General features: G+C 38.5%; 1 protein-coding gene across 1 annotated transcript; it reads left to right on the top strand.

Annotated features, from left to right (window-relative positions):
• Nucleotides 1–52,780: 52,780 nt before the first annotated feature.
• Nucleotides 52,781–64,918, top strand: Igsf1 (immunoglobulin superfamily member 1). Its single transcript, XM_042682426.1, has 17 exons — nt 52,781–53,069; nt 53,387–53,674; nt 55,465–55,749; nt 55,979–56,272; nt 56,754–57,005; nt 57,343–57,463; nt 59,343–59,413; nt 59,510–59,542; nt 59,977–60,267; nt 60,498–60,776; nt 61,360–61,647; nt 62,617–62,904; nt 63,104–63,391; nt 63,579–63,866; nt 63,989–64,267; nt 64,425–64,548; nt 64,699–64,918. The coding sequence occupies exons 1-17, from the start codon at nt 52,781–52,783 to the stop codon at nt 64,832–64,834; spliced, it is 3,894 nt and encodes a 1,297-aa protein (XP_042538360.1). The 3' UTR covers nt 64,835–64,918.
• The last annotated feature ends 7,171 nt before the right edge of the window (nt 64,919–72,089 follow it).

Here is a 72,089-nt window from a genome sequence, read left to right as displayed (position 1 = left end):
TACCTTTATAAAGTATGATGGAAGTTGATCTAGATGTGTTTTTCCCTTCACAGGAAAATTATAAACTCTCTAGCTCTCTAAGAACAGGGACCTTGACACTTACTACCTCTATACTCCACTCCTTCCTCTGTGTCCTGAAGGTGTACAGCAGATACATTTGACTGAATTACTACTATAATTCAAGATAGGATAGCTCAGCATCTACTGAGCACAACAGTTGCAGCAACTTGACATGTTCCCATATCTAGAATAAAAAACCCAAGGTGGGAAAATACAAGCTGTACTTCAAATATTCTTAGTCCAGTATGACGCTACAACCATAAATTCCTGCAAGGGGCTGAAATGATGTAAGACAGTTTCCTAGGCTCTTCCTTACACTATTGTCAGATCAATCATTCTATAATGAAAACGCATCCAAATTCCTCCAGTGTTGTGACTTCTACCACAAGGATCTCCCTCCATCCCCAATAAAAAAAAATCTTTCCCTTTGTGATGCTATAACTTTGTACATGCTGTTTCAATTTTTCCTCTTCATCTCTTCTCCTGGGTTAATCCCTTTTCATCCTTCATTCATAAAATGTTAAGTGTCACAAATTTTGTGAAGTACTGTAATCCTTCATTGGTCCTTTAAAGCCAAGTCCTCTTTTCTCCTATGCTACTATGGGACTTTGCATCTATATTTACCTGATTATATTGTGCATAATGTTTGCATATGTATCTATACCTCAACCTAATAATGAATTCATGTAGCTAGCTATGTGTCTTACACGGTGCAGGTTTTTACCTGTTTAAATTAAAGGTTAGAATATATATCTTCTGAATAGTTCTAGTTTGAAGAGACTGACATTTCTCTTGGGGACAAATTTGACAATAAAATTCGTGGTAAGATATGAATATTGAGAAGTTCCTCTTAGAATCAACGACCAACATTTCTTTGAATCCTGGGAAAGTGACTATAAATAATTCACTCATCCATGTTGGATCATTTGCTAAATATAATTTTAATACATAAATATGTTACTATGAACTTAAGCATAAATTCTTCATAAGTACATAGCACATTTCTAGCTAAAAGAGAAGGCCTATATGAATCTATCTTGTAAACTCTTCAGTCTAACCACTGGACCATCTGTCTGTACAATATATCCACAGAGCTGGAACCTAGTTAATATTTGTTCAACTCAGCCAAGGAAAGGTGGAGTAGCCTGACCTCCTGGGAATATCATTGTCCTCTGAAGAGGAGATCTTCAAGTTTTAACACTCATATCATCAACTCTGAAGTTACAGGTCTTAGAGATGTGTGAGGGTGGAATATACTAGAGGAAAAGAAGCATGGCAGAGAAGGGGAAGAATATGTCCACCTGAAAAGTTTGAATCATTGCTTCCTTCACAGAGCAAATGCCATCTGCCAATGACAAGGCAACTGGTCCATGGAGAGCAGCAATTAGAGCTAATTGGGTTTCTTCATTTTAATACCTGAGACAGGGCCCTATAGAGATCAAGTAAGAAGACTTATTAAAGGCAAACTGTTATATGCATTCCATTTAATTCAAAATACTTAGGGAGAATGATTATGTGCCATGTTCTCTGAGTATAACCAAAGCTCAAGTGGTGATTTATAGAAGTTTAGAGACTTAAGTTCTTTCCATCTATTTGTTTATTTGCTTATTTCTTTTATATATACTATTAGTCTACACTAGCTGTTCAAATGGGTTTCATTGTGGTATTTTCATGCATGCCGACAATGCAGTTTGACCAAATTTGTCCACTAGATTACTCTAGCCCACCCTCTTCCCCACTTTGAAAAGTAATTTTTACAGCTTTCACTGTTCTATTTTTATATATGCATATAAAATACTTTGACCATATTCACTTGTCTTCATTCTCGCCTTTTGCCTCTCCTCTCTCACTTGTATTCAAATAGAACCTGCCTGTTAAGCTGGAATTCAGATAAATTATCAGGTTAAAACCCTTAGCATATAAAGACAATGCAATGAGAAAGGGGAGGTCACAGTTCAATCTGGCCTATATGAAGCCAAACTGCATAAAAAACAAGAACTGAAATAAACATGTATCTTTAGGGGCACTACATATGAAATGTTGTTCAGTGTCCAATTGTATTTTTTGCTACCTGGAAGAGTTCAAGTAAACTTGCAACTCAGATTAGTTTGTGATTGAACTTAGACAAGCAACTTAGCCTCCCTAATTTAAGGTCTCCTGTATAATACTACTGTATATTACTATTTATTTATCTTAAAAAACTCCTAGGAGGATCAAGAGAACACATGCAAGATTATTGGTACAATAAATATATTCAGTACATATTAATTAATACTTTAATAGTTATTACTATCATCATTGGTAGGCACCATGAGCCCTTTTCTGGAACAGGGAGGTATCTGAATAATTGAGAACTTGACTGACAACTGAAAGCAAATGCTAGAAAAATCGGGGTCAAGTTTCTAAGGCTTCTCAGTTTTGCCTGGGTCTCAGTTTACTGTTGTTGTGGGTAGGTAAAATACAAATTCATCATCAACACTTTTTTTCTCTGGTTAACTAAGTTGCGTTGTGGAAACTTTGTGTCCTATAGTCCCACATCTGTCTTTTAACTGCAGTTCAAATAATATCACCAGACTAGATCCACCTTAATTTCTGCAAAAATATTGTTTTATTGTTTCTTTACTTAATTCCTTGTTTTTCTTCCATAAGAAAGAAACACATTATTACCACCCTTCTGACAGCAACTAGTATGAAAATTAAGCAAAGGAGGTGCTTCAAAAAAGGCTATGGAGGAATAGACGTTTCAAACTTCCAAGAATTTGACCTATACCAGTCAAACTTTATCATGTATCATTGTACTCTGTGTGCTCTGTCCAACTAGTACACTACTTGAATTTCTTGAATTTGTAAACAATTTCTATGCCTTACACTATGTGACTATGGTCTTCCCTCTGCTTGGAATCAGAACTTGATATAATAGGATCCTTCTTATTCTTCTGCTGTCTTCTTAAATTCGATATTGGATATAGGTATTTTCTGGTGACCTTATATAATTTCTAAACCTACAGCATCACCTAGCCCTACCTACTGAAGCTCCATTTCAATATTTCATTATTATTCTTATCATTTAGCAAAGTGGTACTTATATAGCCACTTTTGTTTATAATTTTTTCATGTGTGTCTTTCAGAACTACTGTGGCCTGTTTCATAGTGAGCACTCAATATATATTGGATCACCAAATGTCATTGGAACTCACACCTCTTGCTTAGTCATTGGGTAAGTTTGTGGCTTGATATATAAGTGGCTTTGGGCCCCAAAGCAGCATTCAAAATGGAGGGAGTTATTTCCAAGTCTACGCATAGAAAATGATGCAAGTTTTACTTTGTTGTAATCTTATTTTTGTAGCACTGCCATGCCATGTAAGAAATCTAATTACCCTGAAGTTACAATAAGTCACATGGAAAGATCATGTGGAAGTTTTACAATTAATACTCTCAAGGAGACAGAAGTATTTTCCATACAGTATCTATTGACCTATATAATACCTGAAAATTCATTATTTTCCTGTTGATTAGTGGAATCTGTGCCCTCTCTCTTTGAATGTGGAATTGTAATGACTAACAATTTGAGAATGACCAGGATACTAACTTTGGCTACAAGCAACTACCATCATAAATTGTCAAGTATATGAGTGCAGATGTCTGTAGATGGTGTTTGCTTTCAAGTCACTATTAGTCATATGACTTTCCAGACTGAGGTCATGGATATTGTGGGATAGATATATGCTATTTTCACTGAGTTCTGCCCAGACTCCTAACCTACAAAATCTATGAGCCTAATTAAGTTGTTGATTTAGTCCATTAATTTAAGTGCAATTTTTATGTAAAAATGATAACCAGGATAGTGGCCACAAAATCCATGTTAGTTCAGGAGGCACAAACTAAGAGATTCCAGCTGTATGGGAAAATGTCTCTTGATAGGTACTGGCTTTTCAATTATATACATACATATATATATATATATATATATATATATATATATATATACACACACACTGTTATATATATAATTGAACAATCATATCAGTGATATATATCACAATGTTAAACTTTCAGTTTTGTTTCATTTCATAAATCGGTTTACTGATACACAATAACACTCATGAAAAAAAATGTAGGAAATCTTGGTTAAGTTAGAGAGTAGGGTATAAACACCAAATAAGTTTTCTTTAAAACTATTTTTTATTTTTATTTTTTTTTTCAGTCGTGGGGCTTGAACTCTGGGTCTGGGCGCTATCCCTCAGCTCTTCAGCTCAAGGTGAGTGCACTACCACTTGAGCCACAGCACCATTTCCTTCTTTAAAAGTTTTAACTATCTTTACGTAGTTATACAAAGAGGTGCCATTTAACAAAGCAGTTTATGAATAGACTGCATTTGATCAGTGTCATCTCCTTCAATATTCTTACTCTTGTTCAACCTACCCCTGCTCTTACTTTTCTTAATTTTGTGGTATATAATGAAATTATACACTCACTTAAAACATTACTTATCTGAAGTGAAACTTCTCTAATCCTCCAAAACAGAGGTTCATTCTGGTTGCTAGCACTGTCTAGAGGATTCCATTAATACACTTGTCATATATATTGTACATGTAACTCACAAGTTCTTCTCTTGAAAATATATTTTGCCTATACCACTTGGCTTCCAAAAGCCTTGAGCTGAGCATTCAGTGACTATATTTTGGTGATTAAATGAGTATTTGTCATATCCAAGTAATGACTACTAACCTGGCCTGCCCCTGCTTAGCTTCTGACATCAGACATGGTAGGGCACATTCAGGGTGTAATGCCCATAGACAAAAATGAATGTCTCTAATGAGAATTTTCATCTTTCCCGGTTTCAGTCTCTTCTAAATGCCAGGCTTTGCTGTGTATTAGGTCGACACCAACCTCCCTGAAACAAATATGGAATATAGATGAGGGTCTGAGCCATCTGTGCTGTTTTGTTTGATTTAAGGTCGTCTGTGGCTTTCACCATCCAGATTTTACCAGTAGCATCTCATACATTCATTTCCTGCCATTCTGTTTCCTACAGAAGTAAACACATGGATGGATGGGCACGGTAATGAGGAAGCCAAGGCTATAGCTAAAACAAGCAATAGCCACAATAATGACAAGTAGATCTAACACTGAAGGAAATTTTTACTGAATTCCAGGCAGTGTGATAAGGTTTCATATACATGATCTTATGGAGTCTTCACAATAGCCATATGTGATATATGCTGTTATTATCACCATTTTTTACATGTGAGGAAAATAATGTTCAGAGAAGATAAATACCAGAATTTTACTGTGAGAGAGTTGTGAGATCCAGATCTAGCTATTTGAATCTACAGCTTAGTGTGCTGCTATGTACCCTCATGAGTAGGCTGGTTTCCTCAGAATTTTTAACAACCATTCGATATTAATTGCAAAATAAAAGCAACATATGTCTGGAATTTAAAGGCCTCACTAGTTTCACTGGGTGGAGGACAGTTTTTTTTAAAAAAATATTGTAAAGGTGATGTACAGAGGGGTTACAGTTGTGTAAGTCATGTAATGAGTACATTTCCTTTTGAACAGTGTTACCCTCTCCCTCATTCTCCCCCCTCCTGACTTCCTCTCCCCACAGTTGTATATTCCAACGTAATGTCTAGTGGGTTTCACTGTCGAATTGGTTCACCCTTTGTCTCACTGTTTCTGTGCTTCCCCCTCCCCTCCCCCAAACAGATAAACAAAACAGAGTCAGAAATTTAAAAAAAAAAAAACAGCAACAGAAGGGAATAAACAAAAGGGAAAAAAGAAGAAAAGAATCATAAGCAATATAATAAAAAAAAACTTCTTATTTCCTTTTCTTGGAGTTCAGTTCAGTAAGCATCATTTTATATGATCTTACGCACGTAGCCATGGAGCCCTTACAATTCTCTTAAGAATATAGGAAGGAGCTTTTGAAAGTTAGACCAGAGGAGGATTTTCTCTGTAGTGGGACTCTCTTCCCTGAGAGATATCTTCAGTGATGACCATCTCAATGATTTCATAAGATCAAGGAAGGAAAGAGAATGTACACAGGGACTTCATCCATTTTTCCCTTATCCTGTGATCCACCTGCCTTGGGGCCCCACCCACTGGGATTCAGAACACATCTCTATCCCTATGTTGCCACCACTATGCAGGAATCTATCCTCTGATCCCTTCTTAAAAGTTCCTCTGGAGCAGCAATAAGTACCTTCTGAAATTGGCAGAGGACAGAATAAGAAACCTGGTTCTTGATGGGCACTTCAGATGAGGGGACATTTTGCATAACAGCCAGGGGTGGCTTTTGGGCAAAGATACCTCCACATTTCATCCTCTATTAAGAGACAAGCACTTGAAGGTGATGATGGATGCCCACGCAGTAACTGCACTGGTAACATGGATACAGATTGAGAGATATAGAAGGTCTGACAAACTCGGGAAAGAAACAAAGAATTTGGTTTAACTGTTTGGAAGTAATACTAATTGTAGGCATTTCTGTGAACTGTTTACAATTTATGCCAAATTGCCACCCAGCACAATAACAATTATGCATGATCATTAAATATGTGTCAGATTAATTTTGTTGTACATTTTGATTATCACAGCAAACCTATGTGTGTACTTTCTGTCTTTATAATTTGTTGCTCAGATTGCTCACAAGTTAGGAATAAATGAGACAGAACCTTAGGTGGGGGGGAGCGCCGAGAGTGGGGAAGGTGCAGAGGCGGCTGCCTGCAGTTGAATATTTACTATGGGTAACGCACAAAGTGGGTAATCAACAAATGCATAAATCCCAGAAGCTTAACTTCATTGGAGCTCTGCAGGCAATTCTACAATCTTTTATGCATTTATTCTTGGTTCTTTGCATGTATTCATGCCCACAGCATGTCCCAAACCTTTTCTGGTCCACTTGGCTTCTCCAGTTGCTCCCTGCTGTCTCCACTCTTGCTCAGTGGGTTAAGGATGACCTCATCTCTGGTTCTACTTAGTTCATCTGGTTGATAATTCCTTAGTCTGACTCCAACTTTTCTTTCAGGCTGTAGTCCCTTCCTGTGGGTCTCTTGCCTCTAACAGGTAGGGTGATTCTTTCATCCTATTTCCCCAGACTGGTTCCTTAGCTCAGTATTTCATTGCCTTCAATTGCTTTCCAGGATATTTTGTCACACACATAGTAGGTACTTGATAATCTTTATTGAGGCTTCCTTCAGACATACATGGGACACTGTGGTAACACATACACAAATACACAAACATGCATGGAAAAACTCTTCTTGCTGTTCTTTCTGTTTCCACCATTTATTTTCTTCATCTAAGTTACCCTTGTACTTATTATACATCTTCCACATCCAATCATCAGAAATTCACTGAGGGCAAGGTGCATCTCTGTTACTTTTTTTTCTAATTTCTTATCCCAGACTTAAGTATTTAATGCATGCTGATAGTCCTCACTTACAGATCCTCACAGGCTGATTCTCCTGTGGAAGAATGGGAATGTATGGTGCTTCTTTCTCCAGGTTTCTCTTGGAGACACTGAGCAGGTGAATAGAAAGCATGTGACTGGTATTACACGGAATAAAGTTCCACTGTAGCCTTTGCCACTTAGTAACTAAGAGAATTTGAACAACTGGTTTCATCTTTTTGAGGCCTAATCATGTCATCCATAAACTGAGAAAGTGGATAGAACCTGTATTGTAGCAATTGTTGTGAAGATAAATTCACATGCTGATGAAAAGGGTCTGACACATCAAGTAATGATTCTCCTCAGGCAGAAATTTTCAGCTCCTCTGGCTCACTCACCCCGAAGATTTGTTCCTCCTACTATGGAAATAATGAGCCACGATTTCAATCACCTCAAGCCTTACTTATTATCTATATTCATCTTTCATTCTTAGCTCCAAATCAGTAGCTTTCATTCCTATGAGACCCAGTACTCCTTCTTAATAACAACTATTTTGTGACTCACTCGCACTATCCTGTTGTGAAGTTCATTGATATAATTTAAGCAAAATCAGTATGGTGACCTAACAATAAATATACATGAGAAATAAAAGGAAAGTAATTTACAATAAAATGGTATGCATTGCAATATATAAATGCATAGGCATGACTCCATCAGATAAGAATGAAATACATGATTGTGACAACTTGGAGTAAATAAGTTTATTTTTAAAAGGGTTGCTTGATAAGAAATGTACTGATTACCTTGCTCATGTAACTGTAACCCCTCTGTTCAATATTTTCACAATAAAAAACATTAAAAAAATAAAAGGGTTGGTAGTCACTACATGTAAGAAAGGAAAATATAAAAAGTGAAGATTCAGGAAAACAATAGGGCAAAATCACTGTTATGGTAAGAAATGATTCAAACACATATAAATTGGTGTTATGTATCTCACTTATATTCTTAAAGCCTACTGGAATAATTTAAAGTTGTATGGGATACAGAACAGTTCTTCATTGTGTAGCATTCAATGCTTTTGATGGTAACTAGCATCCATAGCTCTATCCTCCAAATCTCAGTAGCACCTACCTATGATGACTAAAATGTGCCTATAATAATTTCTAAATACCTTCTATATAATACCTACCGAATACATACATAACATACAGAACTCCCCTTTTTGAGAATCAGTCTAAAACACAGAATCAATGTAGTACATAGTCATGATATAACATATCGTATAGTATCATGAACTTGCTTTTCTCGGATGTAAGAATCTTCATTAAAATGATAGTGACAGAAACTAACTATATAGCCTTTACTCCCTCATGTGCCACTCAGATTCTGTTTCCACATACTGAATACCAATTCAGCACAGTATCATTGATTCTGTCCATTTAACTTTCAGGTCATAAAGTCAATCCCTTCTCCATTAGGTCAACCTGCCTACACAAAACAGTATCTTGGTAATAATAGAATGTTCCCTGAAGACCATGTTGCCTATGACTACCATTTAAATTTCTGTCACTTTGAACTCCCTTCCTTTTCAATGTCACTGAGCCGCTGAGTCTTTGACATCCAGCTAATAAATATTTTATGGCTGACATGTTTTCTTGATTCTATCTTGATTAGTTTTTAAGTGCCAATTTTTAATGTTAACCGATTTTTCTTCTGATCACACCCAAATATAGTTTTTTTCATGATGATATTGAGGAATTGTTGTTTTTGATGCTTCATGGATATTGTTCAATCAAAACTGATCATATAGTGAATATATTATTTCCAGATCTTCATGATTTTCAGAAAAAGGTTGGAACTATTTTAAATGTTCACTTATAATACAGAAAGTAATGTATATCATTAACATTGTATGATAGTCATATAATACACAACTATCCAATCATCCCTCTCTTCACCTATCAATCTGGGATATTTGTTGATGAGTTTTATAGAGAATGGCAACCATCAATAAATTCTTCCTTAAATCCTTCAAATTTTTTATTGTTACCTAGAATAGAGTTTATATAACTACATAATTTTTTATATTTTTGTATTTTATATTTATAAATAATGTGAAATGCCTTAAATCTACACTTATGTATCTTTGATAAATGCATACATGTATATCTTTCAGAATATAGAACATTTCCATCAATCTGGGCTGTCTAATTGCCCAACCCAGGCACAACTAGAGGCAACACACAGTTTTGGCTGTTTTCCTGTAATAAAAATATTATCCATTCTGGAACTTCAAATGAATTTAGTAAAACAGTATGCACTTTTATATGGATAAGTTGCTTTCAGACAAAATAATATTTTTAGATTCATCCATATTGTTCGCCCTCCAGAGTAGTTGATTCCATATTATTGTGACTAATGTACAATTTTATGAATACGTCAATGCTTGTTTATTCATGCTCATACTGATAGACCTCTAAGCTGTTCCCAGTTTTCTATTATAATTAAATTGTCTATAAATGTCCATGTACAAATTTTTATGTGGGCAAACGCTTTTTATTATATTGACTAAATAGATGTGAATGATATTCTTTTGTCATACGATATTTGACATTTTAAAGAAGAAAAGGCTAGGACATTTTTCCAAAGTCACAGGAAAATTTTGAGTGTTCTACTTCCTTGCACACATTGGGTGGTGATAATTGTCTTAATTTTAGATATTCAGGTGGGCGTGTGTTGATATTTCCTGTGGTTTTAATTTGGTTTCCTATGATGACTAATGATATTGAATACTTTTTCATAAGTATTGTCCATTTATATATTTGCCCTTTTTAAATGGCTGCCAAAGCCTTTTGCTTTTTAAAATATTTTGAAATAAAATTTGAAATAAATTTAGATATATGTCAGGGTCGTAAGAATACTCCAGAGAGTACATATTCACAATGGAATTTTGCTCATCCATTAAGAAGAATAATATTATGTCCTTTGCAGGGAAATGGATGGACCTAGAACAAATCATGTTAAATGAGGTAAGCCAGGCTCACAGAGACAAATGACATGTTTTCTCTCATATGTGGAAGCTAGATCTAAAAATCTAACTGGACATGATAACCTATACAAGGCTCTAGGCATTCACACACAAACCATCAGGCTAAAGGAGGATACCCTAAGGGGAGAAACACAAGATGTAAATTCTCTGAACATTTAAAATGCTATTAATCCCTACGAATTCCAAGAAATGGAATCATAGTTTAGCTGTTGGTGGTGGTGGTGCTTACAAATACTTTTGTTTTTGCTCTGGGGATATTTTTCTTTTTAGGGGGACTAATATGGGATGCAGAAAGGGAGGGAGGAAGGGAGAACAAATGCAATCATGCTATTCAGTATATACTATGTGGAAAATGAACTATGTAACTTGTGGACCAGGATGAGAGGTGGAAACAGGGGAAAACGAATGAAGAGGTGATATTTTCGAAAAAAGAACTGTACTCATTACCTGACTTATGAATCATAACTCTTTACAATACCTTAATAATAAAATTGTTTTAAAAACAATGCTACAGAGGGTATCCTTGTCTGCCTTTTTTCTTTTTTCTTTCTTTTTTTTTTTTTGCCAGTAGTGGGGCCTGAACTCAGCCTGGGCGCTGTACCTCAGCTCTTCAGCTCAAGGTTAGAACTCTACCACTTGCACCACAGTGCACTTCCAGCTTTTTCTGCTTATGTGGTGCTGAGGAATCGAACCCTGGGCCTCATGCATACAAGGCAAGCACTCTACCACTGAGCCACCTTCCCAGCCCTTGTCTGTTTTCTATCCTCATAACACTAGCTTCATAGAAAGAATTTGGTGGTATTCTCTCCTTTTGTATTTTGTTTAGTAAGTGAATAGTACTGGAATAAATTTTTTTAATATCTTTCAGATTCAGAAAAGGATCTGTCCAGTTTTGGGCTCTGCTTTGTTAGGGGGGATTTCTTATTACTGCTCCAACTTCACTCCATAGGCCCAAGGAAATCTATACATACCCACTTGAATAGTTAAAATTAAGACAATTATCACCACTCAATGTGTGCAAGAAAGTAGAACAATTTTTAAAAATGAGCACTACAGAGAGTTACGGGACACCTATGGTCCCTTAATGTCAGCATGTAATATAATCATAATATATGCATTTGTGGAAAATGAACATAGGCACATTGCTGTTAAGGATGCTAGCAGTCTTCTCACAGATGTCCTTTTGCTGGACCAGTACCCTATCCAACATGCCACATTGCATCACTTGTCATGAGGCCTTAGGCTTCTCCAGGCTGTGATGGTTCCTCACTTTTTCCTTTTATCACTGTCACACAGTTTAGGATCACTATAGAATGATCTTCAACTTGGCTTTTTCTAATTTTTTTTTCAAAGTAGAATAAGGTCATGTGCTAAAGAGGGAAATGCCACAGAAGTGAAGTATCCTTTCTAGCACATCCTGTGGGGATAGTGGAGGAGAGGGTAAATGACAAAGGATTTATCAATGATGATATTAACCTTTCCCATTTAGTCAAGGTAACATCTTTCAGGGATTCTTACTATGGAGTTACTCTTCATAGTAACAGAACAATAGCACATACTTGCTAAGCGTTCATGATATTTCTGTTAGAAGGAAATTATCAATTTGATCTCACACTTAAGCCAAAGAGAATTGTGCTTCATGTACTAGACGAAGGAATAACAAAGACTTTTATGACCATATCTTAAGATAACCATAAGAATTTGTTATATTTGAAGAAAATGGAACTATCCCATTTGCCCTTAGTTTTGTGTCATCTGATTTTAGCATTCATCAGATCTTGCCTGCTCGTTCAATCATGATTTGCAATGTCTCTAATTTTTTGGACTTTTTATAATTGGAATTCTTCTAAGAAGACTTTTTCTATCTCACCTCTTTATTAGATTAATTATTTATATTACTGTGGACTCATTTATCCTTTAGCTAAAGAAAAAATACTATGGTTGCTGGGAGCCGGTGCCTCACGCTTGTAATCCTAGCTACTGAGGAGGCTGAGATCTGAGGATCTCGGTTCAAAGCCAGCCTGGGCAGGAAAGTCCATGAGACACTTATCTCCAATTAACCACCAGAAAACCAGAAGTGGTGCTGTGGCTCAAGTGATAGAGTGCTAGCCTTGAGCCGAAGAGCTGACGAAGAGCTGATGGACAGCGCACAGGCCAAGAGTTCAAGACCCATGACCACCACCAACGACAAAAATACTATGGTTACATATTTGCTTTATTCAATTTGTTCAACCATTAGGAACACTTTCAGTTTGGGTGCCATATCATTTCTTACATGGCTCTATTCTTCTGATTTTTTTTTAAAAAAAAACTTTTTTTATTGTAAAAAATACTGTACAGAGGGGTCACAGTTACATGAATAAGGTAATGAGTACATTTCCTATAGAGCATTGTTACCTCCTCTTTTGTTGTTTCCCCTGACCATCCATTCCCTCCCCACCTCTCCAACTCCTCCCTCCCCCCCTCCTCCCAGCAGTTCGTTTTCAACATAGTGCCTTCTACATCTCATTATTACAATTGGTCCAACCTGTATCCTTATTTCAGCATTTTGTCATTTCCTTTCTGATTCTTTTTAAAAACATTTTCTGTCACTATAAAATAATCCAGATTAATCAACTCCAAATGGATCAAAGACCTGAGTCAAAGCACACACTCTGAAAACATTACAGGATGGAATAGGAGAAACCCTAGGTCTCCTTGGCACAGGCCAAAATTTTCTTAAAAGCGATCCAGAAACACAACAAATCAAAGAAAGGTTGGACAAATGGGAATGTATGAAGTTGCAGAGCTTCGGCATGGCAAAGGACATAGCTAGCAAGATCAATAGAAAGCCCACGGATTGGGAGAAGATCTTCACTAGCCGTACAATGGACAAGGGTCTCATATCTAAAATATACTTGGAACTCAAAAAATTAAATCTCCCAACAACAAATCCTCAAAGAAACAACTGCCCAATAAATAAGTGGGCTAAAGACTTAAAGAGAAACTTCTCTAAAGAGGAAAGAAGGATGGCCAATAGACACATGAAGAAATGCTCAACCTCCCTAGTCATAAAAGAAATGCAAATCAAAACACCCCACTTAGAATGGCTATAATCCAGAACTCTAATAACAACAGATGGTGGAGGGGATGTGGACAGAAGGGAACCTTACTGCATTGTAGGTGGTAGTGTGAACTTGTTCAACCACTTAGGAAAGCAGTATGGAGGTTCCTCGAAAGACTCCACATAGAGCTCCCCTATGACCCAGCAATCCCACTTTTGGGCATTTACCCAAATGATCACAAACAATACCATGCTAAAGCTACCAGCACAACTATGTTTATTGCAGCATTATTTATCATAGCTAAGGTATGGAACCAACCCAGATGCCCCTCAATAGATGAATGGATCAAGAAAATGTGGTATATATACACAATGGAATTTTATGCCTCCATCATTAAGAATGACATTGCCCCATTTGTTAGGAAATGGAAAGGCTTGGAAAACATTATATTAAGTGAAGTAAGCCAGGCCCAAAGAAACATAGGTCCCATGCTTGCTTCCCTTTATTTGCAATAACTGGTATATGTCTGAGACAAGCAGAACGGTCAGATAAGTTGATGTTAGGTGAAATGAACCCAAGATAAGGATTCAATTTTTTTTTGCGATTGTTTCTAACATATTTATAAGATGATTCTTTTGTTGCTTTGTATGTCCCTCCCCCACGGTATAACCCCCGCTTTCACTGTATTTGATGTTGGTATACTTTGTGGAGGGGAAGGGATAAAACAAATTGTTTAAATAGGGATACAGGTGGACCCATTGCAACAGTGAGATGTACAAGACATTATGTAGAAAAACGAACTTTACAACTTTGGTGGGGAAGGTATGAGAGGTGCGGGGGGGGGGGGTGTTGGGAAGGGATGGGAAAGGGAAACAAAAGAGGAGGCAACAATGCTTGATAAGGGATGTACTCATTACCTTGCCCATGTAATTGTAACCCCTCTATAAGGTATTTCCACAATAAACAAAAAATAATCCAGATTTGTCTTTCATGTCCCTTGCTCCTCCTAATATTCATTTATTGAAAGAGTTTTAAGTATTTGAATAAAAGAATATTATTTAGAAACTCAGATTTTAACCTAAATGCGCTTACTGCTACTGAGATGTTACTGATTCTATAACCTCTTGGTGGACAAAGCCAGGAAAACTGACATGCCTATATTTAATTTTGTATGGATTTGCATATATATTAAAATAAACATGAGTTTAAAATGATGTCATTGATTAGAACCTGCAGCGGAGGCTTTTTATTCCTTCTGTAATAAGCTAAATGATGACTTCCCAAAAGATAGTCACATCCTAATCCCTGAAAGCGTTGCTGCTTAAGACTAAGCTTTTAAATTAAAAAAAAAACATATGGTGATTATCCTAGGGTTACCTGGGTAGGTGTGATGCATCACAAGTATCCTGAAAGATCTATAGGAAAAGAAAGAAAAGACAGTGGGGGTGGGGGGAGATTTGATCACGCAAGAAAAAGAAGTTGAGCACTGGCTGCTCTTGCCTGTAATACTAGCTACTCAGGAGGCTGAGATCTGAGGATCACAGTTCAAACCCATTGCAGGTAGAAAAGTCTGTGAGACTTAGGCTCCAATTAATTAGCAGAAAGCCAAAAGTGATGGTGTGGCTTAAGTGGTAGAGTGCCAGCCTTGAGTAAAAAAGCCAAAGAAGAGGGCCCTGGCCCTGAGTTCAAGCCCCAGTACTGGCACCCAAAAAGAAAAGATAAATAGACATAAAGCATTGTTGGCTTTGGTGGAAGAAGGCTGCCAGGAGTAAAAAAAAAAGTTCAACTGGCTTTTAGAAGTGAGAAAAGACAAGGGAATACATTATTTCCCATGGCTTCCAGAAAAGAATGCAGCTTGTTGACACCTTAGTTTTAGCTCATTGAGACTCATGCTAATGGCTATAATAAATTCATATCATTTTAAACCTCTAAGTTTATGGTAATTTGTTATGGCAGCAATGGAAAATTAATACAACCACACTGTATTACTTGTTAATTATTTCTGTGGTAGAGAAACCTAGCTCTTACTCATTTTTTAAATATTAGTATACATGTAATGAAGTTTCAGAATTGCTAAATTGTGCCCTGTAAGGAGCATATTTATCTGGAGTACAATGTTTGCATACCATTCTTTTTATCTTATTTTTAAATTAATGTGAAGACAAACCAATTTTCCAAAGTTATTAAGTCATCTGCTTTCCCCTCTCCCCTCTGAAACCAAGTTCTATCATATTTATAATGGAGTTAGATATAGTTACTATAGTATATATTCTGTTTGGGTTCTCCAGACATCCTAGAAGATTTTTAAAAATCTGAACACAGTAAAACACTCTCCATGATGTATAGTAATATGTGTTTTGACAAATTCATTATCGTGTTTTTACAACCACAGGGCCATGTAGGCTATTTCCATCATGCTGAAAACACCCGTGTGGTCACTTTGTAACCAAGTCCTGGAAAAAACAGGGTCTGTTTTTTCCTTTTCCAGAACATCATATAGATGTATTCATATGTTATGTACACTCTGTAGTTTCTCTGCTTTCACTGAGCAAAATGCATTTCCAATTCATCCATGACTGCTTTCCAAATTGGTGATGCAACTTTTGTGTAGTTTGAATTTTTCCTTTCATCATTAAGGATTTTTTGAACTTTCTAAATAGCCGTTTCTGTCGTATATACATTGCATAAACATTTTCTCCAACTGGATGGTTTTCTTTTCTAATGATGTCTTTTGTAGAGCAGGTGTTTTTCTGTTTGATGGAATCTTTCTTATCAATCGTATATTGGAACATGTGGAATAGAGAGTATTCTATGTGTTCCTCTAATGTTTTGTGATTTTCCCCCCTTTATGTTTAGGTCTATGATCCATCTAGACTCAGTTTTTGTGTAAACTTTGACAAAGGATTTGACTAGTTATTTTCATGGACAATTTTTGTAGCCACTCTCATAAAAGATTTAAGTTTCATATTTGTCCACATGGATATGTAGCTGTTCTATCAACAAAACCATCTGTTAATAAACATATCAAAGCAAAATAAAATGAAAATATTTTCTTTCCCCAATGTTGTTTTAGTACTTTTGTAAAAACTCTAATAGCTGTGTATGTTTGGGTATATTTCTAGGTTGTTCTGTCGCAATAATGTGTCTATCATTACTTACATTATTATCACATTGTCTTGTTGTTAAGATTGATTCCTTACATTAAATGATGCATTTTTTCAACTATGTTCTTTTTCAGTATTGGTTTAATTTTTCTGAGTCTTGTGAATATTAGCAATAATTTTTAAATTAGTTTCTCAATTTCCATAAGAAAATCTGCTGATATTTTCATTGTAATTTTGTTGGACATGTAGATAAATTAGGGAGAAGTGATTTTTTCTAGAGTTCTTTAAGTCACGAACCAGGTATATTTCCATTATTGAACATTTACATTTTTTTCTTAAAAATATTTCTACTTTTTACTATATAGGTCTTGCTTATTTTTGTTAGATTTAGTCCTTTTTCCTTTTGTCTGTCATGGTGCTTGAACTCTGGGCCTGGGCGCTGTCCCTCAACTCTTCAGCTCAAGGCAAGTGCTCTACCACTTGAGGCATAGTGCCACTTCTGGTTTTCTGGTGGTTCATTGAAGATAAGAGTCTCACTTAATATAACGTTTTCCAAGCTTTTCCATTTCCTAATAAATGGGGCAATGTCATTCTTTCTGATGGAGGCATAGAATTCCATTGTGTATATATACCACATTTTCTTGATCCATTCATCTACTGAAGGGCATCTGGGTTGGTTCCATATCTTAGCTATGGTAAATAATGCTGCAATAAATATAGTTGTGCTGGTAGCTTTAGTATGGTCTTGTTTGTGATCATTTGGGTAAATGCCCAAAAGTGGGATTGCTGGGTCATAGGGGAGCTCTATGTGGAGTCTTTTGAGGAACCTCCATACTATTTTCCAAAAATTATAGTAAGTGAAGTAAGCCAGGCCCAAAGAAACATAGATCCCATGCTTTCCCTTATTTGCAATAGCTAGTATAGGTATGAGACAAGCAGAAAAGTTCAGATAAATTGATGTTAGGCAAAATGAACCCCAGGATAAGGACTCAAATGATTTTTCTTTTTTGCTATTGTTTCTAACATATTTATAAGATGATTTCTTGGTTGCTTTGTATGTCCCTCCCTCACAGTATAACCCCTGTTTTCACTGTATTTGATGTATAATTTGTGGAGGGGAAGGAAAAAACAAATTGTTTAAATAGGGATACAGGTGGACCCATTGCAACAATGAGGTGTACAAGACTTTGTGTCGAAAAACGAATTTACAACTTTGGCGTGGGAGGAGGGGTGGGGTAAGGCAGGGGGGGGGGGGAGATGGGAAGGGATGTTAAGGGGAAACAAAGGAAGAGGCAACAACGCTTGATAAGAAATGTACTCATTACCTTGCTCATGTAATTGTAACCCCTCTGTACAGTATTTTCACAATTAAAAGAAACAAAAACGTTTCACGGACTTTCGAGCCAGGCTGGCTTTAAACTGCGATCCTCAGAGTATCTAGGATTACAGTCATGAGCCACCGATTCCCGGCTGATTCATTCCTATTTTATTTTTGTTCAAGCTATTGTAAAAAGAATTACTTTTTTGTTGGTCGTGGTCGGCTTGAACTCGGGGCCTGGGCATTGTCCCTGAGCTCTTTTGCTCAAGGATAGCCTTTACCACTTTGAATCACAGAGCCACTTTTGGTGCTTGAATAGTTATTGGAGACACGAATTTCACAGGGACATTTCTGCTCTGGCTGACTTCAAACTATGATCCTCAGGTCTCAGCCTCCTGAGTTGCTAGGACTACAGGCGTGAGCCACTGGTGCCAGGCTAAGAATTACTTTTTAATTTCTGTTTCCAAAGATTTTGTTTGATAGGCAGAAATACAACTTTTTCATACCAGTAGTTGAACTTAGCGCCACTTACTCTCACACAGCTTGTTTGCTCATAACTGGCAAGTTACAATATGAACTGTGCCTCCAGCCTGGATTTTTCAGGTTAACTGGAGATAAAGTCACACATACTTTTCTACCCAGGATGGTTTTAAATTGCAATCTTAAATTTTCAGCCTCCTAAGTAGCTAGAATTACAGGAATGAGCTGCCACTGTCTGGTTTAATGTAGCTGGTTTTTGTTTGTTTTATTGCTGGTCTTAAGGCTTGAACTCTGGGCCTGGGCAATGTCATTGAGCTTGTTTTGCTCAAGGCTAGCAGCACTCTACCACTTTAGCCACAGAACCACTTCCCGGTTGTTGTTTTTTTTTCCTGTGTTTTAATTGGAAATAAGAGTGTCACAGATTGAGCCTGGGCTGCCTTTGAACTACAATCCTCAGATCTCAGTCTCCTTAGTAGCTAGGATTACAGGCATTAGCCACCAGCGCCCTGCTTAATATTTCTTTTTAAATGCAATAATATTGTTATTCTATGAAACTGATAAAGCAAAAGGGGATCCAGAGATCGACTCATGAATGTATGTCAATGGGCTTTTCCTTTGAACTAGCATATATTAATCATGCAAAATAATAGATTTTTTATTGTGAAAATACCGTACAAAGGGGTTACAATTACATGGGCAAGGTAATGAGTACATTTATTACCAAGCATTGTTGCCTCCTAAAATAATAGGTTTTATCTTGACATTTTACTATAGACATGTATATATATGTGAATATATTTGTCATATTCACTTTTACCCTGTTTTGTTCCTCTACTCCTCCAGCTGATTCCTTCTTCTCAAATAGTTCCAGTTCTATTAGTCATGTTATTTAAACTCTAGACTCCACATTGTGAGAAAACATATAATGTTTTTAAGGTCCAAAGGCAAGTCGGTGTAGGAAAGACACTCTTTCCATAAGTGGTGCTTACAGAACCAGACAGCTATAACTCTGAAAAGGAACTTTAACCTAAACCTCATATCATGTACAAAACATTAACTCAAAATAGAACATGGATACAAACACTAACTATAATACAACAATACCTTTATAAAAATAGAGGGAAATCTTAAGGATCTAGAGCTAAGCAAAAATTCTTAGCGCTGACTCCACAAAGATGATTCATAAATAAAATATTGATAAATTGGACAACAAAAATTAAAATTTTAATTTAATTTCATCTTATGAGGACGAAAAGCAAGGTATAGATTTTCAAACCATTTATCTATCCAACACAGAATTAGTACCTACAATTAATAAATAGTTGCAAAATTAACTAATCCTATTGTGAAATGTACAAAATACACGAGTAGATATTTCACCAAAGAGTATACAGAGATGCCAAATAAACTCTTGAAACTTTGTTTAAACCACTGTTAGCTATTAGAGAAATGTAAATTAAAGCCACAGTGAGATGCTGCTACACACATATCAGAGTAGTCCAAATAAAAATTAGTAATGTGTGCAGAGATTAAGAATGTGGAGAGATGGAGAATGAAAAAGTGTGGCTACAAAATGACAAGAGGAAAAATCCCAGTGAGGATGGAACTTTTTCCAATTTTTTTTTTTTGGTCGGTCATGGGGCCTGAACTCTGGGTCTGGGCACTGACCCTCAGCTCTTCAGCTCAAGGTTAACTCTCTACCACTTGAGCCACAGCACCACTTCTGGCTTTTTCTGCTTATGTGGTGCTAAGAAATCGAACCAAGGGAATCATGCGTGCAAGGCAAGTACTCTACCACTGAGCCACCTTCCCAGCCCTTCCTCTCATTTTCAATATTTGGTTTGGATGGCCTTACGTAGTTTGAGAAAGTTAGCAAAGAGTATGATATATTTAATTGTATCTGTTACAATTTTTGGCAAATTTGCCATCAACTCAACATTTAAAACATTGTTTTTTTGTAGAATTATATTCAGTTCTTTGATATTGTTAAATTTTTCTATTAGTTCTATTTGATATTTTATAGATTCCTTGATTTTTCTATTTAATTGTTTCATTGGCAAAAAGAAATCCTTTTGCCTCTTCTTTTCCAGTCTTTATGCCTTATATATTTTCACTTGCCTTATTGCACTGGCTAAGATCACCAAGGCTACACTACATAGTAGTTGTGAAAACAAGTCTTTGTCTTGTTCCCAGTATTAACTTTTTCGATAAAGAAGTTAATATTTCATGAATATGTTAGCTACAGGTTCTTTGTCGAAATGAAGAAACCTCCTTTTTATATCTTTATATCTTTTTATCCTTTTATATCTATTTTTAGTAGATTGATGTTGAATTTTGTCAAATACTTTCTGCAACCACTGAAACAATAGTCTTTCCTTTGTTATTTCAACTTAATAAGTTAATTATTGGCATCCTTGATGTAAGTCATTCTTATTGTGATATAATATCCTGCTTACATATTGCTGGATTTTGTAAAAAAAAATTAACTGTGTGTGTTTATGTGTGTGTGTGTATATATACACCTTCAAGAGGGATATTTTTCTTCTATTCTTATTTATTTGTAATGTCTGAGGATTTTGGTATTAGAGTTATGCCGGCCTCATAAAATAGGATATACGTATACCTTCTATTGTATTAAAGTGAATAAATATCATTCTTGAATATTTTGAAAGGATTCCTAAGGAAACCATTTGGTTCTGGGATTTCTTAATAGAAAGGTTTGTGGTAATTCAATTTAAAAACTGGTTTAGGAAATTTGTTTTCTTTTATCAATTTTATCTTCAATCTATTTTTGTAAGTTCTATTTTGAAAATATTTTCTAGGTTAGTAGGCATAGATTTATTCATAGCATCTTGTTATCTTTCTTTCTCCAGTTTTATTCAATTTTATCCATGTTATATAATTCAACCATTGTAAGTGTAACAGTTCGATTATCTTCGTCGATTTGTAGAGTTGTGCTTGCATCATTGCAACACAGTTTTGCAACATTTTTATCCTCCTAAGAATTTCATTGTTCGTTTATAATTAATCCTAGCTCTTACCCAAAGCCCTAGATAGTCACTGATCAGATTTCTCAGTAAGAACATATCTTTTAATGAGATTTTTCACATAAGTAAAATCATCTGTATATATTATATATAATGTGTACCTTACTTATTCATAAGGTATAATATAACACATATTAACAGTTCATTGCTTAAGCTACTGAAAAGTATTATAATGAATATATAAGCTACATTATTCTTGTCCATTCACCAGCTAACAAGCACTTCAAATGTTGCCAGTTTGGAGTTATTGTGATTAGTGTTGTTGTAGAGGTTTACCTATTTTTGTCCATATGTCTAGTTTTATTTATCTTAGCCAGATTTCCATGATTGAAATTGTTCAATCGTTAAAAATTTACAGGAGCTGCTGAGACGATTCTCCAAAGTGAGTGTATCAGTTTGTATTTTCACCAGCAATGCATGAAAGTTTCAATTCAAGCACATCCACACCAACAGCTGGTATAGTCTGTCTTTTTGATAAATTCCAGAGGATGTGTATTGGTATTTTATCATGACTTTAATTTGCATTTCCATGATGATTGATGATATAGAGTACCTTTTATGCATGTATTAGTCATTTGTTTATCTTCTTTAGTGAAAAATCGATTTCAACCACTCTCTAAATTTTTAATTGTGTTTATCTGTATTATAACCATTGCGTTATAATGGTACTTCTTATATTCTAGATAAAAATGGATAGGCAATTAAGGAATGCTTTCCTTAACCTACATTTGTGTTTTCATTTTCTTAATGACTCTCAAATGTTATTTTTCATGAAATGCAACTTAGGAATTGTTTTTCTAATATGTAGCATGCGTTTGATGTTGTAGTTAAGAAATATTTTCCCTAAATAATATAAAGTATACATATATGTAAAATTTATTTTAAATACAAAAATATACAAATATTCCCTTATACTTCAGTATAGATAATTTTACAGTTTTAGTTCTTAGCTTTGAGTATAATATACAATATGAGCTATTTTTAGTATGATATATTTAGTATGATATAAATTTAGGGATCCTATGTTTGCTTTTTGGATTTTGTTTGGTTTGATTTGAATTTTGTCCCAGGATCAAATGTTGAAAAGTTTATAACTTTCCTTATCAAATTGTCTTGTAATCTTCATTGAAACATTTCATATAAGAATATATTTCTGGATATTCAATTTGCTTCCATTAACCTTCCATTAATGCCCCTTCCCACATGACAATAAAGCTTAAAGGAACATTTTGATATAGGGTTGCATAAATCTTGCAACTTTATTGTTTCTCCTTTTGTGTGCAATTTACTATCAGGTGAACAATTTCAACCAAAGGCTCTTGGGAACTTGATGAAGATTGTATTAAATGTCAATATTAATCAGAGTAGAATTGCAATTTTGACAATATTGAATCTTCCAGCCCAGGAACATGAAATGTCTCCTCATTCATTTAGCTTAGTGTAATTTTTCCTATGAAGGACGGGATAGTAAATAGTTTTGATTTTGTAGGTTATCTGGCCTGTCATTTCTTATTTCCTGTCTTTCATAGTAGAAAGAGATAGTCATAAATAATATATAAACAAATGGTTGTGGGGCTTTTTTCCAGTTACAGATTTGTTGGCAGACCATATTTTCTTCCCATTTCGTTTTGATCATTTTTATCTGCAAACCTTACAGTTTTCAATATATTAGTCATATACTTCTATTGTTTTATATTTCTCACACTCACTTCACTTTTCTCTCACCCTTCAAACTCTTATTTTCTTTGTAATTTTCCTATTGGACCCATTGTAACTTCTGGTACAATGCAAAATATAGTGGCAAATATGTTTGCATTTTTCCCCATTTAGATGAGAAACATTTTCTCTTTTAGCAATAAATGTGATATTAGCTGGAGGGCTCTTTAAGAACCTTATTGGTTAATGGATGTTTTCTTCTTTTCCTGACTTATTCAGCAATCCTTGTTTCTCATGGCTAAACACTGGGTATTGGATTTTATCAAAGAACATTTCTGTGCATAGTTGAGGTGATTATGTAGTTGTTTCTTCATTCATTGAATTAATAATTGCATTATATTATTAATTCATATGGTAAAGCAATCATAATTCTGGGGAAATCCCTGTTTGGTGATAGGATAAAGTTGTTTGAACAGTTTGTAAGATTTCAGTCATTGATATAATTCTTATATACTAAATGACATATAAGGCATCATTTTAGCGATTTTAGTGTACAATTCAGTGGCATTAAGTACATTTGTAATGTTGCAAATCTCCTCCAGTATCTGGTTCCAGAAAATTTTCTTTACCTCAGAAAGACACTTCAGGCTAGTGAGAGTCACAACCCATTGTTTCCTATACATAGGTCTTCTAAACCAGTGATTTTTATTTGTATTTATGGATATACTTATAGATACTTTGTATAAACAAAATCATATTAAATGTATTATTACATTTGCCTTCTTTCACTTAGCACACTCATTTTTTAGCATCATATGTGTACTGGCATATGCCAGTGCTGAAGTCATTTTCTAACTGAAAAATCATGAATAAGATTTTGATTGAAAGCCTGTTGTTTTTCTTTTGTTAGATATTTCCATACCTAGAAGGGTAATTCTGGATCAAATGATGTAACTTTGTATGTAACAGCCAAACTTTTTCCTAAACTGGTTGCACCATTTTACATTAGTTGCCAGCAATATATCATGGCTTGAATTCACTGACATACTTATGCAACAATTTTCCTTCCTTCCTTCTTTCATTTCCTGACTCTCTCCCTCTCTTCCTCTTTCCTTCCTTCCTTCCTTCCTCCTAAGTCTCTTCCTTCCTTTCTCTCTTTTTCTCTTGCTGTCTCTTGCTGTCTCTTGTCTCTGTTTCTCTGTCTCTCTGTATCTCTCTGTCTGTCTCTGTCTCTCTGTGTGTCACTAATTCTCTCCCTCTTCCTCTCCCTCCCTTCCCCCACTCTCTGTCTTGCCTCCCAATTGTGCCTTCCCTAACTTCTTTTTTACATAATAATTCAAATATCTTTATGTGATATAAATCATATACATTATAGGAAAGATAGTTCATTGTTAGATAATATAGGAATAAAACTAGTATTTTAAAATGAATGATAAAATCAAATAAAAGAAATGCTCCAGGAGGAAGCTCAAACTTATTATCTATTTACTAACAAACGTTTTTATTGGACATTTTGGACGTACATGTATCTTTTTTAGAAAAATGCCTAGAATAATCCCTTTTCCATTTTTACTTAGGTTGTTTGTGATTTCACTATTTAATTAAATAATACTTTATGCATTCTAGATATATATGCCTTATCTCATATATGATTTGTAAATATAATCTGAGCGTTTTCATTTCACTCTTTTAATAGTCTGTTGATTATAAAAGATTCTAGTTTTAATAAAGTTCAATTTACCTATTCTTTTTTTTAAAAACTTTTTATTGTGAAAATACTGTACAGAGAGGTTACAATTACATGGGCAAGGTAATGAGTACATTTCTTATCAAGCATTGTTGCCTCCTCCTTTGTTTCCCCTTCCCACCTTCCCATCCCTTCCCATCTCCCTCCTCCCCCCCCAGCCTCCGCCCAGCCAAAGTTGTAAAGTTTGTTTTTAATTTATCTATTCTTGATGCTTATACTTTTGCTGTCAAATTTAAGAAGCCATTATTGTACCAAAGATCATGAATATTTACCCCGTGCATTTTCTAAGGGTCTAAAATTTTCTCTCTTATTAGACAAATTATTTTGATTTAGTATTATATACCATATAAGCTCCAATTTCATCCTATTGGATGTGGATATCTTGTCATCCCAGCGCCATTTATTAAAGAAGCTACTCTTTCGCCTAATGAATGGGGCTGATACAACTGTCAATCAGGTATGTTCTTCATTGTCAATTCTATTCTAGTATTCTGTATGTCTATCATAAATTTCAATTCTATATTTCTTTAAAGTAGCTTTGAAGAAAAACAAAATGTGAATCCTCAAACTTTGTTCTTATATTTTGCAAGGCTTTGGCTGTTCAGGATCCCTCAAAATTCCATACCAACTTTAGGATAGCATTTCTGATTCCTGCAGAAAAAGATTATTTGAGTTTTAATAGGAAGTGTATTAGTGTACCACTTTTTACAATGTTGTTTATTTCATTTTTGAATTAACATGCATTTATGAGAGGGCTTTGTTAGGATATTTTTATACATGCACATAGTGTACTTTGAACAAATTTACCCCTTTCATTGTATTTCCATTCCAATTCCCACCCCCTTGACTATTTCTTGACTATTTAGTAGCTCCTCTTTTCCTCCACTTCACAATCTTGTTGTCTTAGAAATCTTGTCTTTTGGCCAGGTGGTGGTGGTTCATGCCTGTAATCTTAGATACTCAGGAGGCTAAGATCTGAGGATCACAGTTCAAACCAGCTTGAGCAGGAAAGCCTATGAGACTCTTATCTCCAATAAATTACTCAGAAAAAGCTGGAAGTGGCACTGTGGCTCAAGTGGTAGAGCACTAGCCTTGAGCACAGGGAGGCTCAGGGACAGAGCCCAGGCCCTGAGTTAAGTCCCAGGACTGGCAATATGCATATATATTATATATATATATATAAAATATGTATATGTATATGTATGTGTATATATACGTATATATACATATGTGTGTAGTCTTTTTATCTATGAACAGATGTGTTTCCATTTATTCATGTCTTCTTTAGTTGTTCTAACCATTTCAGTAGTTTTTAGTGCACAAATCATATATCTCCCTGTTTAAATTTATATTATTTTATTTTATTGCTATTGTAAAAAGAACAATTTTGGAAAGTATATAATATTGAAATACATTGTGTCTGTGTATGAAGACAGTAGGGAAATTTTAAAGGTTGTTGAACAATGGGGAGATGGTGGATGGGGAAAGACAATGAAATACAGGTTAATCTGACTAAATTATAATACTTATAAGTGTGAAATCCAGCCCTATTGTGTAATTGATATACATTAGAAAATGCAAAACATAAATTGCAGAAAATTAGATAGACTCTGTTGAGGAGGTAAATATAATAGGAAGTGAGAGTTAATAGAAGAGGTTGAATGAGGGTAAATAAGACTGAAGTACATTATATACATGTATGAAAATTTTATAATGAATAGAAAGTCTATGGTTTTCCTTGCACCAAGAACATGGAGGTAAAAGAGCAATCCAACACAATAAAGTTCTGTTTTCATGGAGATATAAATAAGATATTATAAGCTATAAGTAATAGAAGTAATAAATTCAGTAGTAATTATGAAAGTTTTTGGAGGTTGTGTAAATTAATACAAGAATGAGAAACTCCTGGGGATTTCAATCATATTTTTTTGGGGGTCTGGATGTGGGGCCTGAACTCTGAGCCTGGGTGCTGTCCCTCAGCTCTTCAGCTCAAGGCTAGCGCTCTACCACTTGAACCACAGCACCACTTCTGGCTTTTTTTTTAATGTGGTGCTGAGGAATCAAACCCAGGGCCTCAGGGATGCAAAGCAAGCGCTCTACCACTGAGCCAACTTCCCAGCCTCAATCATATTTCTATGTGCTTTTCTTCCAGAAATTCCTTTGTATTCTCAGAACAAAAGCCAGGAAGCATCTTCTAGTGATTCTGATAGAAAAGGAAAAATGAACATAATATATGAACACTATGGTACAATATTAAAAAGGGTAATATACATGTGATTTGAATTCTGAAAGAGACAAAAGAAATCTGGAATTATACCATGTGAATTTTAATAGGATACACACTTTCAGTCCATAGCAAGCTCCATGATAAGTATGACACAAGAATCACTGTGACAGGTACAATCTTCACATACATCTAATAGAAAGGTAAATGAGTTTAAAGGTGGAGTCAACTTTGATATTTTCACTTGTTTTCTATACATCATATCTTAGAAGCAGAACATGTAAAATCTATAAAATTTAGAATTAACACTCATTCAATATATCTTTACAATTATGGTGATAGGTGCTCAGTTGAGATTATATTTACAGAAATTAAATATCCGAAATGGAGGAGGTGATAAGCTTGCTATTCTTTGACCTTGGAAGATGACTCCTTAAATACTTTGTTCATTTCTAGCAGCCAGAATACATGAAGATTATAAATAACAAGTACACAGTAGAAGAGTGAGTGGGATGTGTTAGGAATGTTAAACTATGAAAAGAATTGCTGTATCTATTGGTAAAAATTGACCAAGAAGATAGAAAAAATTAAAAAGATTATACTATGTTTTTAAACACGTAGGCGAATAATACCTAAATGACTCATTTCACTTTTGAAAACAAAATTAACTTAGTTATAAGAAAGAACATCAAATCAGAACTGTCTGAAAATGGAATAGAGTTAAGAAAGTGAGTTCCCTGTCATTTAAGAGTATGCTAGTGCTGGGAGCCAGTGAATCAGGCTTGTAGCCCTAGTTACTTAGGAAGCTGCTATCTGAGGTTATCAGTTTGAACCAGCCAAGGCAGGAAAGTCAATGAGATTTTATTTCCAATTAGCCAGCAAAAAGCTGGAAGTTTAGCTGTGGTTCAAGTGGTGGAGTACAAGCCTTGAGCAAAAATCTAAGGGATTATACCCAGTTCTTGAGTTCAAGTCCTAGTACCAGCACATACACACACACACACACACACACACACACACACACACACACACACACACACACACACACACGGAGTATGTAAGCACCAGTCAGGTGACCACAATAGAGATATTATACCAGGAATACCTAGAATCAGCTGGAAGTTAGGGTAGAAAACTTTGGAGAGAGAGCTCAACTTGACGATTCTCAAATGGTATCATTCTTTTTTTTTATTTCATTAAAATTTTTTATTTTTTTATTGTGAAAATACTGTACAGAGGGGTTACAATTACATGGGCAAGATAGTGAGTACATTTCTTATCAAGCATTGTAGCCTCCTCCTTTGTTTACCTTTCCCATCCCTTCCCAGCCTCCCCCTCCCCGCCCCCCCCCATCCTCCTCCCCCCACCAAAGTTGTAAAGTTCGTTTTCGAAGTGACAACTTGTACTTCTCATTGTTGCAAGGGGTCCACTTGTATCCTTATTTAAACGACTTGTTTTTCCCCTTCCCCTCCACAAATTATACCGACATCAAATACAGTGAAAGCAGGGGTTATACTGTGGGGGAGGTACATACAAAGCAACAAAGAAATAATCTTATAAATGTGTTAGAAACAAATGCATGAAAGAAAAAAAAACATTTAAATACATATCTTAGGGTTCATTTCCCTAACTTCACCTTATATTAAGTGAAGTAAGCCAAGTCCAAAGAAACATAGGTCCCATGGTTTCCCTTATTTGCAATATCTAAGATATGTATGAGTCAAGCAGAAAAGGTCAAATGGTATCATTCTTAAGATCACTAAAAGATTATCTTGTCTTTTCTGTAAAATAGTTTATCAATAGTTATTGCTTAAATATTAAATAATTTTATTGGAATACACAGGAAATTCGGTGTTTTAATTGTTTAACAGGTATGGCAAGCTTTCCTGCGCAATTTGTTGTTTGTTTTGGAGATATTCTTTATCATTACCCATCTTCAGTAGTGATTATGACCCATCCTGGTACTCAATTGATTTATGTTTTTGAGAATTCCTACTATGCTTAGCACTGGAAAGAGCCTGTGAGTGATAGAAATCTCAGAAAAGAGTCCTTTCCCCCCGCACAAGGATTTTCACCCACATATAGGAACATTAAGGCCCAAAGAAATATACCAGGATCTTAAATTTTACATAAGAGAGACTAAAATGGGCAAGGATCGATATAGGGAGAAAACAGCAGCTGCTGTATCTGAGATTGAAACTGTATTTATCACTTTCTCTGTGTTCCTCAGTGACCAGCACAACTGTGAATCCATTTTTTTTTCAGCAGAAACCAGAAAATTATCCTTGATTACCACCTCTTTTCTCCACTCAAACCATCCAATCTATTGGTAGATGATGACAATTTTACTTCTACCTTTTAAGCATTTTTTTCACTATTACCCTGGCCACTTCCAATGTGCTTGGAAAAACATAACATCTATTAACTGTCCTCATTGCCTCTCATTACCTTATTCATTCTCCATAGTGTAAATGGAATGACCTTTCTTAGCTTCCACATGAAGGTAACACTCTCCCATTCAAACCTTTTCATCGGTACTTCATTACTTGAAAATAAATTTCACACTCCTTGATAATGGTGCTGAAAGCCCTTCATTATTTGGCTTATGCCTCTCTCTATCCACCATCATCAGTCACTTCTTTGATCCTTTATGCTTCTGACATTCTTAAATCATCCGAAATCTTCAACTTCTTTCCCATGTTCTTGCTGCCCTCCAGACTTTCCTCCACCCTAGTTCTTTTCCTTTGTCTGGAAAGCCCACATGTATTTTTCAAGTTTCTGCGTAGATTCTTCTGTGGAAACCATTCCTGAGCATTCTCTTCCCAAGTTTGAGGTTGTGTTCTTTCTTCTGTGGCATTAATAGCCTGCAGTTCCCCCATCATTTGGCCCTTTTCAAAGTAAAGTGTAATAAGTTGCTTCACTCCCTGTGAAGTTAAGATAGACTTCATCAGAGACTTGCTTAGTTGGACTTTGTTCATGTATGTGCAGTTTTCATCACTTTAGTTGGCACAGTGAATGAAGTTAAAACATGTCAGAAAATGTATGCAAGCCAGTATCAGCAAGAATAAACAGATAAAATGACTGTATGTGCCACATTGTATAAGAAGGGCATGTTGAATGAGGCGAGCAAGGCTGTCTGAGAGTAATTGAAAGAATGTTTATAGGTGGTTAAGGTTGTAGAAACAGCACGAGGCTGATTATGGAGGACCTTGACTGCCAGTGTGGGGAATTTTGCCCTGATAAACAGGCAATGAGAAATTCTGTGAACAAGCATCTTTCAGTCTATGTATTGGCCACCTCTCTGCACATACTGTTTCTCTTAGACAGTTCAAGAAGAAAAGAAACAAAGGCCACATCTCTATTAGTAAGTTAACATTGAACCGTTTTTGGTGGTTCCATTCTTCCTTTTCATTAACATTATTAAGGTATAAATATAACACTTCTGAAAATTTTAACAAACGTACACATGCATGTAAGCATATCAACAATCAAGATAAACATTTCTTTACCTTTAAAAGGTCCCTCATTCCCCATGGCAGCAATCCTTTACTTCCCATCTTGACTTTGATCATTTATCATCACCAATCTGTTTGCCCCAGACCTGTAGTTGACTTTCTCTAGAATGTCATAAATAAGAATCATATAATACAGATCTTTTGCTTTTAGCTTCTTTCATTTAACGTAATCTTTTGAGATTCACTGATATTGCTAAATGCATCAGTTTGTCTTTGAACTCAGGACCTGGGTGCTGTCTTTGAGCCTCTTTGTGTTCAAGGCTAGTGATCTACTACTTGAGCCACAATGCCACTTTTGGCTTTTTCTAAGTAGTTTATTGGAGATAAGAGTCTCATAGAGTTTTCTGCCTGGGCTAGCATCAAACTGTGATCCTCAGATTTCAGCCTTCTGAATAGCTAGGATTATAGGCATGAACTACTGTGCCTAGCTCTTTCCTACCCTTCTAAGTTCTATTTTTTTGCTGAGTAATATGTGGTAAATTGGATGTAATACGGTTTATCCATTCAACATTTGATGGCCATATGGAATGTTTTTGGTTCAGTTCTTTCATGAATAATGCTGTGAACATTTGAGTAGCACTGATAGAATGCTTTCTTATCCGCTCAAGATATTTGGCATGACTAGGTCCTGGGAGACTATTTGTCCAACAACCTTTCCAGACTCATTTTTTCTCCTTCTCCCCCATCAAGTCCAGTTCATTGGCACTATTAGTTATGAGAGAGGGGCCGGCAGGGAGGGAGGGAGGGAGGGAAGGAGGGAAGGAGGGAGAAAATTAGAGAGAGGAGAGAGAAAATGTACTGGGGTTTGAACTCAGCGTCAGGGTACTCTCTTAAATGTTATGCTCAAGGCTGGTGCTCTACCCCTTGAGCCACATATCCACTGCCCATGAACATTATTAGAAGGATGTTATTTTTTATCCTAAGTTGAAAAATCTTGTGATATTTCACTTTGTTGGAGATTTTTGGAAATGCAGATATTATGTAGTAATTTGAACATTCACTTTTCTCTTTCTGTTTTGTTTATTTTCTTATTTTAGCTTATTTTTTAATATGAAATAGTAACTTTTATAACAATAAAAATACACAAAAATTGTTTTAAATCTACTTCTGTACCTCTCTTCTCCTTCTCTACCTTTTTACATACTTCCCTTTTGCTCTTTTTTGTTGTTCTTTCCTTTCCATCGCCTCATTTTCCTCTTTCCTTCCATCTGTTATCTTCCAGCGTAGAAGTTTATGTTTGCAAAATGTTTAAATGAAAGATGTGGCCAATTTGCATGAACTATTACACACCATAAGCATTTTATGCACTGCCTACTCATTTTATTTACTTGTCTTAACTGTGAGGATACTAAACATTCGCTCCCATTTCTATTACATGAGATCACATCAGTCAATTACACCTAATTTCCTATAGTGATTCTGAGAATTTCAGCCGGATGGAGCTTTTATGTTTTGCTTTAAAGTACACAGGCCTTGATTCCTACCCTGCATACGGCTACCAGCCCTTCCTGCCCCCTTTCAAACTCCTATGTTTTGACAAATTAGAGTCATTAGTTTTTTAGCCCTCTGAAATAGGTTTAATCATTCAGATGCTGATGTTCTTTGTTCAAACTTTTGTATTACCAAACTCCCCTTTTCTTTTTTTGTTAGTTAAATAGGAACCTGATATGTAAGCATCCAAGATTAGTGTTACAGGTGCACTTTTAGCCCACCCATGAGAAGCTATGCTCTAATTCCCTTGCCTAATGCCAGTGAGCATTAAGGGGACTAAAGAAGTTCATTTCATAGCTTTATTAGAATTGCCTCTTTTGTACTTAGGCCATTTTTCACAAGGCCTCGGCTTAAGGGTCTGCACTGGTTAATTCATACTCTGTTTCCTTTCCCAGGGACTCGAATGTGGTAGGGGTCGAGGGTGGGGTGGGAAGGAGATGCACTCCACCTTGCTGGCTATGACTGAGGAAGCCCAAGAGTAAGGGAGAAAATGAAAAAGAGGCTTCGAGCAAGTGTGGTATTCAGGGTATACATGGAAATAATATTAGCCTCAAACAAATTAGAACATCACTATTTTGATTGACTGCTTAGGAAGAAAGAAGAAGAGGAAAAAAAACAACAGTGAGAGGAGTACAAAGCAAAGAGAAGATGATAGGGGAAACATTAATTCCAGGGAGCATTTAAAGACAATCTTTGCCTCTTCTTCCTCAAGAATTCTTATTTCCAAGCTAAGGAACCCCAAGTCTCTCACAGTCCCTCAACCAACCAGCATGGTCTCCATACTGGCAACTTGTTTGTTTCCCCTCCTACATGCACTGGAGCTAGGAGATGCTACCCAAATGAAAATCCCAGCCTTCCATTTTTATGCAATACTTCAAATATAGGTTTGCTAACAGAGAATTACACTTCATCAGCACTCCCTTGATTCTGATTCTATCTTTCTATTAATGCAGATGAAGATGGATTTGGTTTTTGGGGACAGCCACAACACACAACTGAATAATATTGAGCTTACAGTCCCCCAAAAGCCCTAAATCTTTTTTATGTGTGTTTTTACTTAACAACCTCTCAGCCTCTGCTTGTGCATCTGTTTGTTTCAGACCCAAATGCAAGATTTTACCTTCATGTTGTTTTTTATGTACACTCAAAAATCATTTTTGACTCCTTTTAAGCTTATTTATGAGGTTATTGAAAATAATGTTCATCAATTTGGTAGTTAAGTAAATGTCCTATTTTGTTTTGTTTTCATCCTAAATTTTTTTTCAGAATAAAAGCACAGATAATTAAGTACTCAAGAGTATTCAGAGTTTCAAAATCCATCTTTAAAATATAAATGTCCTCAAATGTAACCTGTTGATGAAACAGAAAGATTTAAATTATTCATTGGTCTGTCTGCTTCCACAAAAGATGAGAAGAAAGTGGCATATGCTCCCACCGTCCCCAGCCTCCTAAAATGGTGCAATGCTGCAAAAACCTCCGTTGCTGGGCAATGGACAGCGTCACAAACCAAACTCCCTTCATTTCTCTATCTACTTATCTAGCTTAATGTAGCGCCAGCCACAAAATATTTGTTATATAAATGGGATGGCTAATGTATTTCAAAAAAATTTTACATCTTACTTAGTGTTTATATGTACTTTCTGGTTTTCTTTAACCTTGGAAAACATACAAATTATGGAGAGCCATAATTAAAACTATAAAAAAAAAAAAACCTTCAATCTAACCGTATTATCTTGTGATAAACATGAGTCTTAGAAGAACCTCTCTGTTGATGTTTTCCATGTGAATGATTTCAACCAGATGCCATCAAGTGATAAGGAGATGGATTTTTAAAATCACAGAATGGTTGTCTCAGTTTTGGAGAAAATGTAGGTTGCGGTGAGCTTTTGTTTCTCTTCCCAAACTCTGAAGGAACATGAATTCAGAGTGAACTTTCTCAATATTAGGATACATAATTAGTGGATCTCCAGTTTTTTTAAGTCTATACCCAGTCCTTTATAAATGCTAAGTATACTATTTAATAATTTCTTTTAGAAGTATCATAAGTTGTTATGCCCATTACCAATTATAATGACTATATTATATGTGGCATATCAGCATTCAGGCTGAAAGCAGATAGTTTTCCTCTAATTACATGCTGAATCCTAAGGCACATAACAAAATAAGCATAGGTTCTTGCAGCCAGGCTGTATTTTATAGCATTGTTACAAAGGTATATGAGCAAAAGGACCCATGAGCACTTTGAAATAAAAGAAACAATGGCATATGCATGAAAAAGGAATTATAGTAAAAATAATAACAGTAATCAGATGTGACCTAACAGAAATGGAGCACAGAACTAAAAGGAATACCCAAACCCTTCACAACTTTTCTTCCTTCTTCTTCTTCTTCTTCTTCTTCTTCTTCTTCTTCTTCTTCTTCTTCTTCTTCTTCTTCTTCTTCTTCTTCTTCTTCTTCTTCTTCTTCTTCTTCTTCTTCTTCTTCTTCTTCTTCTTCTTCTTCTTCTTCTTCTTCTTCTTCTTCCTCTTCTTCTTCCTCTTCTTCCTCTTCTTCTTCCTCCTCCTCTTCCTCCTCCTCCTCCTCCTCCTCCCCTTGACCCCTTCCTTCCTCCTTCTCCTTCTCTTGTTCCTCCTGTTACTGTTCCTCCTTCTTTCATCAAAAAATTTACCTTTCAGATGGATTATCCTGATAGTACAACCATTCTCTCCACCTCACTCTCTAAAAGCCCTGCACCAAGTATGTGATGAACTATTCAAGTCAATTCAACTACCCAGTAAAATAATCAAACCATATGGTATTTAAGAAGTTGGATAGAAGCTAGCCTTTGACGTGATATTGTAAATAACATGACCAGTTGTTCAAAGCAGAGCTAGGGTTTTTTTTTTAAATGTTTTTATTAAAAGTAGTTTACCAAGGAGTTGACATTCAACAAAGCAGTTTATGAATATATATTCATACACACACATGCTATATACACACACACACACTGTTTCAGAGAGTTCTTGACTGCATCCCCCCTCCCCACCTTATTCTCCTCATTTGTCTTAGAACTAGGTTTCTTTTGTTACAATTGACAACTATAGGAAGAATAGAAACATCAATAGAAGTTCTATGGAAGGAAGAGAAACTTTTTTATTCCAATCATTGTTTATAAAATTGTAATATGTATATAGGAACTAAACTATAGATTATATATATATATATATATATATATATATATATGTCACTTCCCTCATTTTCTCTCGGCTCTTTTGTTTATTCAAACTAGTGTGGTATTTTCCTAATTTTAAATAAATTTACAATTAGAAAACGTCAGATTTTGAAGGAAAGTTCCCTAGGTGTATCTTTCCATCAAATGTTCAAGAATCTTTCTCTTTCTCCCTCTTTCTCCCTCTCTCCATATATATTTTTTTCTTTGTAATATATTTAGATCAATTTAAAATGGAAAATATAACCACTTCACTCCTAAATATTTGAATGTGCAATTTCTGATAAGGTAAACATTTGATTTAGAAAAGAACTCTGGCCTTTAACTCCCATACAGAATTTGTTTTACTTCCTTCACAATTCTTGTTAATATTCAGCAGTTTTCAGTAAGTTTTGTTTTGCCATCTTCATACAGAGATATATTCTTATGTTATCTATCTTCTAATCTTCCCTTTTTCTCCTGTGTCCCCCTAAGCTACTCAAAGAGTCCCATAATCACAGACTACACACACACACACACACACACACATACACACATATGTATATTCTGATCTAGCTTACAAAAAATTTTAAGAAGGGATGAGACAGGAGGAGACAGATGACAGAAGGGGTGAATCAAATCAGGAATATTGTAAGGAAACATGGATATGTCAAGGTGAAAACCCTTATACATCTAACAGATGTTAATAAAAAGTAAATAATAAAGGAGAGAAAAATCTGCCCTAAAATATGTCCTCCATTTTTAAAAAGCTCTTTCTTAAATTATAAAGTACTTGTTGTCAGATTGAAAAAATACAAGGATTAAAAAACATCACCAATTATTACCAATTACATTAAAGAAAAACATGGTTTCCCTTATTTGCAATAACTAGTGTAAGTCTAGGACAAGCAGAAAAAGTCAAAAGCTATGTACATATGACCATATAAGATGATGCTAAGTGAAATGAACCCCAAGATAGGGACACAACTGTTTTTTTTTCTTGCTTGCTATTGTTTTGAACATCTTTAAAATGTTCTATGTTATTTTTTTTTGCTTCTTTTGTATGTGCTTCCCCCACGGTATAGCCCCTGTTTTCACTGTATTTGATGTATGTACCCTGAATCTTTATACATTTTTCTAATTTGGGGAGAGGAAGGGAAATAACAAAAATCTGAAATAAGGATACCAGGTTTACGCATTGTAACAATGAGATGTACAAGACACTATGTTGAAAACGAACTTTACAACTTGGGGAGGGAGGAGCTGAGGAGGGGGGAGGTAAGAGATGGTAAGGGAAAAACTAAGGAGGGGGGTAACAATGCTTGACAAGAAATGTACTCATTACCTTGCTCATGTAACTGTAACCCCTCCGTACACTATTTTTTTTACAATAAAAATCATAAAAAATAAAAAATAAAAAAGCACCATGACCATTTTGTGTTTTTTCTTTGAAGTGTTTTCTAGGACATCTTTATGAAATATTTACTTTGAAAGCATCATAACATTTCTCAAATGTGTCAGAAAGTAATTTTTAAAATCCAATGCATGATAGCTCATTTTTACAGAAGAAAAATCTTTATACTTCTTTATTTTATTTTATTGTTATTGTAACAGTTATGTACAGAGGGGTTACAGTTACATAATGCAGTAGTGAGTATATTTCATTTTGAACAGTGTCACTCCTTCCCTCAGTTTCTCCCAGTTTCCCTCCCATCCCCCACAAGTTATATAGTTCATTTTCAACATAGTGTCTAGTGAGTGTCACTGCTGAATTTCCCTGCTTTGGTCTTACTCGTCCCAAAATAAATTTACAAACACAACAAAAAGTACAGAAAATAAAACGGCAACAAAGAGAAAAAAATCTGTTTCCATTTCTTGTAGTTCATTTCAATAAATATCATGTTTTATGATCATATGCCTGTAGTCATTAAGCCTTTGTGATCCTGTCCTAAGTATATCATCCTTTTATCTCACTGTGTGAATGTCTACAGACCTGTATAATTTATTATGTCCCATTATATATTTTTACCACCCAGTGTGTTTGCATGTATATTTTTATAAGCATATTCTAGTTATGACAAATGAAGGAAACCATATGACTTGTGTTTCTTTGGGTCTAGCTTACTTAGTGTAATTTTTCTTAAGTCTTTCCATTTCCCTATGAATGGTATAATATCATTCTTTCTGATGGAAAAGTAGAGTTATTCCATTTCAAATACAGTCACAACAAGGGAAGAGGTGACACTGTTCAAAAAGAAATGTACTCATTACCTGGCTTATGTAACTGTGACCTCTCTGTACATCACCTTTACAATAAAATAGTAAAAGAAATAAAATACAGTCACAATTTTGCCCTCTGACACTCCACACCCTTCTTTCTCTTGCTCTCATCTCAACATTGCTCTCCCCTGGACAGTTTGTAGATTTGATGGCTTCAGGTTTTATAAAATAGTTCTTCCTTCTTCCATTTTTAAACCCTTTTTTTGAAATAACCAATACTGAACCATAATACCACATACATTTGGGTATCAGATGATTGGGGAGGGGGTAAAGTTGTAGGTCTCCCTCTGAATAACTTCCCTGTTGCTAGGCAAGATGCTTAACCATCCTGAGCCTCAATATTCTCATTTGTAAGAAAGGGATGTGATTAAACATTTTTAAGCCATGCTTGACTCTCAGCATTTGTTCAAACGTTGTTGCTATTGCTTTTGTTATAAGCTCTGAACGAAATTGCTATAAATGTAAGTACCACAATATGTAAAAATGCTTACGTGGTGTTTGGAAAATGATAAACATAGTCGGGAACCAGTGGCTCATGCATGTAATCCTAGCTACTCAGGAGGCTGAGATCTGAGGAAATATATGGTTCAAAGCCAGTCCAAGGCAGGGAAAGACCGTGACACTCTTATCTCCAATTAACCACCAGAGCTGAAGAGCTCAGGGACAGTACCCAGGACCAGAGTTCAAGCCCCATGACCGAAGGGAAAAAAAGGTAAACATTTAATAATAAGTTATATTTAGCATCATTTCTGTATTAGGCCCAGGGAATACATCAATAAATAGGTCACCTTCTGTATTCTTGGAGAATTCACCAAGCAGTGTTTACAGCTGCTTGATTAATCCAATCGTACTTCAGTCTTGAGTTCATAAGTGACCTTAACTATAGTGTTCTCAATGATCCTCTCAGCTGAAAAAATATTCTTTACTAAATTTCCATGAGCATGTTATTCTTCATTTATATAAATTTTATATCATTTATATCAACTTTAGCGTATTAGACTTTTTAATTCTTTTGTCAATGTGTCTTTATTCATTTCTAGAATTGTAGTACATAAGCTGGCAATCATTTCCTTGTTAATATATTTATGGAGAGTTTTGCATTCATTTGTCCTTTCTTCTCCTTTCTTTCTTTCCTTCTTTCTTTCTTTCTTTCTCTCTTTCTTTCTTTCTTTCTTTTTTTGTCTGTTGTGGGTCTTGAACTCTGGCCCTGGGCGCTGTCCCTGAACTCTTCAGCCCAAAGTGAGTGCTCTATCACTTGAGCCACAACATCACTTCCTGTTTTCTGGTAGTTAATTGGAGATAAGTGTCTCATGGGCTTTCCTACCTGGCTTTGGACCATGATCCTCAGATCTCGGCCTCCTGAGTAGCTAGCATTACAAGTGTGAGCCACCTGCGTCCTGCTCTTTCTATTTTTTACTCATCTTTGTGCACTAAACATTTCAGAGGTCCTTGCTGAAATTCAACAAAGAATGTATTACTAAGACTTTCATATATTTTTAAGTAAAATTTAAACTTATTAATTAGAAGTCATGAGAATAAATTCCCAGTTCATTTTAAGTCTGTGCTAAGTTCTACTTGGTAACTTTTTGGCGCCATCTTACAGCTATTTCAAGTGGGATTCTTTCATGGGTGTACATATTTTTAAAATATTGTCATGCTGTGCCCAGGATAGTCACAGAACTTCCACAGCAAGTGCTCCTTGTTGAAATCCAGGGTTATTAATAATGGCAAGTCATTTGGGTACTTTAATTAGTGTCCAGCACTATTTCCATTAGTTAATATGTATTTTTAACATCATAGAGCTGAACTGCAATTGTAGTGTAGATTTCCTTAGCAGCACAAATTCCCCTACTGGACTATGCTATCCTAAGTTTTGGAGATGTTGTTAAAAAATACCAAGAAGTAAACTTCTGTAGGTAAAAATAAAGCATTTTAATATCTTTACCAAGCCTTTCCCTCTTGTCCTTTTTGAATATGTAGATGACATTCAAAAAACTTTCTCCTATACTATGACCCTTCCCTCCCTATTTACTCACTGGATTGCAAAGAAAGGAGTTCAAGTAAAAGAAAATATAATTGTGTCATCCAAACATCTCTTCAGAGTCATCTACATACCAATCAATCCCCAGTATTACTAAGTAATATCCAAAAATTAAATTACCATAATTTGCACAAAATTATCTATCTTTAGTAATAGAATTGTATCTACCCAACAACGTTGCTAAAAATATTACTTGTATAATATGTTGGGATTTTTTCTGCTTTGTTTACTGATTTATTCCCCAAGCTAAAAGCAAAGTTTGTGATAGTATTTTTAAATAAATAACTAAATGAAAAAGTTCTATTTATCTAAGATCTCATAGTACCCAAACACTCTAAGTACCAAAGACTATTTTTAACTGTTTTGAAAGTAGAGGTACCAAACACCTGTTCAAATTCTATTAGGCAAATCCCATCAGGTGCTTATATTAATTTTCCACAACAACTCTGAGTATTTCTGAGAATTCACATAAGAATTTGATGAAATCACCTTTTGCATTTGAATTTACCAGAACTAATTTTGTTTGTCTTTTCCCTTCACACTGTCTTCCTCCCTACACTGTACTCTTCTAAACTCCCTTAAAAGTTACCTGCTTGTGTACACTAGTCTAAGAATTATTAGACCTCTGGAAAAGGCCTACATTTTCCTACATGGGTCTTTAATCATGTGTGACTGCAATTGTAAACTTTCCTATCTCAAGTTTTTATTTTCTTTTGAAACAGAAACCTGAACTAGTAGAACCCTGAATTAGAGGAACAGGTGAACTGTCAGTCAGCTCAGAACGCGGCCTCTGAGTCCTGTGCCCAGGATATCATAAGTAACACCAGGGAGAGCATTAGGAACTAGAGAAGGTCAACTTCTTGTGGCTTAGAAGCCTTAGTTAAACTTAACACAAATATGAAAATTTTACATCTTGGTTTCTGTCTTTGTCTACTGGTCTCATTTTCAGTCACTCTCACCATATACTTTGACTTTCTTTGACTTGTATTCCCCAAACAGTGAATCACATGATGCAATGCCAGTAAAACATCAAGTGAATAAGGAAGAGATTTTAGAGATGAGTCCTTATAGGTATTTTCTCACACTCAATAGTTCAGGAATTCTTCAGCTTAGGTACTTGAATGAGGAACTCTTAAGTGCCATAAATCAGAATTAAACATTTTCCCTTTATGCTCCCAGTATGCTTTGTGTGATGTTCTACCTTCCAGACTTTGCCAGGATCTCCGTGATATTATCCATAGCTGTAAACATGTGTATGTATTTCACTGGATTTCAATCATTTTGTTTTTCTTTTGGTGGCAGTGGAAAGTTGAACCCAGAGCTTTACACATGTTGACCACACAACATGCCACCCAGATCATAACCCTGAGGGCTGAGTGTGTTTTCTGAACTTTGTTTCTATAATGCTTGAGTATTACCAAGCTGAAGGCTTATTTTTAATTGTTCAATTTTTTTTTAAGTCAGACAGTCACTAGTGGCTCATGCCCATAATCCTAAATACTCAGGAGGCTGAGATCTGAGGATCGTGGTTTGAAGCCAGCCCAGGCAGGGAAGTCTGTGAGACTCTTATCTCCCATTAATCACAGAAAAAGCCAGAAGTGGTCTGTGCCTCAAATAGTGGAGCACTAGCCTTGGGCAAAATGAGCTCAGGGACAGTGCCCAGGCCCAGAGTTCAAGCCCAAGGACTGGTAAAAAAAAAAAAAAAAGTACAGCATCATTGCCTCATGCTTGTAATCCTAGCCACTGAGGAGGCTAGGATCTGAAGATTTTGGTTCAAAGCCAGCCTGAGAGGAAGGTCTGTGAGACCTTTATTCACAATTAAGCATCAAAAAGTGGTTGGAAGTGGCTCAAGTGGTAGAGTGCTAGCCTTGAGGTATGTGTCTGTCTGTATGTATGCATGTGTATATATATATATACACCTTTGGAAAAGCACCCAAGTCCTTAGTTTAAGCACCAGGACCAGCACACACACAAAAATGGAATTATGCTATGGGACCTGAGTGTGTTCATTGGAGATGTATTCAGATGTCATACTCCTCACTGTCCTGCTCTGCCTTCACTAACCTAATCTGCTGTAAAGAGATATATAAAAATAAGATTAGATTGTTACAAGTAAGAGTTCTATATTCAGAGTTTGGTCACAGTTTTTGAATACTCATTTGACTGATGAGGAGATGGAGACTCAAATAACATTAAGTAGCTCCCCAAATGTTACATGGTTATATAGATATTAAGTGGTACTCTCAGGACTGAAATTTAAGCCCTCTGAGAAAAAGTCAAATCCCTATATACAAACTTTTGTGTGATCTCCTCTCACACTCTGCTTTTTAATTTTAATACACCTAGTTGTCTCATCAGAAACACTGTGTGTAACTTCTAAATATTTTGAAGAAATATTCAGAAGTTCAATATTCCAAACACATGAGGCTTATTTTAGGTACATATTTGTTTCCATGTGTATGTATCTATATATTTATATCATTTTATGTTTCTACCTTGGTACATTCAGGTATTTAGTATACTTATATATTTGCATGTGCATTTTCTTTTCAACTCATGCACTTAGCTCTTTTTTCTTTTATTTAGTACATGTGATTACGAAACTCTTACCTCTGATGCTATTAGAGAGAGTGCACCAGTTGATTATATCTTAATTTCCTAAAGGATTTTTGAGGATTTCAGCTTAAAATGGGTCTTGCATTTTAATTAAAAACCCTGAGCTCTTGAGTTTCTAGGAGAGAGGACAGAGAGAAAGAGAGCAGCTATGTGCAAACTCAATTGTTAAGCTTCAGAAACATTTCCAAGCCAACTGAATCCTACCTACAAAAACAAGAGAGAGAGAAAAAGAAAACTCAAACTACCTAAGCTTAAAAGAAAATGATGAAAACAAGCTTAGTAGTAAGCAAGAAATACCGTGGTGCCAAGAGGGAACAAGGGAGTTCACAAAGTTCAAGAGCTATGGCTGGCTCAAGGAGTAGCAATCAGAACCCAGAAGAAGAGCCAACATGAGGGTGCTGGTATTTACCATCATAAAAGTGATGCAGAACCAGTGGGCATTTTCAAAAGCATACAGGCAAAGCACATCAAAGTCTACAAGGCACTGAAGAGAGGAGGTCAAGGGACTGAAAGTAAACCTGAGAGCAGGAAATGGCCAAACAAATACCATGGAAAAGAGAATGAGTACAAAGGAGGACAAAACCAAGCTTCAGCTTCAAAAGGGAAAATTTTTAAACAAATAGCATTTCATGGTACAAGGAAAAGTAATGGATGTTCAAAATGCATCTGGAAGATATCACCATATAGCTTGCATCCTGAAAGTTATAGAAAATAAAAACAGCCTTGAAACTATTATTAGAAAAATGAACAGAAAACAAACTTCCCAAAGCTAAACACAGAGTCCAACTTATACACAGAGAGAATTTACAGCATGCCCCCCCCACACACCAAAAAAATCTTAGGAACATAAGTATACAGTTCTAAACATGAAAGAAAAATCATTAACAAGATAAATGTAGAGCTGACAGATGACTATGTAATAGTAACAATGGAGATGAGACTGAGTTGGAAAAGCATTCTGCAGATGAATTTCCTGGTTCTGAAATCCAAAGTGAATCATCCACCTAAGACAACTTTCCAATTTGAAGTTGAGAGAAAAGTCTTTGACAGTCAAGATCACATTAAGGCTCTTGTCTATATAAGTCACAAGCTATTGGCTTTACTGAATACAGCTGCAGCCCAAACAGGAGGTGCTCTGGAGATAAGTGACTAAATTCACTTACAAAGCCAAGTTTCTTAATATATGGTAGATCTTGTTTTTAAGACAAATTGCATTTTTGCCAGAGGATTAGGAGAAAAGAAAAATATAACACTGCCCTGATTTGTAATTACCATTATGCATATGTACTTATATTTACACACAAACACATATACGTAGCCCAGAAACGTGAAAATATGCATACCTTCAAACACACATACACAAGTACTTTGTGGGAAAGGAAGATGAGAAAAAGTTTTAAAGATAATGGTGAAGGTTGGAAAGATGATGAGAACAATGATATAAATACTGAAAATAAAGTCAAAACAAGTTACACAGAGACAATGAAGCATAGATTAAATAGGAGTATAAATAACTTTATTGTCAAACAAGCATATTAACTTATTAGATTTCTTTACAGAACGTCCTTCTATAGCCTCTGTCAAGGGCACATGGATCTTTTAGAAAATTTGACCATATTCCAAGATGCAAAACCAGAAGAATTCCAAGAGGTACATGCACATTGAAATAATAGCCTGTAAAGTGATATTTTTATAAACAGATTGTAAACAGTGGGTTATGTTACAGTAACTGTGTTTTGAAATTTTTAATTTGTGTTGCTTTTGTAATTTAGACATGTCTAAATTTCATTATAGAATTGGTTAATCATACAATAAATGGAATAAAAGAACTTAACTGTTGACTTCTATACTTTAGAGGAATGATTAAAAGTAAATAGAAAAGCCCAGTTGGGCATTCCTGAGTGCCATTCCATTCCTGTTTCCTCTCAACCCCAGTAAAATGCCTGCATTTTTGACACAATCGAGGAAAGGCAGACTAAAGCAGAAAGACACTGACATTTCCATGCATCCTGCTTGAGTCATATCTAAATTGTTCCTAGAACCCTCTAACTGCCTAGCCTAAGCAGTAGAGCTGAGCTTATTTGCTTTCTTTCTGGATCCACCAACTTTATCCAGCACAGGAAAAGCACCTACTCAACCTTCATAATCCTCTTGATTTTGCAGAAATGGTGCTGTGGTTCAAAGTGGTAGAGTGCAGCTTTGAACAGAAGAGCTTACGGACAGTGCCCAGGCCTCCAGTTCAAGCCCCACGACCAACAAAAAACAAACAGAATCCTCCTGATTTTGTAGGCCTTTGTGAGGATCCTCAATCCCCTGCCCAATATACACTCTGAAGTATAGATACTCATAGAAGAAAAAGACATTTTGTGATGCCCTGAGGATTGTCATTTGGGTCTGGTGGATCAGTAGTTTACCTTCTTGTTAAATAGTAAATATATTGAACAGAACCTTATGGCCCTACTAGATTGGAACCCAACCAAACCTCATTCTCTCCTTGCACCGATTAGCCTTAAGTTAAACTCACCTAGGTGATAACACTATTCATTTGCTTTGTGACCGGCACCCAGCATCCTGATCATGTAGGCCTCTAATGTCTTACAGCTCACAATGAGTGTTTTGATTAAATACATTTCAGTTCTCACTCATCAATTGCATTTGCTTTATTCTAGAAGGCTTTCTGCACAGTAGTGCAAATATCTTCACATAACTTTTGCCAGTGACTTAGTGCCCAAATTTTACCCTTAATAATTGAAGCATTTCACAAAAGTTCAGTTGAAACTCAGGATCTGTGGGATTCTTTTTGTAGCTGTCTTCATCATCTAACTCCCCATCTCCTTTATCACTGTTGGAGCCCACCCTAAATGATCCTATGTCCTCATTATTCTAGCATAGCACTAGCAGAAAAGGATGGCAGCCATGTTTGAATGGAGAGTTGAAAAGGATAGTAAAATAAGTTATCAACCTTTGAATACAAGGAATATTCCCAGAGTACTGACATGTTCATCAGCTGGCTGGCCACCACAATGAGGTAGGAGCCAGAAGACACAGTGCCCATAACTCCCTGAAGAGTGTGTAATAACGATCAAGATTCTTTGAGTAGTTTGGAAAAGTTCCTGTTTAGCAGTGAAATTCAATAACCTAAAACATAAAAATGGAAGAAAAATGATGCGCTAGTCAATATTTTAAATCATTTTTGTGGGAACAGTGGATGGAAGGACTGATTAGTAGCATTTACTTCTTAAGTGTTAAGAATCCTCTGGCCCTGAGCAATTTCAATCTACTACTATCAAGTCACTAAATGCTGAGTGGAGGTAAGATGCACACATGCTGCTTTTTAGAATGGCTGGGAAGAGATATTCTACCTTGTGCTTCTCTTATTGAGAATAGGGAAAGATAGATTGATGTTAGAAAAAAATCAACCTCATCTTCTTATGCTATGCTTGATTATGTATGGAGAAAGGCTCTGAAGATGAGCCCCTGGCCCTCCATATTTTTTCCCCTTCTTAAAGCTCTGCCAAAGCTCCTCTGCTCTCCAGTCCTGCTATGTAAAATAGCAGCTCTTGCTGAGCTGCCCCTGGAGCTCAGCAAATCCTACCTTACAAATCAGTTTTGTCTCGCCTCTATACTCTACATTCCCTGCTTCAAAAGATATAGTAGGCACTCAATTAAAGCTAGGGTTTACCATTTGCCTCACACTCTGTAAGAGGCAACTGTGAAGCTTTTGCAGAAGGAACCTTCTTCCAGCCCCAGTTCTCAAGGTCTAAGAAGTAGGGAATCTTTGACTCTGAAATATTTTCTGGTCTCACCACTTTAGAAGAAGACAGTGAAAATGAGAGTCCCCATACCACCCCACCAGATCAAGACAGTGCAGAGAATGAAATGAGAGGAGGACTGATCATCAGGAACAAGATTTGTCATGATCAAAATATTCCCTTAAAACAGGTTGTTTAATATCAGCCAACTCTAGAGTAATAAACCAGAAGAGAAGCCCAAGCTTCTTGCTTCTTGAGGTGTGTGTGTGTGTGTGTGTGTGTGTGTGTGTGTGTGTGTGTGTGTGTGTGTGTGTGTGTGTGTGTATGAGAGAGAGAGAGAGAGAGAGAGAGAAAGAGAGAGAGGGAGAAAGAGAGATTCCAAGTTACAGAGCCACAGGCCTTCTTGATTGCTGATGGAGCAAGATGTGAGCAAATTCAATGGCCTCTGCTAGCTTTGTAGTACTTTGTAGCACTTAAGGCTTCTTTAGGGCTCCTGGTCAGAGAATGTTTCTCTTTCTGTGGGATGTATGGTCCAAAACCAACCAAAGTAGCCTAAAGAGAGAGCTTCTGGTATTTCAATTGCCAGCCAGAGTTTGAATGACAGGTTTCTTTGAAGCCTGAATAACAAGTTCCTTGAAGACTCTAGAGTAAATCATATTCTCACCCACACAGCCCCAGGACCTTGTCAAGCCTTCCACAGCCAAATGAGAGAGATATGAGCCACCCTAGATTCAGGATGCTAGTCCAAGAGCACCAGGTTTTTGCTCAACAACTTTCAAAGTATTGAGGGATACCTTGTTGACTTCCTTCCACATTATTATCAGTGTGTTCTATTGTTGTATTTCTATTCCAGAAGCATTTTCACATCTGTGGAGGGGGTACTTTCATTTTTTCAGTTTAGTTTTTGTTCATCTTAAATATCCCATTGCAAAGGCAGCACATGCTCAGAATATAGAGTTTTATAAACAGTGTCAAGATTTGAATCCTTGCTCTGTCACTTGCTGCCCCAGAGTTAACCTTGAGCAGTTTGTTTAATGGCTAGGTGTTTCAATTTTTCCTTCTGTAGAATGGAGCTCATAGCGATAGCTTCTCCATTATGTTGCTATGGAAATTAAATGAGTGAAGGGCCATAAAGCACTTATTGCCACCCATGATCCCAATGATTTTTCTATGAATGTTAAAAAAAAAACAATGACATGGTTGTTCCCACTCTAACAGACATTAGGTATCATTACCATATTCCAAACAAACATCATGTTTGATCAATTCTACTTCCTCAATAGCTTTTTAAACATTGTTCTCCTTTCCTTTGCTACCACTGCCCTAGATGAGGCACACAGCAAAGGCCAACTGTTTGTTGTTTTCTGAACACAGACTGCCGGAGCTTTCTTGCTGGTCTTTTCTATTGTAGTCCTCTGACTCTCGGGGCTGCTGCTCTGGCTGCCTCCTACTCATTCTCTGTCACGAGTCATCCTCACACTACAGAATCTTTAAGAGGAGAAACGTCATCCTCTCTGAATCGTCAGCAAACAGAACAATGAAATCCTCAACTAATGTGTTAAAGGCTCCTTGCTGTATGTCAGCCCCTATCTAGTGGTTTACACATGAGGGTTTTTTTTCCCAGTCTTACCCCAAACCCTGCAGGGTAATAAGTGCAATTATTTTTAATTGTTATTATTAATGTCATGTACAGAGGGGTTGCCATTTCATAAGTCAGATAATGAGGATATTTCTTTTTGGGCAATGCCACCCCTTAATAAGTGAAATTATTAATCACCATTCTACAAATAAGAAAATTAGGGTTCAAGAGGTTAAATGACTTGTCTAAAAAACAATCATTTATATTTATGAGGCTATTTTAATCATTATGTAACAATCTGGGATTTAAAATGCCGTGTACAAGCCAGCTGAGAGTGAGAGGAAGCCACAAATGATAATACTTGATACATGAAGATATGATATTCAATTGGCCTGTTAAGAAGCACTGACTTGTACCAGTGCTTTTGAAGCCTGAATGACAATTTCCTTCAAGACTCTGTAATGAACCAGAGCAGAAGGCTGGAGCAAGTGAGATTCTCACCCACACAGCTTCCATTGCCTGTAATCCTAGCTACTCAGGAGGCTGAGATCTGAGGATTGAGATTCAAAGCCAGCTTGGGCATGAGATTCTTTCTCCAACTGACTGGCAAATAAAGCTAGATTGGGGGCATAGCTCGAGTTGCAGAGTGTCAGCTGAAAGTAAGAAACCAAGAGTTCAAGCCTTAGCACCAACACACACAGCAACAACAGCAATAACAACAACAACAAAAACACTTTGATAATTTATTTTACATAGTTTCTTCTTAAATTCACCTGTTTTTATTATATAACTTATGTTCACTTATGAAAAGAAAAAATTCAGATGAAAGAAGAATTGACTATACATATTTTGTCTTTAATCCCATCACATTTTATAAGTCAAGAGCCTTGGTTATTGTCTCACTCATAAAATATTATTTTAAAAAGTCTTTTGTAGCTCTGTGGTGGTGCACATTTTTAATTCCAGCACCCTGGGAGCTGAGACAGGTGGATCACAAATTTGAGATCAGTCAAAGCTGCATAGTAAGACAGTGAGTTAAAATTAACAAGCAAAAAGGGCTAGGAAAGTGTCTTAGTGATAGAGTGCTTGCATGCATGAAGCCCTGGGTTCCTCAATGCCATATAAACAGAAAAAGCTGTAAGTGGCACTGTGGCTCAAGTGGTAGAGTGCTAACCTTGAGCAAAAGAAGCTCAGGGTCAGAGCCCAGACCCCAAGTTCAAGTGCCAGGACTGGAAAAACAAAACAGAAAAATGTCTACCATGGTCAACAAAAACTGCACCACGTTGTACATTGTCAAAATCATGATGATGTTAGGTGGCTAAGGAAGGCTTTATAGGTTAATAATACTTGTAGAAGCAGTAGCAGCAGCTACCATTTACTGACCACCTACTGTGTGCCAACTCTACTGTGTTTTGACTTCTCCTTGAATTAACCCATTAAAGTCCTGTAGTCTAAGTTCTGCTGTTTTCTTCATTTTAAAGATAGGAGAAAATGTGGCTCAGAGAATTGAAGTCACCTGATTAAGGTCACACAGCTATTGAATGTGGAGCCTGAACTCAAATCTCAATTAGGAAAAATCTTTTTGGAGAAAGCCTAGGCTATATGTCATGCTGAACTTTGAAGACTGGCCAAGTTTTTTAACTCTGTCTTAGCTTCAGTTTCCTCATCTGCAAAAAGTGGCAGAAGAACCAGTGCTCTTTCAGGATTACTGTGAAGACTAGAAATAATACATGCTCAGAGCCGGAGTCACATAGTAGGCATTTAAACTATGATGTGGCAATGTTTCGGAATACATTGGGCAAAGAATGAGCAGAGGAAGAACTGAGATCCCTTTAAAGGCATTGGGAGAGGAAGATCTACAGCTTTGGCTGTCTTAAGAGCTGGCCCTCCAGGATATAGAGACCCAATGAAACTGAGCTACAGGCAGGGGGCAGGGGACTGAGTTTGGCTGACTATCTGCCGGGAGCCAGGAGAGAGGCGGGGCGCTGGGAGGGGCATAGAAACCCTGCTCGTCAGAGGACTGCAGGTGCTAGGCAGAGTTGATGTAGGTGGGCTCCGGAGCCCAGTGAGGGAGGGGAGGAGGTTGGGGCGGGCCAGCGGACGGGCGGGGGAGAGAGGGAGGCGGGGCTTGGAGCCCGAGAGGCTGGCCTTAGACAGCTCTTCTCACGCCGGGGCAGTTTGCTGCATCTGGAGGAGCTCACTGGAGAATCTCCAACAGCGGAGCGGGCCTTCAACTACCGTAAGTACCTGCAAATGAGCGCATAAGTCCAGTAGCTGAAGATTAATTACTGGCCACCAGACCCTAAGCAAAACCCTAAAAGAGTCTCCCTGTTGTCATTAATTGCTGTAAATCAAACTGCTGCCCAATCTGTCCTCCTACCCCCTCCATCCTTGCCTTCTTCTTCCCTCCCCGGATCCCAGTCCTGCCTCTCCTGACAACCTTCCCTTTCCCTTCTCAGTCTTCCCTCCAAACCCTCAGCGGAGTATATACCCGATACCCCCTGCCCAGCCCAACCTCTTTGATTCCAAGAGCCCTCAAAGCTATGCAGGGGGCGAGCCATTAGACATTTCGGATATGTCACCCTCAAAAGCACTGCGGCGCGCTGCCTAAGGGTGGGGAAAGTGCTTGGGATGAAGTAGAAACGGGGGGGGGGGGAGGGAGGAAGGAGTGGGGGGAGCAAATGGCTCGACAGTCCAAGTTGAGAGTGGGGGTGGGCGTGACCAAGTAACCTGAAGCTTAGAGCTATTCCCACATGCCCAGGACATAAGCTTCATCATTTGGGCCAAATATGAATAGGATAATTTCCTTAGTGATTGAGGTATGGTCATCTGTACAGAGAAAGCTAGTTTTCATGACTTGTCTTAGTGAAAGATTCTGCTTTGGGGGTCCATGTGGTAAGACTGGAACCTCAGATGGCATTTCCTGATTGGAATCCCAGGTTGAACCTTCCCCTTGGCAGAAATCGCAGCTTCCCCCAATAGAGTTTGGCCCAGTGCCTCAGGGGAACAAAGCAACAGGGTGGCATCCAAGCCTTGGCCAGGCACTGAGAGGAGTAGAGAAGGAACTGAGATGGGAAGACTGTCGTTAGGATCCTAGGCCACTTGAATGCCCCTTTTGTAAAAAAGGGAGAAAAACATCACCTTTTTACATGAAATGTTCCCTAAATTCCTGTAGCTGTACATATATTTTCTCTAATCCAACACAGCAGTGTTGGGTCCATGTTGCTCCTTCATTTAACAGATAAGAAAAGTTTGGAGAGGGCAAAAAGAAATATTAAGTATTCTTCAATGCAAAGTAAGAAATGCAAAATGGAGTTCTGCTCTTCTTGGATATCTCGCTGTCCACCACCATAGCCCAGAGGTTTTGAAAATGAATCTTCATTCCTCTTTGCTCCTCCATCAGGGTAACTATTAGCCCTGGGGTGTTAGCATCCATCTGGGGAAGCAAAATCATCTAGCCCCTTTCTCTGTTCTGGGTGCTGTCCCTTCCCCTCTTTACGGAAATAAGGTCATGTACCTGGGGTCAGCCAGGACTTCACATCCTGAACAGAGGTTAGTGGAGGACACTTAGCCTGAGTTTATGTGGGAAAGACACACTTTCCCTTAGCAACAGGTTACTGGGGGGGGGGGGGTGAGGAGGGAGGCATAAATGCTCAGGGACCCACCTTACATATGTTCAGGGACTATAGTTAATAGTGACTTTCTAGAAAACCAGAACCCTCTCTGATTTCAAATATTTTTCTATATTCCTTAAATCCAATATCCTTAGGGGCAGTAAACAAAGCTAGTTCAATGTGATGGGCAGTCAATGAATCACGTATAATTTATATTAATTAAATATAAACAGCTTGATTCTCCAATACCTACTTAAGAAGGGAGTATTGAGCTTCTGGAGTTAAAATTGTAATTGAGATCTGAAGCACCTCATGGAAGGTCAGATCTTCATGGATTCTTAGGAAGACCGAGGGAGAATGAAGGTGGACACGGGTAGAAGTTGAATAAGTTTTAGCATATAGGCCTTAAACATAGATTTGAATTTTGCTTTAAATAATATCTTTTTTATTACATCTCTCCACACTTCATTTTCCTCATCAACAACATGGGATGTAAATGTTTCCTTTGCTAAGTTGTTAGAGGACATGTGTGTGGGGTGTATGTGCGTGTGTGTGTGCGTGTGCGTGTGTGTGTGTGTGTGTGTGTGTGTGTGTGTGTGGTGTAGGAGATTGGAAAAAATGACTCCTGTATTTCCCACTTCTGCAGACTTGGATTAGGTCACCTTCTGAACCTTCATGATCCTAGGGACAAGAGAAATGACATCTTAAATAAAAGCCAGCAACAATCTTCAGTGGGGAAATAGGGAATAAGTATCTGGGGCCCAAAGAGGAAGTAGCAGGTGGCTTTGTAAGGCTATGTGTGCCTATGCCAAAATAGAATTTAGGCTTGTCAAGTGCAGTTTAGTGATGTCAACTGAACTTTAAGGAGCAGAACAAGTCCCTGAGTAAGAACAGTTCTGCTTTTAGATCCCACCACCTGCTGAGGAGCAAAACACTTCAAGACTCCAAGTACACATCCAGTTCTAGAGGCCCTGTGACCCTGGACAGACCCGGGGAGATGACTACCATGCTTCGGAAATTCATTCTCCTGCTCTTTTGCATTCGTGAGTATAAGGAAGAGGTGACAGTTAAGTGACTCTATCACAGTTACTCCTCACAGTGGGCTCCTTGGGAGGAAGGGAAGGGTATTTAAGGTTGGAGGGCAAGGTAACAAAGAGAGGGGCTCCTTTCACCATAGTCTCTCTTTTCAGGGCTGAGTATGGGTATGACCTACACAGGTAAGCAAATTCCACTCCTTCACATACCTTCCTTCTTGAAGGATCCAAAACACTGCTCTGCCTATATGACCTTGACCATCACCACCTTGAGATCCCAAACAGAGACTGGGGTGCCCCTCCCTTCATGACTTGGTTTTCCAAGAAGAGTGGTGAGATTTATTTGCACTTTTAGTTTCCAGCTCATTTGTCATTTAGATTCCCAAACCAATATTCTGGGGTCCCTCTCCTACACTCCACATGAGCAGACACTCCTTTGCCCTAGGGAGGTCAAAAGGAAAGCTTTGCCTGAGGGCAGATTTAAAGTACCCTGTGGGGGTACACTGTGGGAGGGAGAGGGTTGGCATGCTCATATCTTTGTGATCTTTGGGAATGGCAGCGATGGAATCCCAACCGGAGCTGTGGATCGAGTCCAACTATCCCCAGGCCCCTTGGGAGAACATCACCCTTTGGTGCAGAAGCCCCTCTCGGACATCCAGCAAGTTCCTGCTGCTGAAGGATACCACACAGATGACCTGGATCCGCCCTTTCCACAAGACCTTCCAAGTGTCATTCTTCTTAGGTGCCCTCACAGAGTCCAATACAGGTCTTTACAGATGCTGCTATTGGAAGGAGACAACCTGGTCAAAGCCAAGTAAAGTGCTAGAATTAGAGGCACCAGGTAAGAAGAGAGAGATAGATGGCTTGAGAATATGCCCCAGTTCTTGATTCAAATTTGCCTTCCTAAGGCAAGGCTTGGTTCATTCATTCATTCATTCATTCATTTATGCATATATATATTCGGCCCTTAAAAAAAATAAGTGTTCTTTGGGTATTAGGATTGCACAGTGAGGATATAGACTCTGGAACAGAGCACGAGAAGTAGAATGACCAATGAGAATCATACAGGGGAGCTGTTTCAAGCAGAGCTCTTCTCTGTTGCCATCTGGGCAGCATTGTTCGAATTCAATCTAATTCCAGTTCATCTTTTCCTTCCAGGCCAGCTGCCCAAGCCTATCTTCTGGATCCAGGCTGAAACCCCTCCTCTTCCTGGATGTAGTGTTAACATCCTTTGCCATGGCTGGTTGCAAGATTTGGTGTTCATGCTGTTTAAGGAGGGATATTCAGAGCCAGTGGATTACCAAGTTCCAACTGGAACAATGGCTATATTCTCCATTGACAACATGACACCTGAGAATGAAGGGGTTTATATCTGCCGCACTCACATCCAGATGCTCCCCACCCTGTGGTCAGAGCCCAGCAACCCACTGAAGCTGGTTGTAGCAGGTGGGTGTGGCCATGGCTGCTGGCATCTGACAATTGTTATCCCAGGGATCATGACTCGTTGAGCTTGGGTCTGGAGTTTTGCTTTCCTCAGCCAGGTCTTAGGCCCTGAGATGTAAATTAGAATCACACATGCTTCAAGGCAAATATATGGGAGCTAATCATTTGGTTAGTGAGTAAGCCCAGGCAACTGTCTGGCAGCTTTATCTCATTGTAACTTTGTTGTTCTTAAGTTGTTGGATATCACTCATTCATTTGTTCAATAAATATTTATTGAGCACCTAATATGTGCCAGGCACTGCCACTGCAATCTTCAAAACTGATTTTTAATTTTTAAAAAATGTATTTGACTCACAATGATTATTTTGAGGTGTGGGAAACAGAACAATTTGCTAGAGCTGGGGATGAAAAACAAAAACAACTACCACACACACACACAAAACAAAGGACAAAGAAAGTAACAGGTCATAGCTTTCAAGTGACTTGATAAAGTACTTGGGTAAAACCAGCAAAGGCAGCACCAAGCTGTAAACACAGAAAACGTCCCCCCTCAAATATTCAAATTCCAGACACACACTCCAACCCCAACTCTCCTACCCCATGGCCTGGATGTTTCTAAATGGCATTATCCAGATTTACAACACTCCCTACATCAAGCTAAGAAAAACTGTAGTGCTACAAAAAATAACCCCAGTTTTTAGTTCCACCTTTGACACTGCCTTTCTGTATGAGCTTGAGCAAGTACTTTACTTTTCTACATTTTGGGTTCCTCCTCTCTAACACACAATAACAATATCTATCCAACCTATTGTATCATGTGTCTCTGTGCCTCAGTTTCCTGATGTGCAAAATTGGTCTAAGAATAATGCCTACCTCACAGGGTTGTTGTGAGGATTTTTCTAAGTTTAATATATGTACAGTGCCTGGCATATAAGTTCTCGATAAATGGCAGATACTAATTTGTTAGTGTAGCTTTTTGTGGAGGATTAAAGAAAAAAGGACTGCCCGTTGGACCTGCGTGTATGGATGCTTATTGCACACATACTCTTCAAGCATAGGTTTCACCAACACACACTTCTGTAGTTACCTGTTCTTTGATATTCTCCTCTATTTCATAAGTTTCTATTAGTAGGGACTGTCTTCTTTACCCTTTACACCTAGACCTATGGGATGTCTGATGTATCCTAAATGTTCCACAATGGATTGGGTGGCTATTCCTAGGATTGTAATAGGGGTGAGAAGGAATGGTATGGGGGTGAGGTTGACCTCATTTTTATAGTATAATCGCCTTAGAGGAACAATCAAGAGAAATGAATGTGGGACAGTTTTAACAGAGATTTCACTGGGCTACTGACTTGTTAGCTAAACCCTGGTTGTTGGCCTCCAAGTTCATGTTAGAAATAGGATTTTAGATGAGCTGAATGCATTCACATGCTCTTCTTTAATACTACAATGCTTGCAAGATGGAATCAAACTGTTTCATAGAGGTTTGGTTTCTCAGGTCAAAAAAAAAAATCTGTCCATCCTGAAGATACTGGAAATTATAAGGGTAGATATTCCACTTGAACACACACCTACACAGAGCTAGATCTCAGTGGAGCTGACAGTGCAGTGAGAGGGAAGTGACATAAATGATTACTTGCTAGAGGAGGCAGAGATACAAGGAAGAGCGAGGGAGGAAAGGGTAGTTTTTCATACTACTACTCTTTGTCCAAAGAACAAAGAAAAAAATATAAAAAAAGAACAGAGAGCAATCATCTTACCTCTAACTTCAGGATTTTTTCCCTTTCTAGGACTCTACCCCAAACCAACTCTGACAGCCTATCCTGGGCCCATCATGGCACCTGGAGAAAGCCTGAGTCTCAGGTGCCAAGGGCCAATATATGGAATGACTTTTGCTTTAATGAGAGTTGAAGATTTGGAGAGTTCCTTTTACCACAAGAAATCAATAAAAAATGAGGCATTTTTCTTCTTCCAGTCTTTGAAGATCAGTGATACTGGACATTACCTCTGTTTTTACTATGATGGCTCATACAGAGGCTCACTCCTTAGTGATGTCCTGAAAATCTGGGTAACTGGTAAGAGAAGGGAATGACATGGAATATATCTAGAGGGGAAGGATATAAAACTCCCTTTGGGTCTCCCTGGAGAATCTTATCATGCAGCTAGAGCTAACAATGGAGAAAGGTACAGACTTTGTATAACTGGGCTTAGGGAGGGATTCACCAAAAGTAGGCTGGAGGAGGAGGGAAAGAACACTAACTAGTCCGAGGGGGAAGTCAGACCGTATTTTGGGTTTCATCCTAGATACTTTCCCCAAGACCTGGCTACTTGCTCAGCCTAGTCCTGTGGTCCAAATGGGTCAGAATGTGAGCCTGCGATGCCGAGGACCAGTGGATGGAGTGGGACTAGCTCTCTACAAGAAAGGAGAAGACAAACCACTTCAATTTTTGGATGCCTCCAGTATCAGTGACAACAAATCATTCTTCCTCAATAATGTGACCTACAGTGATGCTGGCATCTATAGCTGCCACTATTTCCTCACCTGGAAGACTTCCATTAAGATGGCAACACACAACACTGTGGATCTTGTGGTTGTAGGCAAGTACTAAAAATTATTATCATAATCCTGTTTATTTTTCCATCATTACAGTAGTCTAAGAAGAGGCTAGCAATCCGTAGCACTCTCTTAGAGCTAGGAGTCAAGGATAAAGCACTAGGAGGGTGGTATAGAATTTTCTCTAAATCCTTTGGAGATCTTGTTTCTCGGGGTTGTTCCTCAAGCCCTACCACTAAGCATAGCTCAGCCCAACTCTGTCTTGTGGGAAAGTTCTTCTTCTTCTAGCCAGGGAGCTTATGAATGTGTGGTCTCACAGTTGAAGTTAGGAAACAGAAATCTGAAGAGCACCATGGAGAGAGCAAAGGAATGTAATGCACAGCCAACCTTGGAGTAAAAAGCAAGTTAAGACCAAATGGAGAGCTCAGAAGCATTTGGTGGGGGAAAGTGTACTGTGTTCAAAGTCATTTCTCAGTCTGATCTCTGAATTGGTTTCAGATAAGCCCCCCAAACCTTCCCTGTCAGCTTGGCCCAGCACTGTGTTCAAGCTAGGAAAGACCATCACTCTACAATGCCGAGTTGCTCATCCAGTACTTGAATTTTCTCTGGAATGGGAAGAACGTGGAACATTCCAGAAGTTCTCAGTGGATGGAGACTTCATCATCACTAATGCTGAAGGGAAAGGCACGGGGACCTACAGTTGCAGCTACCGGGTCGAGGCACACCCTAATATCTGGTCACATCGCAGTGAGCCTCTGAAGCTGATGGGGCCAACAGGTAAGATGATAACCCCCCCCACACAGGAATGTGAAATGATTATCCCCATGCTCTGGAGATCCCAAAGCAGTGCCCAGAAAGATACAGGAAGGGGATTGAGGAGCTGGGAAACCAGGACCCTTGATTTGGGGAGCCATCCCCCTGGAGTGATCTGACAATCACCCCAAAATTGTAAGCACAATACTGTCAAGGGTCCCCTGTTCCAGGAAAAGGAAGGCCACTCCCACCCCCCCCTTCCCAATAGAAGTCATCTCAGCAACTAGCTTCTTAGCCCATGAATGTACTCACCTGCCCTGTCCCCATCAAGGCCCCTGTTTCTGGTCTTCTCTGGTCACAGGAATTCTCACCTGGAATTATGTTCTGAATGAAGCTATCCGGATGTCCTTAATCATGCAGTTTGTTTCCTTGCTGGTGATAGTGCTGTGGATAAGGTGGAAGTGTAGGAGACTCAGAATCAGGTAACTGTCTCATCCCAGCTCCCTCTTTCTCCAGCTAACTGAGTCTATACTTTTAAGTTTTAAGAATGGGTCACTCTTCGGTTGAGACAGGCTCTAGTGGGCAAACCCTATGTATTCCCCTCACCCCTCCAGGCTTACAAGACAAAACTTTCTCAACCCAGGTCTTTCTCTTTCACCTCACAGAAGGGTCATCACCCAAGCCAGAGGGTGGAGAGATGCATAAATCTCAGAGGCTACAGAAGTAATCAGAAGCACGTTGACTGACCCCACCCCTCCAGGAGCCCCACCCCTCCTGGAGTGCTAACACCTTTCCCCTTTCCTGGATACCATCCTGTCCCTCAGACATGATTGCTGGCTCCCCTTACTAACGTGCTCTGGATTTGTTCTCTTGTAACAAGCTGTGCTATGCTGTATCTAAGGTCTTTATACAACTCCAACTTTTTGCCCTTACCTCCAGCTGAAGGGCTAGAGAGCCTTGTGGTTCATCCTAGTTGCTTTAGAAACCTGTCTCCCTGCCACACTGGCCTCCAACCACCTGTGCAGAGCATCCTGGGAATAGAGTCTTAACCTGATGAGGCAATGGATGGAGCCAAGAATCAGACGTTTTCCTCTGACTAAGAAAAGGACAAACCAGACAGACCCTCCTGCAATTTCCTCTGATCCTTTGGTGTCCTCTGGGCTATCCAATTTTGTCCCTGATCCTCCTGGTTTGTCTATTCCATTTAGGAAGGACAAGAAAAATGACAGTTCATAACCTGGTGGAAGCCTCACCTCCTGAATGCTTTGCCTACTTTTCCCCCACCCCCTGCTTCTGGCTATGCTCTTCTGCCACCTTTGTGTGTCTCAGAATATTCAATACACAATGGATGATGACTATGATGATGTGTGTCTGTGTTTTCCACTGGGGTCTGAGGGACAGAATGCTTGGGGGGAGGGGCGCCTAAGGCTTCTTAAAAAAACACCACTTGATTTGTTTCAAAAAGTTTCCATGTGATCAAAATTCAGTTTGTTTCAGATTTTGTCCTGTGTCCTATACATATTAAGTTAACCTCCAAGGCAGGATTTGAAAAAGTATTATAATGGCCCAGTCAGCCCAGGGCCTGTGTTCAGAGAAAGAAAGTGAGAGCAAGTCAGATAGAGAGAAAGGAAGCCAGGTTTGGGAGAAAGCAACTTAAAAAAGCATGTTTTCCTGACAAGTAGCAGGGAGGGGGCAGTGGAGGGAGATCAGTGTTTTCTAACTGAAAATTATGAAGTGGATTTTGGCTTATTAGCAGCTAATTCCGTAAGAACCATACCCTAGAGCTGCTGCACATTTGTAGTCATAATCTGGGTCAGGGGAGGGGAAATCCCACTCCGACAAGCTTAGCTTAGCATTGACAGTCTTCTGGTAATTCATCACGGCTGCCTTGGCAACCCCTCCATAACAAGGTGAGGCAGGTCCGTCTAAGGACCAACACTGCCATAAGAACAACTGATTCCAAACTTAAACTCGATGATGGAGAAATACTCCATCCTCACACCCACCACTCAGAGCTGCTGATCACACTGAGTTCCAAGAGTCCTGAGAGCTAGAGATAAAAAAGCATTTTCCCATCTGACATCTCACCTCCAGCACCAGCCTAATCAGGGGCCATGGGGAACTGATATACGATATAGGCTGGGGAGAGGGGAGGGGTCATGAAAGAGCAAGAAGTTTTTAGGTGGCTAGGCCCTCAAAGGGAAAAGTCAACGATGTCAGAAAAGATTAGGTCCCATTATCCTGGCTATACCCAATCCTGATTGGGTAGTGAGCAAGCCAATGACATAAATTGCCGCCCCCTTCTCTCCGCCCTCCCCTTAATCCCAGCAACTCCTCTCATCTCTTTTCTGGTCTCCCTAGAGAAGCCTGGTTGCTGGGAACAGCTCAAGGGGTCACCATGCTCTTCATAGTCACGGCCATTCTCTGCTGTGGTGAGTACAAGAGGCTGGAGAAGGGGCCTGGGCAGAAGGCCGGGGTAAAGGCCTGTGGAGGAGGGGGCAGAGCCCTGGCAGCAGTTTCTTTTGCAGGACTGTGCAATGGTGTCTTGACAGAAGAGACTGGTGAGTTTTTCCTGTTCCAGACTGGGACATTCCTTTCTGGAGATCTGAAATAACTAGAGAGTGACAGTGTCAGTGTGCACAGAGCCACTGGTTGGGAGGAAAGGACAGCCAGGAAGGGGCACTTGCTAAAACTGCTGGCAAAATGCAGCTTCCAACTCTGCCTTTCTGCCTGCAACCTCACCTACCCCCCCCAAAAAAAAAAGCTTTTGCACTCAGTCTCAGCTGAAGCATCTGCTTCCCCCTTTCCCCAGTACCTAAGAAAAGGAAGCAAGGAAGGAGGAAAGGAGGGATTCAGGTTTGAGTTCAAAGGGGACAATGTGCTGTGTTGATTGTGGGGGGGGGTGGTGTTTTGGTGGTGGGAGTGTGTCAAGGGCAAGGAAAGGAGGGAGAGCTGGAAGAAGAGAGAATGGCTTCATTAACCCTGCTGTTTCTAGAAATAATCACGCCAACCCCCAAGCCTGAGCTGTGGGCAGAGACGAACTTCCCTCTGGCCCCGTGGAAGAACTTAACCCTGTGGTGCAGAAGCCCTTCTGGCTCCACTAAGGAGTTTGTGTTGCTGAAGGACGGGACCGGTTGGATAGCAACTCGTCCTGCCTCTGAGCAGGTCCGAGCTGCCTTCCCCCTTGGCGCCCTGACCCAGAGCCACACCGGGAGTTACCACTGCCATTCATGGGAGGAGATGGCTGTGTCTGAGCCCAGTGAAGCCCTTGAGCTAGTAGGGAAAGGTAAGAAACGCCAGAGGATCTTCCCCCGGGGTGATCTGCTGCTCCTCTGTGACTCCAAAATGCTGGGAGGCCACAGGGGCACAGGGCTGGGGGAGGGGAGGCAGTGAGAGAAGACTTTACAAGCCAAGATAGCTTTTTTTCTTTTTTCCTGACAAAGTCACTTCGAGTGTCCCATCTGGGCACGACTAAACTTTTAATTCCTTTGCAACCTCATTCATTTCATTTTTCAGACATCCTCCCCAAACCTGTTATTTCGGCTCCCCCGCCAGTGCGGGGTCAGGAACTGCAAATCCGGTGCAAAGGATGGCTGGCCGGCATGGAGTTCGCTCTGTATAAGGAGGGAGAGCAGGAACCTGTCCAGCAACTTGGTGCGGTTGGGAGAGAAGCCTTCTTTACTATCCAAAGAATGGAGGATAAAGACCAAGGCAATTACAGCTGCCGCACGCACACTGCAAAGATCCCCTTCAAGTGGTCTGAACCCAGTAAGCCCCTGGAGCTGGTCATAAAAGGTAGAGCTTGAAAGAGGATGTGTGGGAGGAGGGGAAAGCAAGGCCCCTGTCAAACACTCTTCTCCTGTCCACAAACTTTGCTGCTGGTCCTAGGAGCCTGTGTCCAATCTTAGAGCTAAGCAGGCGTGGCGCTGGGAGTGTCAGGCAGGGCCTCTGGCTGCGTGATATTAATAGCCGTAATCGTTATTAATAGCTTGCGTTTGGAGAGGGTGATTTAATTTTTCTAATTATTTTCTCATCAATTATCTCACTTAACTAGAGAGCCGATCTTCAAGGGAGGTGGAGCAGGTACCACTTCCTGCTCCGATCCAAATGGGCAAAGAGGCTCAGAGGATCAGCAGACAGAGTGCCAGTGACAGTTTACCCTTTCATTGCATTCCCTTTGTGTCCCAGTGACAAATTCTCCCTGGGGCAGTGAGGGAGGAGAGGGTGAGAGGTCACCTGCGCCACGTTTCTAAAAGTGCCTGTTACTGAATGAAAATGCCTAAGAGGGCTGAGCACTGTTCTAGAACCAAACATTGGCAGCATTTGCTTGCTTTGTTTTCTTAACTTGGTTTTGTCCTATTGTTTTCTCTCTTTCTAGAAATGTACCCCAAGCCCTTCTTCAAGACACAAGCCAGGCCTGTGGTCACCCCTGGTGCCCGGGTGACTTTCAATTGCTCCACCCCCCAGCAGCACATGAGCTTTATTCTGTACAAAGATGGCAGTGAAATAGCATCCAGTGATGGGTCTTGGACAAATCCAGGCGCCAGTGCAATTCACTTTCTGATCCTTTCCGTGGGCTTTGCTGATGGAGGAAACTACAGCTGCCGTTATTATGGCTTTGATACCTGGTCTCAGCCCAGCGATGCTGTGGAGCTTGTGGTGACAGGTTAGGAAGGGGGGCATCCTGGTGGAGATGGTATGGATCCTGAAAGGGCTGGGGCAAGAAGAACATTCTTTCTAAAGGACACTAAGAAAGTGCTTAGGACAGTGCCTGGCACGTGGTGAGCAGCCCACGTGGGACAGCTGCTCATATTATTACAGGAACAGGAGACAAAGAGGTGGGGAAGGGAAGCAATTCACTCCCAGGAAAGAAGTGAGGCAGATGGGGGTGTCCAATCCAAGAGCCAAGTTCGAGCTGCCCTATTTCTGAAATCTTTCAAGCTTGGCCTTGAGCTTTAGGTTCAATGTCCACTCTTTCTTTAGCCAGACTGCCAGAGATTGGTGGGTTGGATGGCCCTCAGAGAACAGTAGAAAACCTTGAAACGCCAGCTACATGTTATGCAGCCATTACAAATGACAGTTTTTCAAAGGCTATTTAATGTCATAGGAAAGTGTTTATAATATAAAGTTAAGAGAAATATATTAGACTACCCAACAGTGAGCACAGTGAGGTCTTAACTACATAAATAGTTATAGCTAGAAGGACAAGCAAGAATAAAATACAGGCAGAACATAAATATATAAAAATAGTTTTCTTTGGGTTGGTGCCATTGTGTTTTCTTGGGGATATTTAAACTATATTTTCTAACTTTCTACAGTAAAATATACTGTTTCTTGGGCTAGGAAGGTGGCTCAGTGATAGAGCGCTTGCCTTGCATGCATGAGGCCCTGGGTTTGATTCTTCAGCACCACATAAGCAGAAAAAGCCAGAACTGATGCTGTGGCTCAAGTAGTAGAGTGCTAGCCTTGAGCTGAAAGCTGAAGGATAGTGCCCAGGCCCAGAGTTCAGGCTCCACGACTGGCAAAAATAACCTGTTTCTTATAATCATTATATGGAAAAGCAATTATTAGGAAAGCTATTTGCAGAATGTTGTGGGAGTGTCTTCTCTTACGTTGTGATCTTTTATAATTTCAGAATACTACCCCAAGCCCACTCTCGTGGTGCAGCCAGGTCCTGTGGTGCTTCCTGGAAAGAATGTGACCTTGCGCTGTCAAGGGCTTTTCCAGGGCATGAGGTTTGCTCTGCTACGAGAAGGAACCCAGTTGCCCTTACAGCTCCAGAGTGCCTCTGAAGAGGCAGTTGACTTCTTCCTCTACTCAGTTGAAGCAGAGAACTCTGGGAATTACAGCTGTATCTACTACGAGACAACCATGTCAAACAGGGGCTCATCTCCCAGTATGCCCCTAATGATCTGGGTGACTGGTAAGGACAATCAAGTCATGAGACTGGGAATGGACATAGAGCAAGAGCTAAGCGGGTTGTGGAGGGTTGGTGGGGAGTAATCACTCTTAGAAGGTTAAGCTAAACCAGGGAGGAGAATTGTTATGTCTACGTAAAAGAGTTAATTTGGAAAATGACAAGTTTCCATACTCACCATTGTCCATATTTGTTCTCTTTATAGATACATTCCCCAAACCATTGCTGTTTGCTGAGCCCAGTTCTGTGGTCCAAATGGGGCAGAATGTTACTCTCTGGTGCCAAGGGCCAGTCCATGGCGTTGGGTACATTTTATACAAGCAAGAAGAAAATACTTCAATGCAGCTCTGGGGCTCCACCAGTACTGAGGGAGCATTCCCCATCACCAATATATCTGATGCTAGCTTAGGGCGTTATAGCTGTTGCTACCACCCTGACTGGACCAGCCCTGTCAAGATTCAGCTTAGCAACACATTGGAACTCATCGTTACAGGTAAGGGAATGATACTCTGAACTGGCCACCATGGGAGTGGAGAAAGAAGGGAAAAGATGGGTTTGTGAGACATGGTTTTTAAATAGCTCACAGAGGGGCAAGCTCTTTCTTCTTTGGATCAGAGGCACCATGGGTGCTGTGCTGGAAATTGCCCTCTTCTCTCTAACCAGGAGTTAATTTCTTCCAGGCTTACTCCCGAAACCCAGCCTATTAGCCCAGCCTGCTCCCATGGTGGCCCCTGGAGAAAATATAACTCTTCAATGTCAAGGGGAACTGCCAGACTCAACATTTGTCCTATTGAAGCAAGGGACTCACCAGCCCATTGAGCACCAGAGGTCTAACGGGTACAGGGCTGACTTCTGGATGCCAGTGGTGAGAAGTGAAGATTCTGGCATCTACAGCTGTGTTTATTATTTGGACTCTGCTCCCTTTGCAGCTTCTAATCACAGTGACACCTTGGAGATTTGGGTAACTGGTAAGATCCTGGGAACTTCAATGAGCATTTAGATCTTTGTGGCTTTTTAGCAGTTAGGAGTAAGGAGGTAGAGGGCTAGGTTTAAAGGCATTTGGTTTAACTGTGTTTCTTACTGTTTACAGACAAGCCTCCCAAACCCTCTCTGTCAGCTTGGCCCAGCACCATGTTCAAACTTGGGAAGGACATCACCCTTCAGTGCCGAGGACCTCTTCCTGGTGTGGAATTTGTATTAGAACATGAGGGAGAAGAAGCTCCTCAGCAGTTCTCAGAGGATGGGGATTTTGTCATCAACAATGTAGAAGGAAAAGGCATCGGAAACTATAGCTGCAGCTACCGTCTCCAGGCCTACCCTGATATTTGGTCAGAACCCAGTGATACCCTGGAGCTGGTGGGGGCAGCAGGTAAGTGGATAACACCTCCATGAAGGGTGCTGGCATAATATACCTGGGACTCCACTGATGGATCCCATGTGACCCTGTGGATGCCAGAGTGACAGGGATGAGATCAAGGGGAACATTGACACACTGACCATTGATTCTGCTCTGTCATTTACCACAGGGCCTGCTGCTCAAGAGTGCACTGTGGGCAACATTGTCCGAAGTAGCCTCATTGTGGTGGTTGTGGTAGCCTTGGGAGTGGTGCTAGCTATAGAATGGAAGAAGTGGCCTCGACTTCGAACCAGGTAAATGCTCATCTCACACTCCTGAAAATCAAGTGCTTTTGGGAACAAGTGGAACAAATCCTCCTGTAGCCTCTGAGCTCCAGCATGCAATGTATTTTCATGTGGATGAACCTGGTTTCTCCATCACTCATACGTTTTTTCTTTACCCAGGGGTTCGGAGACGGATGGAAGAGACCAGACGATCGTCCTTGAAGAGTGTAACCAAGAAGGAGAAATGGGCACCACCACCAATTCTCCCTCGTCAACCTCTCAGGGAATTGCCATGGAGCTGTCAGTCCCAGTGTAATAATCTGCTTTACAAAAGCTTTCCTCTTCTATCTTTTCCCTCAGAGACCTGGGTTTCCGACTGCTAACCCTGAGAATTAGCTCTATCTACTGCTTCTTGGCTTCTAATCACCTGAGTTGTGTCAATGGGATTCTGAGAGTTACATGCTCTACTAGGTCTAGATATTTCCTGGAGAGAGGTTCCTCACCCCTATAACTCCTTACTGTGCTGATTGACTGGTGCATGAAATTCTATTAAAATGAATTCTTCTGAATAAAGAGCCTATTCACTATTTAACTGCAAAAAATATGGCAGTGCTCTTCTATTAGTCTGTTGCCCACTTACCACTTAACAATACTGGTGTTTTGGAGCTAACCTCCATGGTAAAAGATGATGAGGACACACGACTACTAGTATAGAGACCAAGTTCAAGGATGGGGTGAAGGAGGAAAGAAGACTCCATAACAGCCCTTTGCAATTTGGCTTTAGATAAGGTCACTCAACAGAGGTCATTTTATCCTTCCATCTCATTATTGAGCCAATGAATGAATATTGCTAATTTCCTGTTCAAGTTGAGTGTGAAGAGGACAAATGCTGAAGTTACATTTTGTTTTCCTTCACCAAGTCACTTTTAGGTTCATAGCACACTTGCTTTCAAACAGTAAGATTGACCCTCTGCAGAACTTCAAAGCATGCAAAGTATGTTTTTGATCCTCAGCCATCACAGTATATAAATTAATTCATTGCTAAGTATAAGTGGTTGATAAGAGCTGATTGTTTGGGCTTTCCTTAAAGATAGTCTCATTTTCCCAAAGTTATGGGCCTCAAATGATGGAATAATGGAGTGAGTAAGCCAATGTGATTGGGAGCATGGAACCCCCTAGTGTTCTTTCCCAGGATCCCAAACAGGAGTTGGCTCTTATTCTCAGCCCAAATGCACTTTAGCACCATGTGTGAGGATTCAGCACTTATTAAGGATGTTGGATTGGGTAGGGAGGCTTACCTACCTCATTGAACTTTGTGCAAGACCTCATAAGAATTGGTCTGTGGGTCCTAGAGGAAGTCATGGTCCCTTCACTCATGATTCTAAAGTTTCTCTCTTCCCAGAGCTGTTTAATTCTAAGCAAACACATCTGTAGGACAATATGTAAGAGTTCAGCAACAATGATTCATCTATCCCTGGCTTCAATAAAATTTCAAAAGCAACTCCTTATATTCTTGCATTAGGAAGCTTATTTACCCAGCAAGTTAATGGGAAACAAAAATGCATCCCATTTCCCTTTATCCTTACAAAATGAAACACTCTGGGTATTATGGGCTAATTTGTATTAAGCTCTTTGGAATGTAGAAGTACAAAGTTCCACTTTGATTTCCATTTGATGAGATTTTATTAGTCGCTTATACTAATTTCTTATACCATTTCTAAAAATTGCATTTCAAAAGTGCTTTTACATTTGAATCTAGCCAAAACTAATTGTTGCTTTGTGGTGAACACCACTCTCCCTCCAAACTCTGGATCCCTAACCAGCCATCAAGCTGTGCATTTTGGACACTGGAAGGAGGCCCATCCTTAGTCCTTGGTTTTAGAATAAAAGTCCTTTGATCAGGTTGGATTTTGTTTTCTGATCTTTAGATGTTTCAGAGTGTTTATTGTCAAGGCTAATGATAGAGCCCTGTAAATTAGCAAGTGATCACTTTATTGCTTTAGCTCTTTATCAAATAGAAGAGAAATGGGCAGATCCCAGAGCCAAAAACTGAATTTAGAAAAGCATGCAAGTTAGAAAAGCAGAATGAAGAAAAGACAAACACAAAATGCTGAAATAAGGATACGGGTTGACCCATTGCAACAATGAGATGCAGAAGACACTATATTGAAAACAAACTTTAGAATTTCGGGGGAGGGGTGGAGGGAGGAGTCGGGAGGTGGAGAGGAAAGGGATGGTAGGGGAAAAACAAAGGAGGATGTAACAATGCTGGATAGGAAATGGATTCTTTACCTTACTCATGTAACTATAACCCCTCTGTACAGTATTTTTACAATAAAAAACATTTAAAAAGAAAAGATAAACACAACAGAAAAAGACTTGTGAAATGCTAATATTGATCCTGGGTTCTTCTGTATCAAAATGGTTCAAACTGACACTCATCTGTACTCAGAGAAAAGTCTCATAAATGGACTTTTTGTGAGATTATTTGTGAGAAACAAATGGTAAGAAATATTGTGACACCGGACTGTTACTTGGCTTGCTAAAAACACATATACCATTTTTTTGCACTTAGAGAACCAAGTTCTCCATGTATTAAAAGGAAGAAAATAGTTGTCAATTAACAATGAAATACTTAAAGACAAAGAATAACTTTGGGATTTAACTTTCCTACTCACTGTCAGACTTATGTCAATGAATTAAATATCTATTTATAATGCAAAAGTCGTCACAAACTATCTCAATGAATTAAATATCTATTTATAATGCAAACGTCGCCTGTTGCTGACAATTCTCCACATGGCAGGTTTTTTTCAACCTGGTTGCCATGGGAATCAGTCCCTTTACCCCTGGCTGGCCTCTAATCATCGGCCCAGCATCAGGTAATTTCTGGGAAATGGAATCGCAATTTGGGTGGAATGAACCTTTGACAAAGGAATTTGTGTCTGAGATTCTGAAAAGAAAAAGTCAAAGACCTCTCCCAAGTTTCAGAAATGCAAATTGCCTCTGAGTTTAGATTTATACATCTTTGGCTCTACTGTCTCAGAGCTACAAAGATTCTCATGGTAGTATGGTACAATTCCCCATCGAGTACAGGATTTCCTCTATAGCCAAACTGACTGACAGACACATAGCCTCTTCTTGTACATGTCAAAGGATATAGATCTAGCTAACCATTTCATTGAAACAACTTGAGAATCTCAAATTGGAAATTGGTCTATTCATCTTGTATCTGCCTGTGTGTATTCTCATTATATTCACTGGTTCTAATGTGGGCTCAAGTTGCAACCCAGACTAAATCCACTCCTTACACATGAGAGCTCTACAAAATTTAGAAATGGGGTTTATCCTTCTTGATTCCACTAAATCTCACTCAGTGGCACCATGAGAGTTCAGCCAATGTTCATTTACAAATATATTCATGCCGTTAATGATCAATTATCTAGGTTCCTAAGATCATGGAGTTTATGCCTACCTCACTCATTGCCAGATTCAACCACAACAATATTCTTATACATCTTATATATCTGTTTATTGTATATTTATTGGCTGCCTTGAATGTGACAGACATGGGCCCTGGACACAGGAGTGGATGAAGCAATCGCTGCCTTTCTAATATAAGGAACAGATATGAATTGTATATTAATCAGTGATGAATTATTATTATTTTACAATGCATAGTTGTTTAAGAAAGTTTCTATCATATTAATGAATAATAAAGTATATGGAATAGTATGTGGTGATAAATGCCATAATGAAAAATAAAGCAGAGAAAACATTAGAGATGTGTATTTTATAGACAGATAATTTTAAAAGGATGGATGACTGAAACGATTTCTTTGAGATGACATTTGAGTTATAATTTAAGGGACCTGATGGAAGAGCCCATGTGAATATTTAGGTAATATGGGTCCTTGTCAGAAGTAGCAGCAGGTGCAAAAGCCCTGTGACAGGAGAATGACTAGCTGGCTTCTAGAGCTGTGAGAATGGAGACTAGTGTGGTTGAACAGAGTAAGCAAGGAAGAGAGCAAAAGGAGATGAAGTATGACAGGCAATGGGAAAAGAGCCAAGAAAGACCTTGTCGATCTTTTAAGGACTTTGACTTACACTCTGAATGAAATAGGAAGCCACTGAAGATAGATTTAAATAAAGCCATCCAGCCTGCTTCGTGGAGGGTGCCAGGGTGGAAACAGATCTACAAGGAAGCTGTTGCAATGATCCCAGAAAGAAAAGTTGGCTAAGGCCAGGACAGTAGCAGAAAAGGCAATGAGAAATGGTTATTGATATAATTTGAGAAAAGATTCAACAGGACTTGCTGACAGATTGAGTGTAGGGTGTGTCTTCTCACCATTTCCATTAGAAGACAGAACTGTTTTAAATGTTGCTTTGGTATTTGCCTCCTTGGACTATTTTCACTTCATTCTCAAGAAAGAGTTTACCAATGCCTCCCAATGTCTAGGTTACCACTGTTGCATAGTTTGCCAGTGAGTTGGTCATTGTCCATCTACAAACACTGTTAGGAGGATCTAGGCCTGTACATTTGCAGTGATCTGACATGCCCAGAGTCCAGAAGACGATGAAACAATTACGTCCTCAAATCTCAGCTCAGCATTTCTTTTAAGGTTTTGGAAAATTACATGCTATATCCACCACAGATTTTTTTTTAATTATTTGTTTAGGGTATTATAATTATTTCTTTTTTTTATTTTTACATTAAAATCATTTTAAGTGGTTGTATGAAGGAGTTCCCTTTTAACAAAGCAGTTTATGAATATATCTTAATGTCACTCTTTCAATATTTTCACTTATCCCTCCCAACCCACTTCTTCCCTCACTCTTCTTCATTTTGTAGGACATACAACTCAGCATTTCTATTTCTGTCATCCAAAATTTCATTAGTCCTCAGGCAAGCAGATCACACTGTTGACTCACAGTCAACTTATGGTCAACTAAAATCCACAGCTGTTTTGCATATAAGCTCTTGCCAATTCAATTCTTTCTTGTCCCTTACTCATTAGTGCAATATACTAACATTTAAGACTCAACGCTTGTTCCTGTTTTATAAGTCCTTCATTACAAAAATCTGTATTTCCATTTAGTAGGTCCCCTTTGATATGTCACACCTATAGACTCTATTATCATTTCTTCCTAACAGCAACCCTTTAACAACCTGCTTACTATTATTCCTATTTTACACATGAGAAGACAGAGGCTTTGAGCTCATAGCTGAGGACAGAGGTAGAAGTAGAATTCAAATCTTTCTGCTTCCAAAGCCAGACTCTGCCACTTAACTTCAGGCAATACAGTACCTAGGACATGGTTAAATGTGTCCTATTTAAATGCAAAACTGGCCACTTTTTGTCATGTCCCTCAGCTCTTCAGCTCAAGGCTAGAGCTCTACCACTTGAACCACAGCACCACTTCCGGCTTTTTTCTTATGTGGTGCTGAGGAATCGAACCCAGGGCCTCAGGAATGCAAGGCAAGCGCTCTACCACTGAGCCACCTTCCCAGCCCCTGTTCTTTGTTGTTTTTTTTTAACACTCATATGTAAGCTCTATTTCTAGTCCTTTTCATTTACTTAAAATTTTAATCCTTACAACAAATCTATGAGATTGGTACTAATACCACTCACATTTGTTACAATAGAGGAAATGAAGACACAGAAGTTAAGCAAGCTAGTAGGTCATATGGCTAGCAAGTGTTAGGGACACGGTTTGGACCCAGGCAGTCTGGCTCCAGAGTTTGTGTTTGTAACCACTAAGCTATGCCATCTCAGGTTTCTGTGAGATCCTGACCTTGCTCTCTCAAGGGAAGGAGGAGCCTGGGCTGAATTCACTGTCCAGCTGCCAATGCTAACCCTCTAGCCCTCCTGTAGGAATGCAGTCCAGTCTACTCATTCTTCCCATTTCCTTTCCTTATCTACAGAAGCTTAAAGTTAATTAAGAAAAAGTACTTATGTGTGATCTCAAACTCACTTTTGACTTTGTTTTTCCATCCGAGGAGTGCATACCATTCTTCTCTGCTGTAAATCAAATTCAAGTCCCTTCCTGAGGGAGATAAAAGGATTACATAGCTGAGGAAAAAGCTGTGAAAAGGTAGACCCCTCATTCTGAAGTAGCTCCTGGAAAGGAAACTCTGTGAGTGGTAGCAATAGGCTTAGAATGAGAAGAAAAAAAGATGCTCCCTGAAGCCCCTCCCAACTCCCAACAATGGGCCTTTCGCCAGACTATCATTTCATGTGGCAAATTAGCTCTATGGGATTCTGGCTTGAGTCATGTTTTCAACTGGTTGTGGTAAGGATTTGTGGAGAAACTCAAGCCACAACATGTGTTATTGGCCTATCATGGATAACCTTTGTGGTAACATCTCTTGTAATTTCAGACTGCCATTTTCAGCACCATATGCAAACGGTCCAAGAACAATCTACGTGAAATGACAGATTAAGAGAATGTTCAGCAGGAGCCAGGATTAATTTTGAGCTTGAAACAAATCTCATAACGAGTGGTGGGTGGCAGGCAACTTGTCTAAACTAGACAATGTCTCTTTAATTTGCAGGATTACATGTTCCATTTGGACCCTCATGTTGGATTTGACCATATTCATCTAGACAGAGTGAAGGAGTCGTAGACTTAGATACAATACATAAATGTTCTACAACACACTGTAGAAGTGGCTGGGGAATCTCTATTTGAACTGTTCTGTCAGTTGTAGAGGAGCTTACTATCTGTAAGGAATGTATTTCCCCTTTGACTATCAGGTGCCTATAATGGTGGAGAAAAATCTCTAAATGTCTTGAGAGCAAACTTCTTCCTTCTTCCAGCTTTCTTACCTATTGGCCCACAGAAAATATGTAACACAAAATTCTTCCTTGGCTCTAATTTTCCAAATAAAAAGTCTTAATTTCTTCAAATTTAGTCACCAGAATAAAACAACATTTTAGAGGTACTCCAATATGATGGACATTTTAATTCCCTTAATATAGCTGTGGTCTCAATAGCATATTTGGCTACCACATTGCATTCATATTAAGTGAATTTACACTGGCTTTTAGGCTAACTGATAACTTCATCCCTTTCTGAGAGGATTTGCTACATCATAGCTCCATTCTGAGTTTATGCCATTAATTTCAGCAATGGTATACAATTTCTAATTTGAATCAACTATATTCATATAAGAATTATATTTTGTAGTTTTTATATTTTTTAGTTCAGTTTCATGAACTATTTGACCTGTGGAAAAGTTCTGAATCTTCTAATCTCAGTTTCCATTTGTGTAAAATAGATACATTTTAGTTTTGTAAGTTGTGAGGATCAAATAAAATGTGAAGATGCTTCATAATCTGCTATTCTGCTCATCTGCTAGGACTATCCTAGATATATACTAATTATTACAAATGAGGGAAACAATGGGATTTATGTTTCTTTGCGCCTGGCTTACTTCACTTAAAATGATTTTTCCAAGTCTATGTACATATGACCATATAAGATGATGCTAAGCAAAATGAACTCTAAGACCTGGAAACAAGAGATTTTTCTTTGTTGTTGTAGTTTTTGATTTACTACATGATTTC

The sequence above is a fragment of the Dipodomys spectabilis genome, unplaced genomic scaffold (assembly GCF_019054845.1).
Source record: "Dipodomys spectabilis isolate Male_0828 unplaced genomic scaffold, ASM1905484v1 ptg000071l, whole genome shotgun sequence".
In the NCBI taxonomy this organism is placed as follows: domain Eukaryota; kingdom Metazoa; phylum Chordata; class Mammalia; order Rodentia; family Heteromyidae; genus Dipodomys; species Dipodomys spectabilis.
This window is presented reverse-complemented; position numbering and strand designations above follow the sequence as displayed.

Bases quoted from the DNA above. Each gene is read 5' to 3' on its own strand.
- Igsf1 (XM_042682426.1), top strand. From the start codon at position 52,781: ATGGCAGCGATGGAATCCCAACCGGAGCTGTGGATCGAGTCCAACTAT. The intron at 53,675-55,464 runs GTGGGTGTGGCC...TTCCCTTTCTAG, and splicing joins ACTGAAGCTGGTTGTAGCAG to GACTCTACCCCAAACCAACT. The intron at 55,750-55,978 runs GTAAGAGAAGGG...GTTTCATCCTAG, and splicing joins CCTGAAAATCTGGGTAACTG to ATACTTTCCCCAAGACCTGG.